The sequence below is a fragment of the Eubalaena glacialis genome, chromosome 4 (genome assembly GCF_028564815.1).
Source record: "Eubalaena glacialis isolate mEubGla1 chromosome 4, mEubGla1.1.hap2.+ XY, whole genome shotgun sequence".
Classification (NCBI taxonomy): domain Eukaryota; kingdom Metazoa; phylum Chordata; class Mammalia; order Artiodactyla; family Balaenidae; genus Eubalaena; species Eubalaena glacialis.
The window spans coordinates 113,706,890-113,777,886 of NC_083719.1; the positions used below are offsets into that span (position 1 = coordinate 113,706,890).

At 48.7% G+C, this 70,997-nt stretch overlaps 1 protein-coding gene across 1 annotated transcript; it reads right to left on the reverse strand.

Moving 5' to 3' along the window:
- Positions 1-14,418: 14,418 nt before the first annotated feature.
- Positions 14,419-22,587, reverse strand: CXCL14 (C-X-C motif chemokine ligand 14). The gene is made up of 4 exons (XM_061189621.1): positions 22,324-22,587; positions 22,044-22,149; positions 18,172-18,285; positions 14,419-15,603 (listed from the first exon to the last, which is right to left on the reverse strand). Exons 1-4 carry the CDS (start codon positions 22,385-22,387, stop codon positions 15,588-15,590), a joined length of 300 nt encoding a protein of 99 aa, XP_061045604.1. The 5' UTR covers positions 22,388-22,587; the 3' UTR covers positions 14,419-15,587.
- Positions 22,588-70,997: the final 48,410 nt, after the last annotated feature.

The window sequence follows — 70,997 nt, forward strand, 5'->3', positions numbered from 1 at the left end:
TCCCAGAGCCAATCTGGGGCAGAGTCCAACTCCCAAGTCCATGTCTTCCCCCGATGCAGATCCTACCCTGTATCATGGGGACTTGAGCATCGTCCCCAGCGGGTTGCTGCATTTCATTATTCAGGGAGGAATCTCTCCTTAGCAGTTGGTGCTCCCTGAAATCATGCACTATGGCAGCCAGTTCCTGTCCCATGAAATAGAGAGCTCTAGAAAACCAAATGTGTAAAGCATTGCTGTTTAAAAAAACTTGCTCCTTTTTAAAAAGATAATATATGCACAGGAATTAAAATCAAACAATATGAAAGGGAGTCTAATGAAAAGAAAGTCTCTGTCTGTTGACCCCAGTTGCCCAGCATCCTTCCCTGGAGGTAACCATTGTTACCAGTTCCTTGGGGGCTCTTCTGGAAATATACATATGTACTTGTGACTAGAATATATTCTTTTTTAAAACAATTGGTGGTGTATTGTTCTGGATACAGGGTGCCCCCAGATCTGCTCTATCTCTCATTCTTCTGCATGGTGCCCCCCAGAGGCTGATCATTATGGACTTCATTGGGGCCCCCCTCACCCTCTGCTTTCAGGTGGGCTCAGTCAATGGCAGGCACCAGCCAGAAATGGTAAAGTGAGAACAAGGTGAGATTGGGGGTATTTCTTTCACATCTCCTGTCCTGCTGGCTGGCCTCTCTCCAAGGCTCTGTGGATAGCCCTCCCCTCCAGCTACACTGTCTGGGTTTGGTAACCATTCCTCTCTCCTTCAGGGCTCAGTTGCTAACAGCTCTGCACTGTTGCTAAACCCAGGGGACTGCATTATCCCATTTGACTTTCCTAAACTTTGCCCATTATTATTTTTTTTTTTTTTTTACAAATTCTCTCAGGGGTATGCTGGTAAATGTTTAATAAAAGTGGCTCTTTGGGAGAATCAAACCAAACCAAACCCTGATTTGTAGCATTTCCTGATTTCTGTGGTATAAATTCTCCCACTATCAAGTTACCAACAATTTAATAATCAGCTCACAAAAATTCTGAACGTGTAGCAATCCATTGGTTCTCATGGGCTAGTAGAGCTGGCCCCAGCACACCACTGACTCTCCTGTGTTAAATTATCTTTGTTATCAAACCAAACTTGGGTCTGCTCGCCTGGACGAAGTAAAGCCAATCTACTGACACTGGGTTGTGGTGAAGGAAAGTGCAGTGTTTATTGCAGGACAACAAGCAAGTGCAGCTAGTGTTCAAAACGCCCAAACTCCCCAGTGGGTTTCAGGGAAGCATTTTTAAAGGCAAGGTGAGGGAGAGGAGTCCCAGGGTATTTGATCAGCTAGTGCACAATTCTCTGATTGGTTGATGGTGAGGTAACAGGGAGGTGTCACAGGGGTTAACATTATCAGTCCTCAGGTGCCATAGGTCTGTGGGATGTGTGCTCATGGTCATCAAGTAGTTAATTTCGTCCATTTGGTGGGGGTTTTAGCATCTGTAAAACAACTCTGGAAATGTGCATCGATACTATTATCTAGGTACTGCAGAGAGGAACTAAAGCAGAGGATATGGGGGAAGGATCTGTCCCAGGAAGGCCCCATAGGGTCCTGGTCGATTACATCTGTAATTGCCCCATTTGAGTGTGCCATTCATTTAAGGAGCACTGATCAGATATTTTGTAGGGTGCCAGAAATGGGCTTTTTTTAAAAAAAATTTATTTTATATTGGAGTATAGTTGATTAACAATGTTATGTTAGTTTCAGGTGTACAGCAAAGTGATTCAGTTATACATATACATGTAGCAATTCTTTTTCAAATAGAAATGGGCATTATTTTTTCAAGGCTTTGATGTCTAGCCTTTTAAAATTTTTATTAAAATTTATTATTAATTAATTAATTGGCTGCGTTGGGTCTTAGTTGTGGTACATGGGATCTTCGTTGAGGCATGCAGGATCTTTCGTTGTGGTGCGCAGGCTCCAGGGTGAGTGGGCTCAGTAGTTGTGGTACGCGGGCTTAGTTGCCCCGCGGCATGTGGGATCTTAGTTCCCCAACGAGGGATCGAACCTGCGTCCCCTGCATTGGAAGGCGGATTCTTTACCACTGGATCACCAGGGAAGTCCCGAAATGGGCATTTTTGATGAAACTGTTCTGTCGACTCTTCTCCCAAATGGCTGAACCACTGCCATCTTTGGATCCCAGGATCCTTGAGCAGGGCTTTTGTGTGCAGTTGGTTGGCTGACGGGAGTGATAAAGAAGAGAGAGTCTGGGGGACCACTTTGGGGAGAAAGGTCATAGGACATTTGTTGGGGAACAGCTTGTTTGGGTGGCTCAATGGAAAGAAAGCCTCTTGAAGAGACGGAGCAAAATCTCCCACGTCAGCACCACAGTCTAACCTATGCGCCTGCAGATCTTTTCCTCCACTGAGCACAGGGTTTGGAGAGGGGCAGGGGTACAGGACGCTGGGGCAGAAAGAACACAGACTGTAGTCTGACGGTGTTGGCTCAGCTCCGACTTTGCCACTTGCTGGCTGCACGGTTCTTTACAGTCTCCGAGCTCCAGGTTCACATCCGCAGAGTGGGGATAAGCTTTTCTCTTCTCCAGGAAGCTTGAGGATTTGCTGGAATCCTCAGGCCGGACCCTGCACATTTTAGCTGCTCTGGAAGTGATTGTTTTGATGATGATGATTGGCCCAGAGAGGAATTCGGGACCCAGAAAAGGCATGAGGTCTTTGCCCTTAGAAACTGTTTATTCTTCATGGAGTTGGAAACAGCTCCTTTCCTACCTGGGAGGGGGTATTTCGAGAACCCAGGCACCTAAACCTGCTTTTGGCTTTTCTTTCAGGATAAATATGCTATGCTAGGACAAGTACAATACATTAAGCCAAAGCTTCCACTGAGTGACTTCTTCAGAAACCTGCCTGGCACCTTATTGTGGAGGAATGCAGTTAAGGCTTGTTTGTGAAACTACAATGCATGTATTTCTTTGTATTTAGAAATCTGAATTTAACAATCTATGTATCTATATCTATATCTATCATTTTTTCCCCTGAGTGTATTGAGCTTTTTCAAAAATGAAGGTTTCAAGGTTCTGAAAACCAAGCTGATTCTACCAGAATGGGGTAGAAAATGGGGACCGCCCAACTCATGAAAATCTTCCGCCGACCATTTCTGAACTTGCAGGAACAGTGTTGCGATGTGGAGGAGAAAAGGGATCCAACGTTTCTTCCGGGGATTAAAAGTGAGTCCAAAATTGCAAGAACTTAGGAGAAAAAGGCTCTTGTTGAGTTTCCCTTTGAATAACCGAGCTGCTTTCTCTCTAAGCGCTAAGTGTTGTGATGCAGCGTCCTTACTGCCTAGAAACCCAACAAAGACTGGCTTGGTGGCTGCTTTGAGGTTCCTGTTCCATGTAGAATTTTAACCATGAAAAGACACAAAGATTGGTTTCTTCTGAGTCCTTAACTGAATACCACAAAGGGGGACAATTAGTGGGGAGCTGGGCTACTATCTCCCACCGGCTGTGCTGCTGCCATTTGGAACCTTGGGCCCCCCATCCCAGAGCCATGTGGGGTACACCCCAGCCCCTCTCCATCTCCAGGGTTTGGAAATGTGCCACAGACGTAGCCATCCAGGTGTGGAGAGTGCTGGGCTCCAGAGAGACCATGTGCCGTGGAGTGGAGAGAATGGATTGTTATTTAGTTTTGTAGCCACTTTTACTTGCTAGAGGTCCTAATATGTAAAATGGGATAATAATTCCTGGATTGAAGACCTGCTGTTAGGATAAGGTGAGATAATCATAGATAGTGTTGGCATGGAGTAAGGGTGCAATAATGGTAGTCATTTATGCAATACTGTTGTTCTCCCCATTCCAGGCGTTATGGCACAGATACCCTCTGCCCGACTTTCAAAGCCCCCCAGACCATTCCCAGCTCTGTATCCTCTGCTTTGACTGAGCAGGTTTCCATGATTTCTCCTGTTCATCTTCCTGTTACCTGTGCGGATAAGGGGCCATGTCCCTGACTGGAAGCACACCTCTTAATCTCTCAGAGCCCAGCTTTCATAGAAATAAAGGATTGTAACATCTGCCCCTGGGGATCACTGTAAGGGCTAATGTAGACAATGGAAACAGTACCTAACACAGTGCCTGATCCCTGGTAGGTGCCGAATAAAGGCTCTTTCCTTTGCCACCACCTGGAACATGTGCTGGAAAGGACAGTTAACTGTACAAAGCAGCTCCAACACAGGCTATGTGCTGCCCATACATGTAACTCAGGTGACCTTCTCAGTGCCTCATCTGTTCATGGAGTGTAACATTAGTGGGTATGTGTGTGGACTTTGGACTTGGACTCCAGGGTTCAAATCCTTCGTCTGTCACTTTTACTAAAAAGTTACACATTCCTCCAAGCTTTAGATAACTCACCTTTAAAAGGGTTTGCAAAAAATTACCTCACATTTAAATTGTTTTAGGATTAAATTACATGAAGTATGTATAATACATAGCCCATAATAAGAACCGAATAAATTATTGTTGGTCTTCAACGAATGTTTGAATAAATATTTCTAGAGTTGGCATATGAATAGCTTGTCTAGCTATGTATATTTAGTGAAATCAATGTACCATAACATACTCAATTGTATCTTAACCTTTTGAGTATGCTTTCACTTTCACTTCTTTACTTTCACCCGTAGTAAATAAAGCTGCAGTGAACATCTCCATGCAAATATTAATTTCCTTGACCGGAGTTCTTCTCTTAGGGCAGAGTCCTAGAAATGGGATTATTGGCTTAAAGGGTTTATTCAGCAGTTACAGAGGATATTTTCATTTTGCCATATAGGCTGCAAAGAGATATTTAACAATACAAAATGCTCAGAAAATGTATATTATACTCAGCAGTCACGTCTTCTTGATCTTTTGGTGGGCATCTTTCTTCCATGTCAGCTTTTCATTTTAGCTAGGTTGTAAATTCCATGGCTTTAAAATTTATTATTAGTATGTAATTATTTCAGTTTTTAATTCAATAGAGCTGTTATTCATAGTTATTTGTTTTTAAAATTGGCTCCTGTAACTGGGAAGGGGGGGCTGGTACAATTTCAGGCAAAGCTGGACGCAGGGGCTAACCCATGTGGTCGTAGTCCTGTTCCTCTGTTTCTCTGCTTTGATTCCTTCTGTGTGTTGGCTGTATTCTCAGGCAGGTTTTCTTCAAAGGATCCCAAAGATGACCTCTGATGCCGTGAGACCACATCCTTATGACTTGTGATCAAGAGAAGCCTGTTTCTTCAGCTTCCACCTAGTAAATCTTGTTAAGGCCCCGATTGGCTTTCTTGGGTCTTGTGTTCACATCTCAGCCAATCAATGTGCTGGGGGGGAGAATGCTGGGCTCTGATTGGTCATTCTGGGTCATTTACACTCATTCCCTACTCCTGGGGTCAGGTGGGGGTGGGTATCATGATCTGCAGCCTCTCAGGCTTTACAGGTTGGGGAAGGGGCTTCCGAAGGAAAAGAGCGGGACACTGGGATGCTGTTACTGAGGAAGCGGTTACGTTAAGCAGCATGCAAGGTGTGAAGTAACCACAAGATGGCGCTTTCGATCTTTCGCCTTCACGTGGCCGCTGGGCCCACACGGGCCTTCCCTGGGTCTTTCTTCCTGTCGCTTAACCCACAAAGATATGGGTTCCACAGTGGAACTCCTGCTTTTGATGGTTTTCAGAAGAATTGAGGCATTGCCGCCCATAGGAAAAGGAACGGGCCTAGTAGGGGTTGTATGCCATGAGGTGGGGGGAAAAGTGGTGCGGTGTGGACGGAACTGATTCAACACCCAGATGGGGGTTTGGCTCCAGTGGTGGTGTTTGGTTATTTTCTATTAAGCTTCTTGTCTTTAGCCAGACTCCTCAGTACAAAAGTTCTGTGAGTTTGCTTGATAATCTATTTTATGAAAAAGACTGAGGTAGTTAGGAATTTGGCTATCCTCTCAAGAGCACGTGAGAAATCTCAAGCCAGGGGCTTCCTGAACCTTCTCCCTCCCAACACACAGCCCCCTGCATTGAGGAGGCCAGCTGTGAGGTGGGAGAGTGGGGGCACGCTGGGAGGGCCCGCCGCTGGGCTCAGGGGTGGACAGGGGCGTGGGGAGACGCAGGGCCGCTCCTCCCAGCCTGCTTTCCCATGACTTGGGTGAGTGAATGTCCCGATCTTAGGGCCAGCATGGTCCTGGGGGCTAGGGACCCAGAACTTTCTGGTCATGTGTGGACATTATATCCTAATGGTATACAGGGTAGAATAAAGAAGAACCTGAACCTGAGGGTTTGGCTCCAAGAAGCATTCTCCGGCATGCTAGCCCCCAGGAACCACAGTGACCCTTTCCCTTGTTTTCCCTCCCCCATTAGTCATAAAACACCTACTCAGTGCCAGGTACTTGCTGGGGGCTGGGGATTCAGAGACAAAACCTATTCACTATTGTCACAGATCCCACAGCCTAGTTGGAGAGACGGCCGTATCTAGAAAAATGCCGTTCAGTGTGGAAATGCGGAGGCTGTAGTGAGATAGTGCGGCTCAGACAGGCCTAGGTTGAAATCCCGGCTTGGCTGTTTGGTGAGTGGATAATGTTAGGCAGGTGATGGAGTTTCCACCAGACTTTTCTTGTTTGTAAAGCAGGGATGATTGTATAGACATCAATGCCTATTTCATAGAGTTGGTGTGAAGAGTGAGTGAGAACACGTGTAAGGCACCTTGCCCTGAGCTTCAGACGGGGAGATGTGCAGATCTTGTTGATTTTCTTATCTTGAATGGGATGTGCAAATGTTTCAAAGTTGAGAGGCAGAATTAACGCACTGAGTGATAAAATGTGAGCTAGACTCTCCCCGAAGGTTTGGAGTGCTAGGGAAGAAATCGGTGAGACTAAATAATTAATTGGGACAGATGTAAAGTGGTGGGCTCGGGTTCAAAAGATCAGTTGCCCAAACCCAAGGATGGAATGCGGGTCTGTGTGGCTTGACACTCTGCTCTTGTATGATGAGGCCTTGGGGATCATTTAAATGCCTGCCTAATGGATGTGATGAGGTGGCTGAGAACAGTAGCACAAATATGACGTCCTGACAAAGGAAATGAGCCACAGCCATGCAGGAAGTGGTTTGGGGAGGGTGGGTGCCCTGGATGGCAAAGGACCCAAAAGCCATCACCTGGAATGACTGAGTGGACAGACAACTTTAGCCTGGAGAGGGTCAGATGTGTCACAGTGTGGGCCCTGCTTTCCAAAAACATCGAGTGTTGGCATCTGAAAAAGGTCTTGTGCTTCCTCTGTGTTGCTCCAGAGACGGACCTCAGGAAACCTCTTTTAGGGTCCTGATTTAAGGATGAATTTTAAAACTTTTTAGCACTTGGACTTTTCCAGCCATAGAGTGAGCTGCTTTATGAGTTGTGAGGCTCCTGTAACTAAAAGCATTCAAGCAGCCTCTGGAGGCCCTATCTGGGGTGATCTAAGGCAGGAATTACTCACACAGGTCCAAGGAACCATAAGGATTACTTCAGAGGAATACAAGAATCTCCTGAAATTGTTTGCAAGATAGTCCGTGCATTTCTTTCAGGGAAAAGGAGATAGAGCATTCATCAGCTTCTTAAGGGGACCCAGTGTCCAAAAGCACTTAAAAAATTCACAACTTCAAAGAAGTTTGGATATAAGGTTAGAATAGATTCTAAGGTGTTTTCCCTCCGGGATTTGAGAGTCTTTGGATTGTTAAATATGTTCTCGTAACATGAAATTGTTGTTATTATTATTAGCTATCATTTATTATGTGCTTGGTATGTGCCACACGAAGTTTTACATATTCTACTTGAATTATCTCATCTAGTATTTTAAAAAATTCTTTGAGAGTAAGCACTGTTATTATATCTGTTTTACAAGTGACAAAACTGAGGCATGGAAATTTGCCCAGGTTCACAGAAGGTTCCAACTTCCCTGGATAGATAAGTGCCCCAAGTTTGGCCCTTTTATGCCTCATAGATGTGATGTTACTCCAAGTAGGTCCACACAGGGTACAAAACTACAGTTTTCCCTTGGATATTTTAAAGGCGGGATGATAATAGTAAGCAACTATTGATACCATGTATCAACTGCTTACTCTCTGTGTTGAGACATTTATCTCATTTAATGCTCACAGTAGCCCTCTAAAGTTGGGACTAAGAGAAGTTAAGGGGTTGGGAGAAATGAAGTATGGTCACTCAGCTTTTAAGGAGAGGAGCTAGGGTTTGAAAGAGCCTGTCTGGCTCACAGCCTGCATTCTCAGCTCTGCAGATATTGGGGATGGAACACTGGGCTGGGGCCTGGGCCTCTTCTGTGTATCTGTCCCAGGAAGAGCTCTTTGAATACACTTGGGGGAAGTGCAGAAAATCCCTTAGTAGCTGAGGTGAGTCAGCTCAGATAGAGTGGCAGCTGGACATATCCTGAAACCTCAGAGCAGGAAGCCAGCCCAAGGGCTGAACATGGAGAGGACAACAGTCAGTGAGCCTGAAGAGCTCAGGTGCCCCCCCACCCCAAGAGCTGCCCAGGCTCCAGGTGGCTCAGTGAGCTGAGGCTTTAGCATGTCCTGCGTCTTGGGACTCTGCCCTCTCTCCCACCCTAGCTCCTCCCAGGTTCAGGGAAGGGAGCAAGTCAGCAGCCTTATGGTGGGAAAGCATTCCAGACTTGCCCAAAGCCGACATTCGAAGGGGTCATGTGTTTGGGACTGACGTGGGGGGAGGGAGTTGCAGCTTTGGGTCTCCATGGCTTTCCCCAAGCTTCCTGATGTGCTTCGGCCCTCCCCAGGCTCCCAGGAGAATAAGATGTCAAAGGTCCATATCCCATTACTACTCCTCTGATGTAGCTAATCCCCCCCACCCCTTACAGCACATGCCAACCAAATTGCCAAGGAAAGGTATTCCTCAGTCCTCTGGAAAGTACAGCTGCTTGGTTGACTTTTGTTCTCCTGAAACCAGAATCTGATACTTTAATTGTCTGGGGAATACCATGTGGATAGACACACAGAGAGGGGGACAAGGATTTTTATTTGGGTCTTTATTCAACAGATGGGACTCCAAAGTGCCGTGTGCCCCCCAGTAAACAATCCATGGGCATAAGCTCCAACCTTTGTCTAGCAGGGGAGGGAGGCCAGGGTGGAACAGGGAAACCAGGAGATGGCCCAGGAAGATTCTATACAGTGCTCTGTGGACTTCAAGGTCACCATTACTTCCAAAAGGCCCACACTCAGATTGTCCAAGGGGAGAAGTTGACTAATCATTTCTTAGACACCACACAGTCCTGCACCCTAGCACTCTCCTGCTAGGCCTGTAAGTGGGGTGATCATATAATTTATCAACCACACTAGAACTCTTCTAAGAGCATGGAAGGGAACCCTCTTCATAATTACCCTGGGACAACCGTCCTAGACCTAGATTATCCCAGGAAACCAGGACATATGGTCACCCTACCTAGGAGTGTCCAAACCAAGACTTAACCCTGCCCAAGACCACTTGGCCACTCTGTGACCTTGGACAAGTGACTCAGCTTCAATAAGCCTGAGGTTCTTCATCTGTAAAATGGGACTCACCACAGAGTTTGCTGAGAAAGCACTCAATAAATATTGGTTGTGGTGGTTGTTATTATTTTTATTAAACTTTATTGCCCCTCAAAGTATGGGGAATCAGCAGGGTTGGTATCTTAGCAGCTGTAAAGGAGTTGAAAGATATTCTGTCATAATTTTCTTGGTTTATAATACTTTGTGGCTTTACTAATGCAAATACTTAACTCCAGTCTGTCTTTGCAGGCCATTATTTCAGGGGGACAAAAGCCTTTGTAATGTAGAGATGATACCTGTGTGAGGGCTGCTTTAAAAGAAACAATGGGTTGGAAGAAAGAGCCTGTTGCTTCACCTTCCGTTTTGCTCCCGGGGGCGGGGGGGAAATAACCTTGAATATTAGATGAGCGTCTCATCTGCATCTAATTAGACATCCTACTACTGTTCCCAGAATATCAACTCTCTTCATTGTGAAACAGGCTAATTATTTTAAATCCAGCTTTGAATTAATTTTTTTAAACCAACCTCTTGATGGTTTCAACTTGTTTCTAACCAAAACGTTGAATTGAATTTGATATTGTAGTCATTTTGCTTGTTCAACGTATTTGGTGGTAGCTGGAAGAATCTCTGGCTGCTTCTACTTAAGCCGAATTTGTGTCTATCAGATGTGGGGCAGAGCAGTGATTCCACAGTTGTGGGGATGGCTTTGTTTTGTCGGATGAGTGGGAGAAGGCCTAGGGGAGCATGTGTGGCTGTAGTCTTGTGTTTCTGAAAGACAAAACGAGGCACACCCAAAACAAACCTGGCCACGCTGGTGGGCCTTGTGACCCAAGTTCACTAGACGATCAATATCTACTCAATAAACAGTAGGTGAGGCCTGGGTGAGGGCACAGCAGTCTCCTGTGGGCTGGGGTCGGCAGGAGCTCTAAGACAGTGCATCCTTCAGGGGCAGAAGCCCTGCTCAGAACCCTCCAGACGTGAGGGTTCAAATTCTGTGTTTACTACCTGCTAGCTTTGTGAATACGGGCAATGTGTATTCACCTCGCTAAGCCTCGGTTTCCTCATCTGTAAAGTGGAGCTAAAGGACAGATCCCCCCCACTTCCCACCCCCGGCCCCTGCTGTGGTTGTTACCAGGATTCCATGAGATAAGGCATGCAAGGGTCTCAGCACAGGGTCTGGCTCACAGTAAGTAAGGACTATACCAGTCCCTGTTGTCACTGTTCTCACACAGCCTCGGGGAACTCGGAGGGCCCTTGGCTGAGGTCCGTCGGCTCTTTGCTGCCCTCTGGTGGTGTGGCTCAGCATGGCCTGGCGTGGAGGAAGCTGGGAGATGTTACCTCCAGAGAAAGAAAATTGCTTTAGGTTTTATTGCTTCCTTAACGACCTCCAAGATTATCTATTCAACTTTTCAAAAGGGGAGGACAAGGGAGGGCTCTAAAAGCAGTATGGTGTCTTCCTCGGTGGGAGGGTGAGCAGAAAAGCTGTGGTGGGCTTCCTTGCCAGTGAGGCTGTGGAGGCCCCAGCCATGGTTCCCTGGCAGGCTGGGTGAGAGGCGAAGAAGGAGAGGAAGGGAGATGGATGAGCTGGGAGCGGAGGTTGGAGCTGTGCCTGGTTTCCCTGGATATTCAGCTGGGGCATGGCTGGTATTTCTGAGGCCCCTCTGAATTCCCTCACATTCTCCACTTCCGGCCCTGGCGCTCTCTGTTTCTGCTGGCCTGTCTCATCGCATATGGACACAGGGAGCCACGGGCCACATCAGGGACAGGATGGAATCAGGACTTCCTGTCATTGCCTAAGAACAACTTACAATTTGCCATGAGCTCTCTCCAGACTGATAGGTCTTGGTCAGGGGTCGCCTCCTCCAAGACTGGGTGAGGTGCCTCTTTGGGGTGTCCCCAGAGCCTGCTGTGTGGCCCTCTGGCTTAGTGTTAGACTGACAGGCAATTTCAGGCAGTGTCTTCATCTCCCTTTGGACTGGGAGTTTCTGGAGGGGTCGTCCCCAGCATCCAGCAGCGTGCCACATATAGCAAATGCTTCATGATGGAACAGTGGCTGGGTCATGAATGATGAACTCTGCCCTTGAAGATGAGGGACGGCACCTCACCAAGCCTTCATTCCCTGTGGTGCCCAGCACAGGGCTGTGCATGTAGTGGTGGCTCAGTGAATGAGTGCAGAAAGCACGTTCTCTGGGAGCTCCTTAAGACGAAGATTAATTCATGGTGTTTGAGTACATCCTAAGCGCTATCATAGGTTCCAGGAGGTTTTTGCAAAGAAGCGTAAGACATAGTCCCTGGCTTCTTAGAACATATCTTGTTAGCTGTTCAAGTTAAAATAAAGGTGTTACATTATAGTACAAGTCATGTAATAACTCAGGGCTCAAATGGGCCATCCAGATGGGTGTTAGAGTTGATACCCGAGCTATAGGCCCGGTGCCACGCGCTTGTGACGTGAGAGTTGCACAGAGCCCTGTGCTGGGGCTTCATGCTCTGCTGTTGCCATCTTGAAATTCTTAAAATTTGAACAGAGGGCCTTGCATCTTTAATTTGTACCACACCTTGCAATTATGTAGCTGGTCCTGACCCCAGTTATGTAGGTGGTCCTGGCTGCAGGTCCAAGGTGACCAGGAAAAGCTCCATGGTGGAGGTTTGGCCGGGTGAAGATGAGCAGCAGGGCTGGCCTGGAACTCTCTGAGGATGTGGCCGTCCCGGTGTTGAGTCTGGGGCAGCCCTGCGTACCTGCTCAGGACCTGCCTGTGGGAAGAGTTGGGGGTCAGGGGCCTCCTGGCTTTTGGATCCCAAAGCATGCCTGTCTGTGAGGAAGTGGTGGCTCTGAAGATGGGGCCCACATGGGGCCTGGTCTGCCCATGCACAAAGGAGCGTGTTCACCCCTTCCCAGGGAGGCCTGGAAGAGCTACTTGGAAAAGCCACCTGGCCTTGTTTGCTACACTAGAGTTACTCTCCTTTCTGGAATGTGGTGGGTGGACACTCATAGGGCTGCTGGGAAGCCCAGAGGAGAAAAACAATGGGAAGCAGTTCTGTAAGCGGGGAAAAAGGGCATCTTCCCTGGAGCCAAGCATAGTTCCTGGCACTGCAGGGCCCTCTTTTGGTGAAGTGTTGGGGCTGAGAACCCATTCTTAGTGGTCCGGCTAGTGCCTATCTATTGGAGGACAGGGTCCAGGTTGTCCAGGAAGCATAGCCAACCTTTGTTCTCCAGGGGCACACAGCCTCTGTAGGGGACGAGACGTTTACACACAAGACCTCCACTCCTGCTCTCTGACACACCGGGGCTCGAAGTCCAGCTCTCCTTCTACTTACCATCTGCGTCTCTCGTGCAAATTGGGTCCTTTGTCTGGGCATCTACAACACAGCACTGCCGGGAGGGTGGAGAATGAGCAGCAGGGCAAGTGCCCGGGTCAGTGCCTGGCACACTGTAGGGGCACATTGTTACTGTTACTAAGAATCCAATCTGTGTCTTGGGAGATTGGGAGGTCAGAGAGGGAGGGGACTCACAGGCCAGCAGGGCTGGAGGAGGAGGTGCTGCTTCTAGAACCACAGCTGGGATAGAGGAGAGCCCTGAGCGAGGGCGTGTAGCACGTCCAGAGTGAGTGGAGGGTGAAGCCTGCAACTCAGGAAGCAGCACAGAGAATCCTGTGCCCCGGGCCGTGGTGCCGGCAGATGGGGAGGCCTTTGCGTTGTCAGGGCCAGGTGTGGGGAGGGTGAGGGGGCTGGGGGGAAGGCAGGGGGGATCCTTCAGCCGAGGTCCTTACGGTGGCTCGCCCTGGTGAGGCCCCAGCAAGGTATGCTGATCTGGGGCCAAGCAGGGGTCAGGGTTCCCGGCGGAGAGGGGCCCGGCCTCTGCTCTCCCCTGCCCTGGAATGTGCCCTCACACTGGGGCTCTCCTTTCTGTCTGCTGGTGTCCGGGCTTTCCTGTCCAGTCTCCCTTCTTCCTCCATAATGAAGGGAAAGTGGGACCACACCGGGCATTCACAGTCGCCCCGGCTCAGCGTGGCCTCAGCCCACCCTGTCCTGCTCCTCTCAGCAAAGAGGCTGCCAGGCTCAGCCGTTGGAGCTGTGCGAAGAGTGACCCTGGGCGACTTTCCTAATTTCTCTGGTCCTCCGTTTCCTCAGGCATACACTTGGTGGGACTTGGCAGTGCCAGGAGATGATGGAAAGGATGCAGTAGCATCTTGCAGAGGCGGTGCTAGGCCAGGGTACTTGCTGTGTGTTCCTGTAAGTGCTGGCGTAGAGGGGCCTGTTTCAGGGCGCGGCTGACTGGGGTACCTGAGGTGTGGGGCTGTGGGCAGTTTGTGCAGAGGGCGAAGTGGCCTGGTCTTGCGGATATTGAAGGAGCTCACATTTACCGAGTGCTCGCCATGCCCTGGTATCCTGAGCGCTTTACATGGATTGCCTCCTTCAGTCCCCAGAAGCGCCATGAGGTGTGTGCACTCATCATCTCCATCCTGCAGGAGCAGAAGTGGACCTTCAACGTCGCCCTGGCTGTGGCTCCCACACAGCCTGGCTGCGGAGCCCTGTAGGTGGGCGCTTCCTGCCCTTGCCTGAGCCCCACTAGAATCCTGGGGCCCTGGGCCACAGGGGTCTTGACGGGTCCCGCATCTACTGCCGTCCCTAAATGGGGACGGCAGCGTGACCCTGTGGTCCTGTATGCGCTGACCTGGCTGTTCTGATGAACCTGCCCCAGGTGTGGGAGCCAGGCAGGGAAGAAGCATCAGCCTGGAAGCCTGGCTTTCTGTCTTCAGGACATTCCATAGAGGTGACGGTGTTGACAGGTATTGGGAAACACAAGTTTTCCTCCCCAGTGCATCTGTCCCTGTTTATTTAGGATGTGGTAAACATTTGGTCGTCATCCTGGCTTAATTAAGTAGAAAAAAAAGTCAGTACTCTAGAATTTTGGTACATTTCAAATATGTTTTATTACTTTTCTTTTTGTCTTAGAAAGAATATCAAACCTGCATGCAATGCTAACGGTTTCTGACATTTACATAGCATATGACACAATAGTGCAACACGGCACATACTGAAGGGACATGTGTAGAGGGGGCCTTCCTAAGAGTATATTTACGAAGGGAAAGGTGTGTGGTCATCTTAAAGAGGGCTGCACCAAAGGAGGACTGCACTGTCTAACACTGAAGAATTACGTGGGGAATCACAGATTGCTTTAGTACTGCATGTTCCATTGTCATGAGGGAAAGAAACATGCTTTGAAGGTTTTCCCTCATCAACAGCATGTGTCTGTAGCTGTACATTGTACGTGTATTTGTATATTTTTAAGTTTTCTCCTAAGATTTTTGCTACAGCATCAGTAACTTCACGTGGTTTTGAAGCAGTGAAACTTTCACAAACGCTCAGGTTGGAGAGAAGACCCAAGGACCATTCCTTAAGGACCTTCCTTAAGGACCATTTATTTGCCTCGCCATCCCAGGATCTTGGAAATGTTTCCTAGAATGTGTAAAAATTAACCCCGGGGATGAAGCACATTTCTCTGGCAGCCAAACTTGAGTTCCTCAAAGAACAAATGCAGAGAGATCTGCTCCTGCTTGCCCGACAGTTGGGGCCATTGGGGCCGCTGCTGAGTCCCCCTGAGGCTGTGACCGACCATGAGCCCAGGAGAGCTTGTGGCAGCTGTGCTGAGGCGCCAGGACCTCTGAGCGGAAGCTTCCCGTGCTAGGAAGGGAGCAACGCTGCTATGAAATGTCTCAAACAAGTTCCCTGTTCCTCCTAGGTGCTTATAAAGCTCAGATGTATAGTGATGTCTGGACAAATACAAAAAAGCATTTTTTTTTTTTTTAATAAAGGAAAGGCATGAGTTTCTCCCCTCTTCGGTAAAAAGCAGCTTGTGATGAAATCTGGAACACAAGAGAGAAGGGTCTCACATCTGGAAGCCTTTTGCACACAGCTATAAAATGTAAAAACTGACCCCTGGTAAAAAGTGCTTTGTAACGATATTTAATTTGTGTCTTATGCCTGTGAGAAAGAAAGGGTTTGTTTTTTTAATCTGCAAAGTCCTTTGCTTGTGTCCCAACCGGTGTGAAGCTTTCCCATCAGGGATTTTTCACCCTATTCTTCGTAGACCCTGGGAAGAGAAAACACCCATGTCAGTGGCTCAGGACGAGGCAGGAAACGCACAGGCTGGTGTCTGAGCTTCTCTGCACCTGGCCTGGGGAGTGCCTCTCCCAGGACCGCAGGAGCCCAGGAGAAGCAGGGGACATTTCAGAGGAGGCCATCACATGGGCGTAAAAGCTCACCTGAACCTGGCTTTGTCCTTTCTACACAGCCTCCACCTCTGCAGTTTCTTTTTATCCTCAAAGCTCTAGGAAGCAAACCCTCTTGGTATATGAGGAAACTGAGAAACAAGAGACTGAAAGTCTGCCCAACGAACACTGAATGTCAATGGTGGGAAAGACCTCTGTCTCCGGCGTGGATGGGGGGAGGGGCAGAGGCATCCCTTCCCTCCATTTAGGCTTGTGTCTTTCTTTGTATTTAGCCCAAGAATACATGTTCTCCAGAAAAAATGCCAGTTCCAGAAGCTGCTGCCTGAAGACTGAAGGGCGGTCAGTGAGGCTGGGGCTGTCACAGAGGCCCGTGGCTCAAGGTTACTTCCTCTAGTAGTTGTCAAGCCTGTGAGCACTCACAAGCTGACTTCCCCCTCACCTCCCCAACCATCTCTGTTTAGATACTTAAATCCCTTCCCTTCTGCCGCATGGCTGCCATGGGACCACATGTCACATCCAGGTCGTCCACTGCTCCTTCCGCCTCGTTCCTGGTTTCTGAGTAATTATGCACTGAAATCAAATGCCTGCTGCTGCTGCTTCTGGTGGCAGCCGGAAGCTCTGGCTCTGAGCTCCTGGAAGCCCTCTAGTCTCGCCCCACAGCCTGGGCCGGCCGCTGCCTTCTCTTGTCTCTACTCTAGGTTCAGCATTCTCTCTCTCTCTCTGTCTCTGCAAAGAGGACTTCAAGATGGTTCCTTTATCTCCACAAAGACATTTTCAACCTGTACAGAGGGAGGGGAGGCGAGGAGGACAAGGGAATGCCCACATCCTCTCCCAGGACACCTCAGCATTCCACGAAGGAGGGATGGACTCATTTTGTAAGGAAGTGATGGGAGGCCTGGTAGCAGAGGTGCCCTTACTGCTCTCATCTATGGATTTTGCAGGGACAAAAAGAGCGGGGCTGCATGGACCCAGGCTTGCCTCCTTTTCATCAAAGCTGTGGCCCCAGGTGGAGGGGTCGGGACAAAGGCTGGATCTCCCAGCAACCTGATGAAGACTTGCCAGCGCCTCTGTGAACCGGCCCTGCAGTCAGCCTCATTCCACTTTTGATGATGCAGGGCCCGGAGGGTGACTGGACAGGAGGTGTCCTGTGCTTGTCATGTGAGCTGCCTGCCCTGACCAGAAAGAGGGCTTCATTTCCAGTAGATTTATGGAAAATAATCTCTTGCTCTCATCACTTTCTATTTCAAGCAATTGTGGATGAGGCAGTTTTGGAGGCAGCACAAAAGGCTCAGATACTGGAGTTGGGCCCAAGTGTCAGCTGTGGGAGAGCTGGTCGTGGGCTGAGCTTAGGGAGGTGCTGGGGGTGGCAGGGAGGAGGGGCGATGGGAGGGTGGCGTGGGTACCTGCTGGAGGGAGGGGAAGGTGACGCCAGGAGACCTAGCTTCCTGACTTGTGCTCCCAGACAAGTCACTCCCCCCAACTTAGCCTCTGTTCCCCCCTCTGCGGGATGAGGTGCAGGCACCAGCTCCTGAGGAACTCACCTGTGTGTGTGTGTACGTGTATGTGCACGCTTCCCTGGTCATGCTCTGCAGATTCAGGTGTAAACAGGCTCTGAGTGTGTGAGGAGTGGGTCTGCTCCAGGACAGGCTAACCTTTATGTAGCACAGGGGAGCCAGGAACTTGCCTCCCCCTCTGAGGCCAGACATGGGACCCCAGGAGATCAGAGAGGGGAAGCCATTTTCTGATAATGGGGAAACAGCCCAGACAGGATTGGGGTTAGGGGTCTAGTTCAGGACTCTGGTCATTCGGCCACTGCTGTCCCCTGAGTGTAAGAGCGGCTCTGATTTTAGAGGGTCAAACCCAAGGTCCCTCCCTGCACCTGCACAGGAAGGAGTTTATCAGGCTTCTGGGCAGCAGGGGGCATGGGCCACCCTGAGGGGAGACTATGTTGTTGGCAAGGAGTTGTCCTCATCATCTTATGGTTGTACCCACAGTTTTATAGTTAATAAACCCAGTCACTTAAGCAGTTGTGTTTCACCAAACCACACAAATCACTGAGAGAGCCATGCTGGGCATTCGCCCAGCCATTTGACAGAGGGAAATTGGGGGTCAGAAAGCTTAAGTTACTTAAATAAGGAGAGGAATTAGGACTATCCTAACTTCATAAAAGTTAGAATGAGAACATCTTTAGTTCACAAAAGGATCAATTTTTGATGCTTACAATTGTCCAAGAGAGCAATAAGTGTAGCAGTAAGTTAAGTGGTGAGTTCCTCGTCCCTGGGAGTATGTAAGCCATGTCTGGGTATCTGCTTGCTGTGGCAACTGTAGTGGGTGTTCATGCCTTAGATGGGGCTAGATGACCTAGAAGGGGCCTAGACTCTGGATCTGGTAGGATGGTGGGAAGGAAGGTGAGGGGCAGTGGGGCATACCTGCGCTTCTCATTCCAGGCGTTGTACCACTTGATGAACCGCTTGGTGCTCTGCAGCTTGGGGTGCAGGCAGTGCTCCTGACCCCGGTACCTGGACACGCTCTTGGTAGTGATGCTGAAATGGAGTAGGATGGGATGGAGGATTAAGAAGCCTGAATGACAGCCCCTCAGTGTGGCCTGTGGGTGGCCCTGGTCTGTCCCAATCAGAGCACTGAGAGACTGTGGCCTCCTCCCTCCTTTCAAGGAAGCCTACCCATATGCTCGCTCCCTGGCTCTTTGGAAGGTTCGGGTTGTCCCCTTAATCTGACTCCATGTTCGGGTCTAACCCTGTGCAGAGTGATGGGCTCTCACTTTTTCCCCTGGAGCCCCTAAAGTCTGGGATAGTCCCCCACCCCCAAGCCTACCCCCATGCAGGGTGTTGCCCACAGCACTGATGGCTCCCTTGGGGAACGAAGGTCAGGGGACTCTTCCAGCTCCTCTGAACCTGGGATTGAGAGGTGGAGAGAGCTAATGCCAGTGAAGTATGCATGCCAAGACCTCATCCTTGGATGTGAGGAGCTCCATGGCAGGGCTTGGATGTGCTGTGGTCTCTGTCTGATCTTTCAAACCCTAGTTCCCCTGACCCTCTGCAGATTGTTCTGGGGCTGGGCATTTGTTGACCCTAAAGCTAAGTCTTGTTGACTTTGAAGCCCATTTTGATTCCTGAGCATGAAGTCCCAGTTATCTCACCCTTGGGCAGGAAAATAAGACTGCCCTTCAGGTCTCTATCAGCCAGTGTTCCAACACCAGTGGAGGCCTAGCCATGTGGTAGAGAAGTAGGTGGCTTTGTACAGAGCGTAGGGCCTGGGTTTGAATCCCAGGTCTGTCTGTGGGACCTTGGGTAGCCTCTCTGAACCTAGTTTGCCCATCCATAAAATGGGTATAATAATAGGACCTACCTCTTAGGGTTACTGGGATGATTAAAGATATAATCTATGCAGAGTGCCTAGCACAATGAATAGTTACTGTTATTAGCAATTGTCATGGAAGATGGGATGGCCAAGAAGAAGCCTTAGTGTGTGAGGTCCAGCCTGGGAGGGAGGAGGAAGGGAGAGGCTGCTGCCCAGAACTGCTATGCCCCTCTCAGCCAGGGCTGGGCCAGGGTGGCAGAAGTTCAGAGGAAGCTTCTGGGTGGGGGAGGAATGACGGTGTTCAAGAATGAGGGCCCACCTAGCGAACATGGAAAAGTGGAAGGTGAGAGGTGAGGATGTCACTCCTTGGGAGGTCACACGCAGGAGCGAGGTATGGTGGTGGACTGGCTGCTGGGGTGTGGGCTGAGGGGGCAAAAAGGGGCGGTTGGAGGTTGGGGTGGGAAGGGAGGGAGAGAGGTCAGCCAGCACCCCATAGGCTACTAACAGTGAAGTGTCAGGTTGCCTGGGCCAAGTTCTGGAAAGGAGCAGGGTCGCCATGAACTGAGTCTCCCAGTTGATGGGGAGAGGAAATCGAATCTTGCTGCCTAAATGGGGGCACAATATTTCTGGGCAACCTGTTCTCTTCCCTCCCCTGTGCTCTGAGTTTCCAGGGCCCTCACCATGGCCTAAGCCTCCCAGGGCAGGGACAGGTCTTGTGGTAGTGCCAGGTGACTGGGCTCTGCCTTCGCTGGCCCTCTCTATGAGACCTGTGGCTCCCTGGGTCCCTCCTGCTAGGTCTCAAGCATGGGGCCGGGCTTCAGAGTAGAGTCCAGGTCCCCTCCCCCATAGTACCTAGTCGCTCTGCAGGAATTTAGCCCATGCTTTGCTCTCTGCCTGCAGTGCTGCTTTTGCACTTGGAATAAAAGGCCATGGCCAAGCCAGATAAAAATCCCCTCCTCCGTAAGGTCAGCGTACGAGCTGAGGATCCCAAATCCTGAAGGTTGGGACTGCAGGGGAGGACGCTCAGCTCTCCCACCACAGTGCTCAAATGCTCAGTCATAACACGGGGACTTTGAAACTTGGTTGTGGGGTGAAGACATGAGGATTTCTGCCCCCAGCAATTGTGCAGAAATTCTGGGTCCTGTGTGCTTGTCCTCAGTGGTTCTGGGATACCGAGGGTTTCAGCAATAACTCAGGGGGTATGTGAAACAAATTGCCCCTTCTAGAATCTTGGCTCTACTGTATCCTTCTGAGTGCAAGGACTCCCACTTACAAAGCAAGCTGCACCCCAAGCCTCATCAGAGATTTCTAGGTGACTCAGGGTGAACTGGAAAACTTCCTTTAGTTCAGCTTTGGGGCTAAAAACCGGCTTTGGGAAAAAGCACTGGTCCCTCGTGTGATCTGGAGAGTCTTAGGAGCTTGAGAGGGGAGAAGACCTCCAGCCCTTCAGGGATGGGGGTAGGGTCCTGGGTATGGGGTGGAGGTTTAGAAGAGGGTGACTGTGTGCGGATCTCATGAGACCCCTGCAAGTTTTCACAAGGCTACGTAAAGCCTTCTCATGCACTTGCCTGGCTGTCAGTTTCCTCTCTACTCTGAAAAGTATAGCCACGAAAAAGGGCAAGCCTGTTTACTGAGGGTTCTGTCCTTTTGAGATGTCACTGCGCCTCATACCCTGCTCCTCCTTTCCTGCAAGGACTCAACAGCTCAGCTTGGTGTGTGGAGCATTTTTCAGCACTGAGAGGAGTGCAAAGTTAACGTCCCTGTCATTTTCACCCCAAGAGAGCTGAGAACGCTGAGGGGCTTGTAGCTCCTCCCTCAGCTGTGTGACCTCTAGCTCTCACCCAAAAGGATTTTCTAGCAGTTTTTCTGGACCTGGGTCTGCAAGGCAAGGGGCAGGACAAAGGGGCAGGGACAGGGGGCTAATTTAGGTGCCCAGGAAGGAAGGCAGAGGGGTTTAGCTCAGGCCCAGTGATTTTCTGAATTCCCCTAACTTCAGCCTGACTGCGCAGACCCCAGGTGGCAGTTGCGGGGGGGTGGGCGGTGGGAGCTGCCTTTGCAGACACTGTGCGGAGGCCTTTGGGCCAGCGGGGCCAGTGAATGGAAGGCACTTGCCCAGACTGAGAATAAAGTGTGTCCTGTTTCTGGGGGAGGGGAAGAGGGGCCAATGGTCCGTGGCAGATATTTGGTAGCTGCTTTGCCAAGGGCTCCCTTCCTGGCCAAGAGCGTATTGATGGGGAAACAGTGATGCTGGCCTCAAGTGGTTAATTGGGAAGGCAGAGAGCAAGGAAACGCAGTGTTCTCTCGCTCTGCCCCACTTTTTGAAATATTCCCTGCATCCCCACCAAGCAGGGCTTCACCCTCATGGCACGTTAACTCCAACAGAGCCCTTTCCACAAGACTGCTCAGGAACCCACAGGAGTCCAGCTGGTGTTGGGAGAGTGAGGATCGTTCTCAAAATGGAATCGCTAGAAGCCAAAAACCAGACGGCCATGGTCCCCTGATCAGAAAAAGGCCCTGAAAGGGGGTTCTGAGGACGTCAGACAATGTTTGCTTTAATTCTCTCTCCAGTAACAGGAAGGCAGCACGCCTCACAGTTTGGGTTCCAGTTTAATAGTTCTGGGTGTATTCTGAGTGATTTCAATCTGGGTGTTCTAAGTTGGCACACGGAAGCCATTTAACCCTTGATCACCCAAGGGGGTGAAAGGGGGGCAGTGCAACCCCTAGGCTATCCATTCGAATCCTAGCAAGGGTGAACTCCTCGGAGAGCTGTTTCCGGAGCACAGTACCGTGACCCTTTTTTCAAACTCTCTTCCAGACTGCCGTGCCAGCGTCCTAAGGACTCGCTAGGCAATTACAAAGGCTCCGCCAAGGCCTTGACAAAGGCTGAGAGAAAGGCTTGTTAGCCCGACCCAGCCCCAAGCTGCGCCGCAGCACCCGGTTAAGGGCTTCGCGCACACGCTCGCGGCGAAGAGCGAGAACTCACATAACCATTTTCTCCTCGCAGTGCGGGTACTTTGGCTTCATTTCCAGCTTCTTCACGTCGCTGTAGCGGATCTTGGGTCCCTTCCGGGAGCACTTGCATTTGGACCCTGCGAGAGAGCGCGCGGGGGGCTGCTCAGTTGCGTGAGGGGTCTCCTTCGCAACTCATTGACCACCCTCGGTGCCCACCCAGAACCCCAGGGATCCCGGGAAGCTTAGCAGTTGGCGTTGGGGGTTCCCCAGGACGGGCCGGGCTGGCGCCAAGGGACCTCCCAGGCACTCACCGTCCACGCGCGCGGCGCACAGCGCCAGGAGCAGCAGGAGCAGCGCTGCCGTCAGGATCCTCATGCTGGCCGAGGGGCACGGCGCGGGAGCAAGGACTCGGGGAGGGTGCCCGCGCGTCTGTGCGCCGGGCTTGGCTCTTTCTGCCCGGAGCGCGCCTCCCGGCTCCACTCGCTCCTGCTGCGCCCGTCGGTGGTAGCCTCGCGGCTGTGGCACCCCGCAGCGCTCTGCGCTCGGCTCTGGCCTCTCTCCACCGTCTCCCTCCGCCCGCCCAGGCCTCTTTTAAATCCGCTCCGAGCTCATTAATATGCAGAACCACTCGGTGACTCACTGAGATTTCTCAACGCGGTGGGGGGGGGGGGGGGGGCGGAGACCTTCCCCGCCCGCCGCCCGCCCCGGACCGCGATCGCAGCAGCGCACACTCGGAGCCACGCGCGCACTTGCACATTCAGACTCACATCCGCTACCCTCTCGCTCTCACACTCTCTCTCCTTCATCCACTTGCACACCCAGGCTCCAGCACGCACACAGAGCCAGAGCCAGTGCTCGGGCGCCACTTTACGGTGGCGAGGCTGCTTAAGGGCACTGCTTTTATGATTCGCGTGGTTCCCTCTGGCCTGCCGTTGTGAGCCGCTGGGAGACCCAGGCCCGAGGCCCAGATTCCCGAGGAGACTTGAAAGGGTTTTAGGGCAGGTGCCAGGTGTGAGTGCCAGCAGGCCTGACTCCTAGAGCGTGAGCTGTCCCTGTTGGGCCAGCAGCCCTGGTGGCCAGAGCACAAGGCCAGGTTTGGAGGGTGGTCGCCGCAGGATGTGCAGCAGCAAAGCCATGGCCTGTGGTCCCTGGAGCTGGCTCAAAGAGTGTGTGTGTGGGGAGCTTTGGCTAATCTGAAAGGAAGACTTCCAAAAGTCTGTGGGCCTGTGGGGGGGGTGTGGGGAGAACCAAGCGGGTGGCTCTCTTCACTGTCACATCATTCTCCAAAGTTAGGCAGTGGCTGGGCAAGGAGACATGACAATGGTAACCATCTGGGTGAAGTCCATGTTCTAGACATTGTGCCAGGATGTGTGGTGTGGTGGCGTGGGCCCAGGCATGGTGACAGAAATTCCTGCTCCGCTACTTACCAGTGCAAGTGACTTAGCCGCTCTACACCTTGGTCTCATCATCTATACAGTGTGAGTAGTCACAGTGCAGCTGTGAGAATTCCGTAAGATCATACCTAGAAAGTGTTTGAGAGCCTGACTAGCTGTTGGTGCCCTGCAAATATTACTTATTGGCATCATTATTTTATATATATCTATTATATATGATATATATATATATGTTTTTATATATATATATATTTTTTTTTACAAGTCCCTTTCCAAGTTGGTATTTTAATTTCTTTACTTGATGGGCACTGAAACAGGCTCAGAGAGAAGAAATAACTTTCCCAAGATCACATAGCCAGGAGGCAGGTGACTGGGCCAGGAGGGGCCCTGGTCGTGTGGCTGCAGAACTGGGGCTCCTGTCCCTGGGCCATTTGACTTCCTTCAGGCATGTGTGCCCTTCACTTTCTGGTGAAGCACTTCCTTGAAAGACCCAGCAACAGGAGATGGAGTGTGTCAGACTCCGAGGGTCCCTGGGCTTGGCTTCCAGACCAGACCTGGAGCCAGGGCAGAAGCTGCCAGGTTCTGCCAGCTCACACAGCTCCGTGCTGTTAGCCCAGCAGCCCCCCTGGGAGCTCAAGTGCCAGAGAGGATCCTGGGGTGATGGGATGGGCAGGCTGCTGAGGATTAGAGTGGGAAGAATCTCTGCTGTCTCTTCCTACTTGGAGAGCCTTGGCTGCCTTGAGGGGAAGCTGAGCCATGAAGAGCCAGCAGAGCCCGTGAATTGGCTTCAGGCCATGTCCTGAGTCCTGTGCAAACAGTTGTAACTATACTTAAAGCAAGGCCAACAGATGGACACTTGGGTTTATGCAGAGGATAAGTGCAAGGGAGTGATTTTGGCATTTACGTTAATTTTTTAAAGTTTAAAATTATTTTTTCTTAATACAAAGTTAGCATGTTTGTTACAGAAAACACAGCAGGAGAAAACATAAAAAATACACACACAATTCCACCCACTCAGCAATCTACACCAAGATGCTACAGTGTTATCTTTGCAAACCCTTTTGTCTTTGCTTACATGCAAGTGCACAAATGGGATCAGCATGCATGTCCTGTTTAATAACTGGCTTGTTTTACCTATCGATGTATCAACAGCATTGTTCCATGTGACTGGTTGTGCTTCTACAATATCTCTTTTAATGGTATTGTTTGAGGCCATATAGTATAATGGCTAAGAGCCTGGTGTCTAGAGTCAGACTGCCTGGGTGTGAATCCTAGCTGTGTGACCTTGGCTTGTAACCTAATCCTTTTAGGTATTGATTTTCTCATCTGTGAGATGGGAATGGTAATTGTACCTACAGCATAGTGAGAGTTAAATAAGATGGTGCATATAAAGCTTTTAAGGTGGTCTGTTGCACAGAGTAAGTGCTCAGTAAGTACTATTAGTAGTAGTATTTTGGTTGCAGTGTTTTCCATTGTACAGATGCACCATAATTACTTTAAGTAATTGCTCCCTGCTGGACACTTGGATTATTTGGAATGATATATATATATATATTTTTTTAAATTAATTAATTAATTAATTAATGTATTTTTGGCTGTGTTGGGTCTTCGTTTCTGTGCAAGGGCTTTCTCTAGTTGCAGCAAGCGGGGGCCACTCTTCATTGCGGTGCACCAGATGCGCAGGCTCAGTAGTTGTGGCTCACGGGACTAGTTGCTCCGCAGCATGTGGGATCTTCCCAGACCAGGGCTCGAACCCGTGTCCCCTGCATTAGCAGGCAGATTCTCAACCACTGCGCCACCAGGGAAGCCCTGAATGATATATTTTTACAAGCAGTGCTGTGTGACAAATATTCTTGTAGCTTAGTTTTGCAGTAGCCCTTTAAAACTTGAATTATGTCTCAGAAATAGAATCACTGGGCTGTGGGGCATGTGCATTTTAAGGCTTTTAACAAATTGTCCTCCAAAAAAATATAGTACTTTGTTATTCTGCAAAAGGAATTTCTTTCTTTCTTTCTCTCTTTTTTTTTTTTTGGCTGTGTTGGGTAGCGGGGGCTACTCTTCGTTCCAGTGTGCAGGCTTCTCACTGCGGTGGCTTCTCTTGTTGCTCTAGGCCATGCAGGCTTCAGTAGTTGTGGTGCGCGGGCTCAGTAGCTCTGCGGCATGTGGGCAGACTCTCAACCACTGCGCCACCAGGGAAGTCCCAGGAATTTCTTTAATACCAAGCTTTTGCAGAGCATGTGAAGTATATATCTATATATTTAACAATGTTATTTTTATCACATTTGTTTCAAGAATATGCTGATTAATTAAGTGGGATCTAACAGCACTAAGGATCATGGGTGCTGTGCTGTAATAGGAAAAAGTAGTTGACCCTAAAAATAGGGACCAATGTTTCCCAACTTCCTGGGCCAGACCAGAGGTCAGACATTCCAGTGTTTTGTCCCCATTTGTAAGCCTTAGTCTATGTATGCTCATCTTTGGTTTGCTAAATACAGCCATTGTATCTTTGCAAACAGAGCTTATCCCCGATTGTGTGAGCAATTCTGGGGCTGTGGGTCTAGGAGAGGATGGGGGCCCCTGCTGCTGGTGGGTCTGTGGGTGAAGCTGCTCAACTGGGAGAGGGAAGGGGGGCTTGACCCTGACTTCAGGCACAGACTTTCTACTGAGCTCAAGTGGGGAGTCTTTGAGTAGGTGGAGGTTCACATGGGCGAGGTAGTTCTTTGCACATACAATGGCACCACGTGATTCAAGTGGATCCCAGGGGTATAGTGAAGGACTACACGTGTCCTGCCCTCTGGAACACAGTCCAGTGTGTATGCGTGTGTGTATGTGTGACGGTGCCAGAAGCTATTTACAGTCATGCTGGGTTCTATGCAAGAGGTAGACGCAAGGTGTGGGGGGCACAGAGGAGGGAGGAAGTAGAAGTAGGAAGCCATTCCTTGAGGGCTGAGACCCTGGGGATTCACATATTTTTCATGTTCACATTGATTAAGCACCCACTGCATGCCAGGTTCTGTGCAGGGTGCTAGGGATTTACGATGAGCAGAGGCAGACGTGTGCCTGTCCCAAAGGAGCACAGAGTCTAGTGGAGAAGATAGACATTAATCAAATGACCAGAGACACCCATGAGATTACCCCAGAGCTAGGTGTGATGAAGGGAAGCTGATGTTATGAGACTCACCAGGGGATCTGACCAAGGAAGTGCCCATTGGGTTGGCATCTGAAGGATGAGAAGGAGTTCACCAGTTGACAATGGGAGGGAGGGCATTCCTGCCCCTTTACAGTCCCTGCTCCTCACACAATGATCTTCTGGGCGACCCCCTGCTCAAAGCCCTTCTGGCTCCTGATCTCACCCAGAGTCCCACTCAAGTCCCCAGCAGGGCTCTATGGGGCCTCGTGACCAGCATCTACCCCTCTCCCCATGGCTGTGCTCCACCACACTGCCTTGTCTTATCCCTTAGACATGCCCAACCTGTCCCCATCTCAGCATCTTTCTGCTTGCTGGCCCCTCTGCCCAAACTGCTTCCCTAGCCAGATGTTGGTGTGTGGCCCTCTTCTCCTTACTGAAACCTCAGCTCGAATATTCACTCTTTAGACCCCATCGCACTAGCATCCCTGCCTCGCCCCCCCCCCCCAGCAGTCACTCTCTGCGCCGTTGACCGATTTTAATTTTTACACTGTATGTACAACAACTTCACATTGTGCTATTTTCATGTTTGTTCTGGAGTGTATTGTGGGTCATCCTCTGATCTCCTCGTTCTGTGAAGTAGGTACTGGGTCTGTCTTGCTTGTCCTTTGTGCCTGCAACAGTGTGTGGTACATAGTAGGGGCTCATTCCATATCTTTTAAGTAAATTTAAAAAAGCATGTTTCAGGAAAAAGCCCAGGGGTGTGAGAGAGCACTGCTGAATTCAGGCTGTGTAGACTACAAGGTCATGGGTGTGTGTGTGTGTGTGTGTGTGTGTGTAGGGGGTGGGTAAGGGTGGCCATTGGCAAGGCCATGTTCCCAGGAAAGCCAGTTCTTCCCCAGGGCATTGGCTTTAGAAAAGAGGTCGCTGAGAGGAGGAGGAGGTGAATGAGCAGGAGTGTGGCTTTCAAGGAAACCCCGCAGGTATCTGGACACCACCTCCTAGGTCTACTGAGAATTTGCATCTTGACTGGTCAAGGCTGGTTTCCTGCCCTGGGAGCTGGGAGACATTTGGATTCCTCTCCTCCCCACCCCAGTTCTTCCCAGGACTGAACTTCTCAGAGCGGGGAGTCCCTTTGTGCTTCCCTGACGGTACAGGGCCATCCTAGACTCAAGAACTGGAAGGGACTGACACCCCATCTAGCCATTATTGTACAGATGAGGAAGCTGAGGTCCAGAAATGGGGTGGCTTCACACAAGCCTACCAGAGCATGAATGTCAGCCTGGTCCTGCCCCCAGCTTCTTAGAACATAGTGAGATCCTGGGCTCCAGAGACCTGTTTGGTCCTGTCACCACTCATTACATGTGGGGAACCTCAAAATACCTGCTCCTATTGGGTAGTATAGCTGCTAGCTGAATGCAAGCCTGGTGGGTGCCCCTTCCTCTCTAGCCGCCCCCTCTGCTGGAGGTCTGCATGCCTCTCTCTGGAATCTATGGAACCTGGGGCAGTCAGCAGCCTCATCTTTGCTGGTTCTTCTTTAGCGCAGTCCTGCATACTGATCCCCTTCCCAGGGCCTTGCTCTGAGATGGAGGGGATGTAGGGCTAAGGTCCCCCAAGTTCTTTATGCTTGGAATGTTTAGGGAACCTGAGCAACATAAGGCCAGAGGAAATGGTGCAGGGCATAGCCAGGCGGTGTTGAATTAGGCTCCAGGCAGCCCTGTGGCAGCAGAGGGTTAACTGAGGGTGCTACGGATTCCCCCAAACACACGAGAAAATGCTTGCAGCAAATATGACAAACCAACAATTAGCGTTTATTCATTCAGTACTACCTCACTGAAGACAAGCATCTTTACTATATTAAGAATGCCAGCAAAGATATTTTCAAAGAAGGCCCTAATGTATAAATGAGCAAAGGACATCAAAGGACAATTCAGGGGGAAAAAAGAAAGAAAAGAAATTATTAACCAACTCATAAAAAATGTACATCCTCATTAACAATCAAGGAAAAGCACATTAATGCTGTAGTATCATGGCAACTTTGTTTTGGTCCTGCTCAATAATGAAATATTTATTTTAAATAGTAACATCCAAAGCTGCAAATTGAGGAAAGGCCACTTAACCTTTACTGGTGGGACAAGATTTGGGGAAACCATATTTATAGTATGTATCCAGAAGGTTTGAAGTAAACTATTTCATCCTTTTAATCCACTTCAGAAAATCTATTTTAAAAGTTGATAAAGGAGCAATGCCACATGCAAAGATATTCCTTGTTAAAAATAGTTAACCTGAATGCCCAACACTGGGGGAATTGGTTAAGTAAACAATGAAAGCTTTAAATGAAATATTATACTGGTATGAAGACTCATGATTACAGAATCTGTGGAATTCCATGGAGTAAATGCTTATGCAGTAAGTAGAGACAACATAAGGTCACGTAAACACTGTGACTGCAAGTATGTAAAACAGCAACCGCTGTATAAAGGATGGCAAAGAAAGAGATACAAACATCATTCTCTTTGAGTGGTGGGACTTTGGGCATCGTTTAAAAGCTTCTCTCCTTGCTTTCCAATTTATTCGAATGTTCATATCATAAAGGGAACGCAGGAGCATTCACTCAAAACAGTGAGGCCTGGGGCAGCCTTAACTCCATTTGGCAGTCCCCCATGGTGGGCGATGGGCATGTCTGCCCAGTAGCTGGCACTGCAGAAGAGGCACGTGGAGTCCTCTGCGGTGCAGATGAGCACCACGCTGATGAGCCCAGGCCCCGTCTGCAGCGCTGTCCCTGCTTTGCTTGGTGTGGCTCACTGACCTGTCCCAGCAGGCCTCCCCCTGCCTTGTTCTGCCTCGCCTGATCACTGCTTCCTGTTGGCAGCGGGGTCCTAGCTTCTGTGGAGGTCCTGCCAAGCCTTGTCTCCCGACGCGGGTCCCGGCGCTGCCCCCAAGCCTGCGCTGCCCCTGAGCCCCTGCCTGCCTCCAGCCACACCCTCGCCCTCTATTCTTCAGTTCCTGGAAAGCTCTAAGCTGCTTCCCAACTCAAGGCCTTTGCTGGCTGCCTGCTCTGCGCTAAGACTCCTGCCTTTGGCCCTGAGCCAGACCGGTTGCTGTTTTACCTCACGAATCTGCAAAGAGGTCGTTTCACAGGGACACCTTCCCTGACTGGGTACATCTACCCCTCCCCTCCCCTCCCCTGTCCCAGTCGGGGAGAGCCCATGGCCGTCAGCATGCTCCATAGCCCCATTTTCTCTTTAGTACAACTCCTTACATCTACAAGTCTCCTTCAAGGTTCTCCCTATCAGTCTATGAGCTCCGAAGGGGAGGGTGGCTGTCCTGTGTCTTTCTCGTTTACTCCAGTTCCCCAGCACCAGCTCAGGACCTGGCACACAGTAGGTGCTCAGTGCATGAATGGATGATGAATAAATTAATGTGTATCACAGTTAACTGCAGTCTAGTGAGTTCTGGCTTAGAATCCTAGACTACCACTGTGCCTCTGCTTCCTCATCTTTAAAAAGAGGATAGTAATAATAATATTACAAATGGACTGTGGTGAGAGTTAAATGAACTAACATAGGACAAGCACGGAGCATAGTGTTTTGCTGCATAGTAAGTGCTCCGCAATTGTCTGTTCTTGTTTTATTTTATTATTATTATTATTATTATTAATCTCCTAGACTCACCCGCCCACCCCCAATCTGTGGGTTTGCTTGGCTAATTCCTTTTGCTTTATATGTATAAAATGCTTATATAACATTTACTCTGTGTCAAGGACTGTTCTAAATGCTACACAAATACTAATTTATTTAATCCTCATAATAACCACATCACGTAGGTTATACCCACTTTACAGATGGGAAACCGGGGCACAGAGAAGGTAAGAAGCTTGCCCAAGATAACTGGCAAGTAGCAGAACTGATCTTGGACTCCAAGCAGTATAGCTGTAGAGACCTGCTCAGAACAGCCATATGCTGTCTCCTAGGGGGAGGGAATGGGGAAATACTCCCTCATCTTTTGCCCAGGTCTCACCACTGCTTTCCTCTCCCTGTGCTGCTGGCCTCTGGTCCTGAGCTCTTCTCCTTGGAGGGTATCCCAGAGTTCCCATCCAGCTGCGGTTGCCGGGTTTAGCAAACACAAATACAGGATGCCCATGCAATATTTGGGGGCACATTTATACTAAAAAAGTGTTCATTGTTTATTGGAAATTCAGATTTAACTGAGATTCCTGTATTTTAACTGGTCACCCTATATCTAGCACCAGAGGGTGGCAGCATGGTTTTGGGCCACTCACCTTCAAGTGGTGGTTTCAGACACACAGACGTGGAGTGCCCTGGGGTCTGCCATGGTAGGGGTGGGAAGGGGACGGATAGGCACAATTGTGAACTCTCTTGGAGGGCAGAGTGGGCCTTCAGGCTCTTGTGGAGAAGGAGGAAGATTTCATACAGGCAGTCGATGATCAAGGAGGACCTTACAGGTGGAGGCAACAGTTTAAGCAACGGCTCAGGGAAGGTCAAGGCACGCTAGTCAACAGAGCATGGAGAGTGCAGGGCAGGGATTGTGGTGGGGGAGGGTTGGAAGACTGAATACGTAGATCATGGCCAAATTGTGCAGGGCCTTGCGGGGGTGCTGAGGAGTCTGGGCTTCATCACCTGGGTCATAAGGTCATAAGGATCCACTGGGGAACGTCAAGCAGGAGGGCTATGTGATTAGGTTTTGCCTCTTAGGAAGATCTATTGGGTAAAGAAGGGATGACAGAGCTGGAAGTGGGAGGCAAGAGAAACCTTGGTCAAGGGAAGTCCTTGCCCAAAGGGCAGGGGATAAGCACGTTGTATACTTATTCCTGGAATTCTTTGCCTTCTCCTGAAAAAAGTAATGCATAGAGGGAGAATAAAAGATGGTTCTCAGTCCTGTTTGTTATCCAGAGGGAGATGTTTGTGATATTGGTGTTTTCATTTCTACCAACCCTCTGTCAGTGGGTCTCTAGCGCCCAGAGGAAGGAGCACAGCAGAAGGAAGGATGTGATTGGGTCTGGGGTGAGGGTGGGGTTGTTCCTAATTTGCTTCTAAATCAGTGTCTCGGGCAGATGCAGGAGGACAAGGTCGAAGGTGTTGCTCAGAGGATGTACCTGCCAGGTGAACATTAGCCTTAATTAATCTTGTGTGAAGAACACTCTTCAAGCAACTGTCTGAGATACATTGCAGTTTTCTGTCTTAGCAACTAGTCATTGCTTCTGAACACATACAGGTTCCTAACAGTGAGCGATTTAAGGCTGTAAAAGAATTGTCATAAACAGTTCCCTGGAGCCAAGAGCTCCCCAGATTTTAAGCACATAATGGAATCATATCAAAAAGCATGGAGGGGCGGCAGGAACCATAAATCCTCTAAGTGCAAAATCTGTCTATTGTGAAACTTGTGCTGAAGGGAAACCAGATGTGGATGCTGGGGAGAGAGGCAGCAGGAGGGATCGAGGCAGCGGGAGCTCTTGGGGCTGGAGATGCAGAGGAAAGGGCCCTGTGCACAGGGAGATGCCGCCCACTGAGAGCTGGCAGAGGCTCAGGCCCGGGAAGCAGGGCAGGTTTGCCTCGGTTTGTGTGACTGGGGGGTCTGGCATCAAAGGGAAAAGGCAGAGGCTGAAGGTAACGGTGATTGTTGCTGCTTCTTCAGCTGGACCAACACAAGCATTTTATAAGCTTTTCCAGAATTTGTGCCATTGAAGATACAACACTTGGAGCAGTTCTTTAACAATGGGTTTGAAATATTACAAAAAGACTAACTTTGTTTATCATGTAGAGGAAAAGAGTAACTAACATGTGGAAATCCCTTTGGATGGGGTACAAGTGTGTTTGCCTAAGTGGTCCTCCTTGGCCTGAGATGGAGGAGGGGGGATATATTTTATTCTGATGTGCCGAGTTCTTTGACAACATCAAGGTAAACACTTGCTGAGCACCCACTCTGTGCCAGGCACCGTGCGAGGCTGCAGGGGCTGCAAGGAGTCTGGCGGCTCCCCAAGATGCCTGCAGTGGAGGGGGCCAAAGGCCAGCAGGTCGGGAGGAATCCTTGAAATGGGCTCCTGACATGAGTTCTGATTTCAGAGGGGATGATGGGACAGTCCCATTCAGAGAGGGGACAGGAGAGCTGTCGTAGAGTAGGTAGGCTTGAAGTGGACCTTGAAGGGTAAGAGGGATTTATACAGGCAGAGAAGGGGTGACAGAAGGGTGGGCCACAGGGACAGAACAGCAGCGGTAAAGGCCTGGAGGCCAGAAAGGGTGTGATGAGTCAGGGAGTAGCTATCAGATGATAGAGCATAAGAAGAGGGGTTGTGGGCAATGGGAGAGCCTTGAACGCTGGTGTCACGAACTTATAATTAAGTTGGTTGGAAAATTGGATTTGGTGCCTGGATCTGTTTGAAAAAATCAACTACCATCTCTGAAAAAATAAAAATAAAAAAATAAATAAAAAAGAGCAAAATCCCTAAATGGAACAGCTATAGTATTCTGAAAACAGTCCAACAGCACTGAAGAGAAGAAAGGGTACCATGGAGCCTTCTACTATACCAAGAGCCAGTCCAGTCTGAGCCCATGCAGACTTTCACATAATTACAATCATACTGTACAATCGTGTATACTTGTCTTTCTGTGGTACACATTATGTCATAACCACCCCCTGCCCTATTTAATGACCTCTTTAAATGGCCTAGGGAGGCTTAAAAGGACCCTGGGGTAAAATAGACTTTCTGAAATATGAACAATTCCCAGCTTGGTGGTTTTAGTTTGCGGTTCTCAAAAAGTTTCTCCAGTTCTTATCTGCAGTGGTTTGGAGAGCCCTTGAGTCCTTTCTCCCTCATTTCACTTAAGCACATATCCCCATAGTGCCAGGAAAAGTGACCCTGTGTCACCACTTGCCCAGGTCCCCAGCAGGTGGCTGGGTTGAGCTGAAAAACGCCACATAGCAGGACTGGGGTCACGGTGGGGCTCTGGGAATACCCCTTCATACAGCAGGCATCAGGCCCAGTCCTGCAGGGCCCCAGGTCAACTCTCCAAAAGTCAGTATGCTGAAGGGCCAAGGCACTGAAACATCAGTCTATCAGAACTTGGTTTCTGGTCACTACTAGTGACGTTTATGGGTGTTTGGGTCTTGCCGAGGCTGCCCGTTTTCAGTGTATTTGGTGGTTGACACATTCTTATGTAGTTTGAATTTTGGGTGTCTTGTGTGTTGCAAAAAGGAAAATTTTCTAGATGAATTTTCTGTCCAGCCTGTTAGTTCTCCTGACTCTGTAAATCCCCTGATTGGCTCTGTGAGAGGCAGAGAGAGGGACTGCATTTCTGGGAGTGTCTGGACAGTAGGGATTTGGGGTGTTCTCACCCGGGGCTCACACATATCCCTCCCACACCCATGGCAAGTTAAACCACTTTCAGGGAAAGTTGTCCTGGGGATGTAAGACCTCTAACTCAGAAGAGCTATATGGACCTGACTCTCATCAGGCGGGACCTCTCACCCTTCCTCCTCACCCACCCATGGGCAGCCGGGGGTCTGCCGTGGAGAGGATGAGGAGCAGAGGAGGGCCTTTCCCACCCCACCTCTGCCCTTGGCCCTGGGCCCCAGCCAGCCTGCCGGGGCCTGGGAACTGCTCCGTGGTTCCTGAATGCCTTTGCTCCACGTCTGGGTCTGTAAAACTGCTTGAAGCCCCCAAGAATGCACCACACTCCGCTTGCAAAGGAGCCCTTTATTTGTAGATTTTTTTTTTTAATGAAGTCACCTGGTGCCCTTAAGCTCTGGGCTTCTGAGAGGGCTGAGGGCCTGAGATAGTGGAGGAGAACACAGAGCCTGCTGGGGGACGGTAAAGCTCGAGCATTTCCAGGGCTGCTGCTGGCGCACCCACACCCTCACCTCAGCACCTGGGCTGGGGGCTGTGCTGCTCCCCATCCTGTGAAGGAGGGTGGGAGACTTTGTAGGAAAGACAATAGCCTGGTTTTGTTGGACCTCAGATTCAGACACTCCATGGCCCTCAGCTGGGGTAGCCCACAAGGGCGTTTGCTGCAGGCTTACTATGTGCCAGGCCTTGTGTAGTGGTGCCTCACACTCACCGTCTCTTCCAGTTTTCAACCCAGCCCCATGTGCAGCACGCTCCCCATTGACAGAATCAGTGATCTTCCTAAAGTTACTGAGCATCTGGGCAGAGCTGGGCTGACTCACATCTCCTTGACTCCAAGACCCATGTGCTGCCACAAGCATTACACTGCCCGCACCCGGGCCCCCCCGCCCCATGCCCCCAGCATCATCTGACACTAAGGGAGGAGATTCCAGGGTGTCCAGGTGACAAGGCTCCAAAGCTCTCCCTTACCTGCAAGGTGGCTACGATTCCACTATTAGACTGCACTACTCTGGGCGAAGGCATGGCCTCCCCCGGTGGTGATGCAAGTGCAAAGCATTAGAGAGTCATACAACACCCTTGCAGCCATTTTTGTGCCACCCTGCAGGGCAGGCATTCAGATTCTGCTTTGGGAGACAGAGAAACTGAGGCCCAGAGCAGAGAAGGGGCTTGCTCAGGTCACAGGAGCGGGGCAGCTTGTTCTTGGTTGTTTGCCTGATGCCTACCACAGGACCTGGTGCATCACCCAGATGTTCATGGGATGGTCCTCCTGTAAGGTGGAGGGTGACTAAGGCCCACACTTGTCTGTCACAGCTGTCTCCCTTGGCCCCCTCTGATTTCAGTGGTAGCTGTGTTGGGCAGTTCCCTGCCTCACTCGACCTCAAGTGTTCCTTGCGTCCTCCTGATTTCTCCCCCAGAACCTTCTCCAAGCCTACGGGAGCTCCCATTGCCCTTATACCAGTACATCCTGGAAGCCTGGAAGGGTGGGTGGGTGGCCAGTTTATGCCTCTAGGGGCAAATCCCAGCCATTGGGGAGTGGGAGCCGGTAGATAAATGCTCAGCTCTGCCTTTCAGGGGGTCGGTTCTGGGGGTACTCTCCATGTTTTCAGAGACCCTGGCAAAATGGAGCCCCCATTGCCTGTATCTGTGACCTTGATAACACACACTGCAATGACCTCTTCTCCAATCTCACCCTCCCTGCTCCCTCACGTCTGCTTCCTGGAATTCCTTCCAAATGAACCACTCATACCCAAGTCCTGGTCTCAGGCTCTGGGAGGGGAGAACCTAAACTAAGAACCCCCCTTGGCTGACCCTGCTCCCCAACTCTTCAGGGCCAGTGGAGAACTCCTGGGACCTGAGAGTGACAGCATGAGGGACCCTTGGAAACCACCCAGCCCTGATTGTGTTAGAGTGGGAGACTGAGTCCCAGCACTTCACCCCTGTGGTCTCAGTACTAAGCCTAGGCTGCTAGGAACAGATGCTGTCTGTGGCTCCAGGAGTGCTCTTTCTCTCCTGAACATCTTTGTCCTGTGCTGGAAAGGTCCACTGTTAGATGTTCACACCTTTGGCATGTAGTAAGTACTCATCAAATTAGTGCTGTGGCACTGTAGGGCTAGAAGGCGTGTGACACGGATGTCTACTGCTAAATGTAGGCCATCCTAGGAGAGGGTGTGTGAAGGGCTTAGTGGGCAGTGCCAGAGGGACCAGGACAGGGGAGGGGCAAGTCTTGGGGGAAAGAAAAGCTACAGGGTATGAGAACTGCAGGGTACTGAGAGGAAGAGGAAGGCAAGCCAGAAATTATGGAGTGAGAGTGTGTGTGTGTGTGTGTGTGTGTGTGTGTGTGAGAGAGAGAGAGAGAGAGAGAGAGAGAGAGAGAGAGAGAGAGAACATGCACATGTGCCTGAAATGGTCTAGACATGGCCCTGGGAAGCAGGAACTTGGGAATTGGGAAGGTAAATGAGGGCCGATTGGGAGCAGAACATTGGGAGGGGCCAATTCCCATGCAGATACTGGAGAGTGGAGAACAGACATTTGGGGCTTCTGGAAGCTTTGAGACCACCAAAGGTAGAACCAGAGAGAGCACAGGGGGTGTTGGGGAGTGGGAGGGAGAGAAGCCTGCTATAAATATTCTTTTCCCGGGGGGGAACTCCCCACCAGAACCCAGCAGGCCTCCTGGTGAGGTGTCAAGGGCTCAGGTCCAAGGGCTCAGAGCACTGTCTAGGCTCTCAAGGTTGCACTATAAGAAGAGCTACTCCATCCAGCTCTGCTGGCCCCTCTTCCCTCCTCTTTTCTGATGGACAAGTTCCCTCCTTTTCTGGTCACGGCTGACGTAGTCCTCAGCATCCTCTGTTCCTGGGGCAGAAACCTGGGCTTCCTGGTCTTGGAATCCAGTGGGTAAAGCACACAGCAGGCCCTCAGCAAGATGCTGGTCTACCAGCGGGCTGACTGCTTTGTTCCTGAAGAGGCTCGCCGTCAGCTGGCTCTCTGTGCTCTGACCGAGTGTCAACCTCAGTCACAGCCCACGTGTCCTAACCTCAGGTCAGCACTCACCAAGTGTGTATTATTTCTAACCTCTGGCAGATCCCATCCAGAATGGAAAATGAAAAAGGGGCTTTGATGGATCTGGGGAAGCAATTTCATTTGATTAAGCTGCATTTGCAGTTGATTAAGCAGCATCTGCAATTTCTGGCACCACAGACAAAGTTCCAAGGGCTTCCCCCAAGAGGCAGATGGAGGACGGCATCTTGAGGGTCTGACTGATGAGCTAAAGCCATTGCAGTGGCCTGTTTCTTGGGAACATGACATCCAGGGCTCTGAGGGATAGTCCTCACTCCAAATATTCTGTCTCTGTTTTAAATATTGGTCAGACCTTGTACCCTGATTTTGGATCTTAGAGATGTGATCAATGTATCTTTGAAGTCTTGATTATAGCTTCAGTTATAATAACTAACAAACTAAATGATGAACAAATGTTCTGAAAATGAGAGGAATAGTTAATGTGGAAACCAGTGTTCATTTTGGAATTAGAGCCTGGGAGAAATGCCAGAGTCCTGGCTTTATAGCTTCTGGTACCAACCCTCCCTGGGCTTGGGCTGGACCAGACTATGAGCTTTGTGACTGCAGGGACAGCATCTGTCTTGTTTCCCTGGTACAGTGTCTGATACACAATAAGGGCTTAATAAATAATTACTGAGTGAATGAACACTGCCCTGGCAGAATGGCCCCAGTGAGGACCGGGCTCAGTCTAGAATCTCTCAAACACTGTGACTTCAGTGGGCGAGGAATTGGAGGGGTTGCCACAATGACTTCATATTTGGTTTCTGAGGACTTGAATTTTAAAAAGCCAGCTTTTCTTACACTTTGGTGTTTGCTGGGATGGATATCTGTTTAGTTGCAGAATTGCTATTTATTTAAATTTCCCTTGGGAGAAAGTGGCTTCAGCTGGCAAGACTTGGATAGAACAAGAGGACTGGTGGAAACCTGACACATCCCAGACTCCCAAACTCTGTGATAGTACAGACTGCAGCAAGAGGCCACGTGATGCAGTGAGGAAGTCTGGGCTTTGGAGCCAGACAGCACTGGGTTCAAATCCTGCTCTCTCACTGTCTAACTATGTGACTTTGGGCAGGTCACTTAACCTCTTTGGTCTCAGTTTCCTAATCTGTGAAATAGGAAGTGTTCAGAACCCTCCTAGGATGACTGGGAGAATTGTATGAGATAGTGTTGTTAGCACTTATCCCACTGCCGGCTACATAGTAGGGGTCTGAACTGTGTGTATGGGGAGGTCGTGGTTGAGCTAAATCCAGCTGTTCTTCCCAGAGGCTGGCCCCCAAGGGGAAGAGTAAAAAGAGACCAAGTCGGCAGTGAGGATAGCATCGTCACCGGAGGGACTGGTGGAAGTGAGTGAGTGGATACAAAGCCTGGCAGCACCTCAGCTAATCTCTTAGTGGCTCCACTGCTTGGGGGGGTGTCCAAATCTCTCCAGTGGGTGGCACTTTACAGTGTTAAGAGCACATTCACACATGATCTCAGATGAGCCTCTTTGTTCTCCTGTTAGACAGGAGGCCTGGTGATTATTAGACCCATTTCATAGATAAGGAAACTGAGGTGCAAAACACATGGTGACCATGCTCAACCTCATAGGCTCCTGGAGATTGGAGCTGCTGAGGGTCCCACACTGGATGGGAAGGCTCCCAGTGGACAGACACCACTGACCAGGGACATAGAGATACCAATGGATAGACACTGCTGACCAGGGATTCCAATGGGGGAATGCTTCTGGTGGCTGGGAGCATCTTCCCATCAGGATCACCCATCCAGGGAGCTCCTTTCTGGCAAATTAGAAAAGCCATCATGTTTCTCACCTGGAAAGCTTTAGAGTTTTGCTGGGCAGTCATGATATACATGATTGTGGGCCTGTTGTGTGGAGACAGGAGAGGAGGAGGTGGAGAGAGCAGGGGCTTTGGATTCAGACGGGCTTGGGCATAAATCCTGGCTTTCCCTCTTTTAGCTGTGTGACCTCTCTGCGCCTGTGTTTCCTCATCTGGAAATTTGGTGTAGCAATAATTATATCTACCTCATAGTGATATTGTGAGGACTACATGAGGAAATACTAGTACAATGCATGATACAGTGACTGGCACACACTACACTTTCCATAAATATTAGCTTTCATCATCATTCATTCATTCAACATGGTTGCATCTATTCACACAGGCATCAGCATAAGGCCCCCGGCAGGCACAATCAGTAAGCACAAAGATTAAATGGTCACTTACCTGAAGGGTCCCTCTGAGTGGGGGATCAGTCTCCCCCATTCTGGAACCCCCAGAGTGAACATCATCAGATGCTAGATACCATTTTCTGGGCACCTTCCACCTGTCACTCAGCCAGGCCCTTACCCTTGCCAGACCTGCCTCACTTAAGGAGACCTGATGCACTCATTGGAGGCTAGGGCTGAAAAAGTAAGCTGAAGCAATCCTTGAATTATTATTTATAGCCAAGTGGTTACCCAATTTTATAGATTTTTGTGTGGAGAGACATTTCATATAAAAATTTTTAAAAGATTCTCTGAACATTCTATATATTTGATTTCCATGATTAGAGCCCTAGTGGTATTTTTCAAGAATATTTTATGTAAAAGAGACAGGTGATAACTGTTTATATTCAGCTGGTAACCATAGAGATGGAACTCCACCAGACCAAAGTATGAAGGTAATTAACTCCCTGCAAATTATAGCTGTTGAACTTAAACACAAGACACATGACTTCACTCATAGGCTAAGCAGCCTAGGAGAAATCTCTGGGGAGAGGAAAAGGATTAACAAAGGCTCACCAGCAAAGCTGTGTCCCCCTGTCCCCACCAGAGGGAGGGCCTTTGAGGAGCCTTAATTTTGGCCCAAAGGGTTAGCCTCTGTAGCCCTCAAAGTCAAATATCTTGAATCTCTTCCTCTCACTTCACCATCCAAGTGGTCTCTGTGGGGAAGGAAATGACCTGACAAGCTCAGCTGTGGAGTTGCCAAGGAGTGACTGGTCATCAGCTCCCTTTGCCCATAATCTCCAGGTACCATCCTCCCCATTCTTTAAGAAAGACAGGGGAAATTTTCTCATCTGTGTCATCTGCTAAGCAAGATGACTAGATTTTAACTAGACTGACTCACCTGAGTGTCCTCCCCATATCATTTGCACCAGTCTTTGGAAAGGGTGCCCATCCCAGCAGACATCCCCTCCCCTCTCCTCTGTCCGCTCCTCCCCCTGCCCATTGGAAGCTCTGAAAAGACATGCCCACGTGGCATCCTCCAGGAGACAGTGTCACAATCCGCTTCCCATCAGTGCAGTGTGGTATAGTGGTTGGGGGTGCACTTGGCAGTGGGCTGAGATCCAGCTGTGCCACTTACTAGCTGCGTGACCTTCCGTGAATGACTTAACATCTCTATGACTTCGTCCTCTTTTGAAAAAAGAGCTAATAGTAGGTCTGTTGTGAGGGGATAAGGCATGTAAAAGCCCCAAGTGTAGTGCTTAGCACAATGGAGCAGGGCTATTGTAACGCTAGTTTGCAGTAGGGGAAACGAGTTCACAGAGAGTAAGTGACTTGCCCAAGGTCGTACTTAACCTTGGGAGGTTATTTTGTGGATTAAATGAGCTAATGTGTTTAACACCCATAGAGGACTGCCAGGCACATATATATAAGTCTCGATTCAATGCTGGAAACAGAAACCAAGTTACTGACTTTGAGCAAGAGTAGATTTGATACAGGGAATGAGGTCCTACAACACTGTTGGGAGGGCCAGAGGAACAGATCATGATGGGCCTCTGGAAGGATTCCTGGGACAATTCAGAACTGACCCTCCAGGGTAGGGCTACCTGCTTCTATCCTGCCTCTGACACTGGAGTTAAGAGCACAGGACTCATTCTTATAGCTGGCATCCAGGTACCGGAAAGCCCAAATCAGGAAACCACTACTGCTGCCACTGCCACCACAATAGCCTCTCAACAACCAGGAAGCTGCAGAATGAACGCTGGAATCAGCCACAGAGAAACCCCAATTTTCCAGGACCTCGCTTACTGATAGAAACAGCCAAAAGTGATGGGAGGCTAGCCTCCACCTCCCTTCTGCTTTCCAGATCTGGTGTGAGTGCATCCAAGTGGCAGAACCTCGTTGAATTCCTCAACCCTAGCTGCAAGAATGTGGGAAACCTTTTAGCTTTCCAACCTCCCCAACTAGAAGGAGAGTGGAACAGAGGTTGAGAGAACCAATCCACAGAATCCAATACAAAGTGCCCATTAGTATTGTTGCAATTGCTCAAAATATTTGATGATACTATTATTATCATCATCATCATCATCATCATCATCCTGGCCTTTTCAGGCAGCCTGGCTTCAGGACTTACTAATTTGATCAGCCCCCGTGAGACATTGTTAAGGTTTACCTTTCTCTTTGGGGGCCTCCGCCGCCCAGTGGTTCTCCCTGAAGAACCATTTCATGTAATGGTGTCATCATGTCTCCCTCCACCATATTGCCCGTGCCGGGAACTTGAGTCCCTCTGACTTACTCTTCTCCCTCACTACCAACATGCTTGCCTCAATCAACCACCGAGCCTTGTACAGCGCCTGCAATGTCATACCCATCCCTTCACCCTATTGCCACAGTCCTAGGTCAAGTCTTCATCAGAATCTCTGAGCTGGATAGTGTGACTGCCTTCTCCCTGGTCTCCCAGATTCCGAGCTTGTCCCTTAAGCCGTTGTGCACCTGACAGCCTGCACATCTTTCTTAAACACAAATCTTGCCACTCACTCCCCTGCTTCAAGCTCCTGAGTGGCTCCCTGGTCTCCAGGTGGAACCATGTTCAGGGCCTGGCCCCAGGGCCCTTTTGCCTGATGCCTCTAGTCTCATGGCCTCCTGGCCTCATCTGCCTTGCCATACTCCATTCAACCTTCCAGGCCCTGTGGTTCTCTGAACACCCCATGCACTCTCACATGCCCAAGCCTCTCTACTCCATGTTGCCTCTGGCCGGGATGCCTTTCCTACCTCTGCCCCTGGAATCCCTGGGTCATCCCGCAGCACTCCCTTGAGGCTGCCTCCCAGTGCAGTCTGCCATGACCTCCCGGGCATGTTCCCTGCTCCTATCCCTTTGCAGGGTTCCTCTGCCCCTTTAACATCAAGTATGATGGCTCCCCGAAAAGGATATTGGGTGCAAGACCAGAACTTTCTCATTTTCATCCACCATCCCCATCTCCCTTGGTCTGTTGCTGGCTCAGCCTTTCTGTCAGTTAAGAAACCTCTTCCCTGACTGTGACTCCATCTGGACTTCTTCTCCACCTGTCCCCTGGTCAGTTCAGCAATGTCCTCGGGCATCTGCTTTCCCTGAGCACCAGGCTCTGGCGGGGCTGCAGATGGTGTATCTTTAGGTAAACTTGAGACCTGCACCCTGGGGATGTATAGCCAGGGAGGAAGAGGAGACAAGTCTAAGTGACAGTAAGAGAAAAAAGGGGCAGGTTCAGTGCTACAAGCAAGGACTAGAAAGTGCCCTGGGGTCTCCATAGGTGGGTGAGCAGGAAAGGCACGCAGAGACGGTGACTTGTGGGGCCTCGGCAGAGCTGGTCCATCTCAGTGGGGGACTCTCCCACTCTCTAGTCTTCCTCCTGGCCACCGGCCTGCTTGGAGCCCTACCCCTTCCACTCTCTCCAGAACAGTTCTATCTCCTGGTTTGGCATTTTCTCAATGGCTGTCTTGTAAGCAATGTTCCAGTTTCCCTGTTACTGATGAAAGAGCTGCTCCTTTGACATGCAAACCTCAGCTTCGTCCTGGGGGGCCCAGAGTTTGGTGGTCTTGAGATTACAGCGATGGCCATTTTCATTAAATACCAGGAAACACTGGGTGCCCCACACAAGCTTTCGGCCTAATGGCAACCTGGTGAGGCCTGCGAGAGTGCTAGCCCCACTCCGCAGAGGAGGATGTTAAAGCAGCAGCTAGCAGGTGGCAGAGGCAGGACTGCCAGCTCCAGACGGCCGGACTCAAGAGCATGGACTCTTTATCACTGGGTACACCTTTCTCATGACGGTGCTCCTGCAACGGAGCTGGACGTTCCAGGGCAAACGCTGCTGAGAGGTCAGAAGTGGCCACAAGAAGCTGTCAGTGACCTTAGCAAGAACAATGTCAGGGCAGTGGTGGGGACAGAGCCAGCCTGCAGCAAAGTGGAGGTGGACAGCAAGGGATTGTAAGCAACTCTTTGAAGTACCCTAGCTTTGATGGGAGGAGAGCGGGCACCAGGCTGAGGGAAGGTGGAGAAATGGGCTTTGAGGAGAGTTGTGTCCTCTTGTTTCTCTGTGAGTGAGCAGGACCTGAGCATGTTTAAGGGGAGGAGACAGGAGAGATGGAGAGTTGGAAGTGTTGCCAAGAGATAAAGGCTGATGAGAGAGATACTGCCCGCTCCCCAGAAGTGGGGAGAGTGGGGACCCAGAGCCCAGGGGTGAGACTGGCCTCGGGCTGGAGAGAGGTGCAGAGTTTGGGGGCAGGAGGCCATGAGGAGGCCACGGGGCACCATGCAGGTGCATACCCAGGTGGCAGGTATGAAGGAAGCGCCTGTCTATGCATTTCCGTCCTCAGTCCTAGCACTTTCCCTTAGCCCTTGTCCTGTGCTACTTATTTTATCTTTCTGTTGTTTGATTTCCCCCACTTGGCTGTAAGCTCCAAGAGGATAGGGGTTTTTGTCTGTTGTGTTCACTGCTATATCAACCAGTGCTGAGGATATTGCCTTGCACATGTTCTGAATATTAAATCAATAATTGTTGAGTGAAAACTTGGATATTTTCTCCATGAGGTCAGGGTAGGTCTGCAGCTGGAAGGAAGGGGGCAGGATGTGGGGGAAGCTTGAGAGCAGAGGGTGGAGGAGAGCTGTGGTGAGTGAGAGTGTTGACTTAGGGGACTGCAGGGGCACCCCCAGGCAGCTCACAGTGAGACTTGGGGTTCACCGGAGGGCTCTGTGGCAGGGTCCAGGTCAGGAGTGGCTCCAGGGTCAGGGCTCCCCCAGCCAGGTGAAGGACACTGAGGGCTGGGGGACAAAGGGTGGGGTATCTGAGTTGGTGATCTGGAAGACAGAGTGAGTCTCGGGTTTGACAGCGTGCAGGGTGTGGCTGCCTGGGAGGCATGTGGGTGAAGGCCACCAGCAACAAGGAGGTCAAGGAGGTGACGACATCCACGGAGGCTGAGGTCACCCTGGATGTCCCCTGCCCACATCTCCAGTGAAAGAGGAGGTGTGGAGGAAGTAGGTAGATGACCTTTTCTAGGAGAGGAGGACTAGACCACAGAAGCCTCAGATGGACAGGAGCTTGGGGTGCTGACAGAGGAGTCTGATCTGGAAGCAGCCCTGGGGGTGAAGACAGCTCGGAGCCACCTACCAATGCAGAAAGAAGTACCTCCATGCAAGAGGGCCGTGGGGAGGTGGTGCCCACGGGGGAAAGCTGGCTCCAGATGAGGTCCAGGGCAGAGAGAGGGAGAATACATGGTGGAGTTACTATAACCGCTATTAATTTCACTCCTTGAACCATGGTGCCAGAGGGACTACATGCTTGGCAAGGGCCCCTCTTGCACAGGGACAGCCAGAAGGGCTCACACCTGGACGATCATGCGTACTTCTCATTTGGGGGACCGCTGTCTGATTATATAGCTGTGCACATCCCTCCCAGGCTGTCTGAGTTGGATTCCTAGACCTGATGGCTCCTGGGGTGCCCCCTTCCGACCAGGTTCTGGTGGGGAGCCTTTGGGGTTTGCTGTATTCAGAGCACCCATTGCTCCCTTTTCTTCCTCTTCCTCACCACGCACAGGCAGGGCGCTATCGTGCTGGGTTGGGCTCTGCAGGTACCCCTGCCCCTCGTCACTCATCAGGGTCCAGAATCGCTTGAGGCAGATGGGCTGCTGGGGAAACTGAGGCTGGGAGGACACAGCCAGCACTGCTGGTATTAAGGGTGCTTTCACCTCTCCGGCTGTGTGTTGCCCCTGCCCAGCCCCCATTCCTGACCACAGACCAGCCCAATAAGTTGCTTGTCACTCCTTCCTTCCAGCATTCATGCCCTTGTTAATTTTATCTTCCTTGGCACCACCTGTGGCCTGTGTCTGTGCTGGGAATCAGAGGGCACAGCCTCAACCCCGGCCTCTAGCACTCACAGGCCTGTCCAGAATGGGACTGCCTCTCAGGGAAACTCATGGAGCTTCAGAAACTTGGGGGAAGTCAGTACATGGCAATGATCTTGGGAAGAGGAGTCTATTCCTGTCTGTCCCTGCCAGAATGTATCTAAGGAAAAAAAATCCATTTGTATTTCTCCATTTTCCTTTCTCCCTTGGCCAACCCCCTCAGGGCTCAGTATATCACTCAGCACTTGTGCTGTGTTGGAGTTGTCAGGGATACCTCTGCTGGCCTCATTATACAGCTTCTCATGCTGGGAACTGTGTCTTTGGGTGTGGTTTTTGGTTAAAAGTAGGTTAAAGTAATAAGGTAGATGAGGCCCTTCCAGGGCCTTGACGCTCTGGTGCCGATGTGGCGATGGCTGGGACGCTCCACATGGAGCAGCGTAGGGAGTAGTTGAGTAAGGTGGCCCTCCTTCTCCACGTGGGCAGGGTCCTCATCCTTGCCTCCTCTGCTGCCCCATGCCCAAGTCCTGAGGATGTCAGTTTGTTGATTTGAGGATCCCCAGCTCAGGGACAGCAGTGCTGGGGTCACCTGAGGAGGTGTACCCCAGGACCCAGCTGGACTCCCCCAGATGTGGCTGGGCTGGAAGGGAACACCTCTTCTCCTCCCCTTCGCTGGCTGGTGCCTGCACAGGGTCGTGCCCCCATGCTATCTCCACCACTAACCTCGCACTCGCTCCTACCCCTTTGTAGCCCCCGCTTCTGCCCTCCTGTTCCCCCTGCCTGGAGTGCCTTCCCCTGCAGGGACTGTCTATTTTTTCACTATAGTAGCCCCAGCACCAAGCGCAGTGTCTGGTACATAGTAGACAAGTGTTTGTTGACTGACTAACTGACCGACTGAATGAGTGAATGAGCAAATTATCCCTTCCCTGGCTTCGCAGAGTTGGTCACATAGGTGGGAAGTCAAAAAACCAACCGCAGAAGAAGGCACCAAAAGCAAAGGGCTGACCGCTGGGGGTGGGAATGACCTGGGGAGGTTCTGACCGCTGGCTGGGGTCACCCATCCATGGGGGGGCGGGTGGGTCATTTAATGGCTTTGGGCACCAAGGTCTTCATCTGTAATCACGGCCTCTGGCTGCCCACTGTCCTTGCGGGGCTGTGGTGGGTGCCACATAGAAACTGTGCGTAGTGTTTTATGCACACAGGAGGGGTCGTCACTGCTGAGAGCTGCTCCCTCGCGTGGTACCTCCTGCTGCCCTGCCTGGGGAATCTGGCTTTTCCTCATTCTCTGCCTTCCTGGACATGCCTGGGAAGCTTCCAGGGAAATGTTCTTCTACCCTTGGGCAGGCCATGTGGGCTGGAAGGTTTTGTCTTTACCTTGTCTAACTCCTAGAAGAAAGTGTGGCTCTTCCCTCTCCTCTTCTTGATGGGAGCCCACAGGTTATACGGTCTTTGAAGAGACAAACCTCCCTCCCCATGCTTTCAGCTTCCTCGCAGTTCTGCCTGGCGGGCTCCCACCTCCACTGGGCCCTCGCCCTCTCCTGCTGGGCAGTAGGGACAGCAGGCTGCTCAGTGGCCCCTTCAGTCTGTCCAGTCCCCCCAGCTGCCAGCGCAAGGGCCCAGCTGGGCCAGAGGAAGCCCCACTACTGAATCCCCGGGGACACCGCGTGTGCAGGCTTTGACCTGAGTTTGAATCCAGCAGCGTGCTCACTTGCTCAGTGACCCCAGGAGGTAACGTCATGTGTCTGGACCTTGGTTTCTTCTTTTTGTAAATCTGGGTCAACAGTGTCCGCCCGTGGGTTTATTGTGATGAGTGACTTCAGTGTCAGTCACCCTGCCCAGGGCCTGCCACTTAGTAGGAGCACAGAGGATTAGTGCTTCCAGCGCCTGGCCGGCATCGATCCATAAACTTCCTGCTTCTGACTTTTTGTAAAGGGTGTATACAGAGCCAGGGCCCACGACCAGTAGAGTGAGGCTCTAATGGCCAGAGTCAGCTCTGATGGACAAAAGAGGATTATTGATGTCTAGCTCTTCATATACTAGTGTGTGCTGCTAAAGGGCCTGAGAAGACTCGAGCCTAAACATTGCCCCATGATTGCGTTCACTAGTGTCCTGTCCCTAAACCGTTACAAAGGAAGTATTCAGGCGTTCCATATCCAATTTATCATGAATTCTGGATGAGATTAGATTCAATGAGATTTTTACTGAAGGTGGGTGGACTTATGAAGATCTGGGGGTGGAGCCAGCTTCCAGATTCATTCCCCATACCCCAGTCACAGGAAAGGGTTTATACACAGTGGTTTGGCCTCTTGTACCTCTACTCCCTAGAGCTTTTGAGTTATGGGGTTTGGGATTCTATTTAGCTGCTAATAGGTGGTTTGTTTTTTTCCTGTTGCAAAGGATTGCTCGTTCTCAGTTCAGCTTTGTAGCCGTCAACCCCCTGCATGCAGTTTTCAGAGTAAAGATCCATTCCACCCAGTCTGATAAATCTTTCTGTCTGACGGTCAGGTGGTCAGTTACACAAAATCAAACACCACTGTCTGTCCGTTCAGCCCTGGCCCACAGGAGGCCACTGCTATGGGGGCAAAACAGCTGGCGGAAGTCAACCTGTGGGAACCTGTGGGAAGGAGCATAGGCACAGCAGTTCCCGTGGTCAGATCTCCACTGACCAAGTCAAATAGGCTCAGAGGGAAACCAGACAAGCCCCCCAGCCTGCAGCCCAGGCCCAGATCCTGACTTGGGACTAACAGCTGAGAAGTCCCCCTTTTGGCCTGTTTTGGGCATAGATTTCGTTGGTTAGCTCTGCACCCTAAGACTCCTCTTAAGAATTCTAGACTCCAGCTCCCTCATCCTCCACCTCACCCTCCAGCCCCACAGCTGCTATGGGATTTTTTTTCCGAAGATGTTTTTTGGAGGTTGAAGGTGAATGACTTCAGGCAGATGATTAGCCTGATTAAGCTTAATGCCTCTTGCAATTACCAGGCTGGCTTTGAGGAGTATCCCATTCCTCCCTTGCAGCCCCAGGGCTGAGTGGAAATACTGAAGCGTCAGGCCCACCTCCCAGCAAGCCCGGCCCTGCCCTGGCGCATCACTCCAGATTGCCCCTCCCTGGAGCTGGGGCTGCTGGTGGGGGGGTCTCTGGGGGGCACGCCAGCTCAGACCCCCAGGGAGACTTATCCCTTGAAGCTGGTAAGCTTGGGAGGTAACAGCCAGTTTCCTGCATACTTCACTTAGGACCCAAGGAAGGGGGCTTCAGAAACACGTGTTCCAGCCTCGTTCCAGCCTCTGGCAGGACCCCAGAAGTGCTTGATGAAAGGAGAAGGTGGTTTCTTTAGAAATAAGATCCTAATGGTTCTCTGGGTGCTGGAAGAGGCCCCCATAGCCCCTCCTCCAGCACAGTGCTCTGTGACGGTGGCCAGGCCCACCCTGTCAGGTTGTCTCAGCTGTGAAGTGGGAGAAGGAAGTGGAGGGTGACCAGGCCCCTAAGCTCTCCTGGGATTCTGGTTCCTTGAGGGTTCTTATGTCACAGACTGAGGCCTGGCTGGCCATTCCTCTGGTCCCTTCCTGCCTCCACCTCAATGGAGAGGCAAATGAAATGAGTACAGAGGAAAGCAGAGACTGTGGAAATGAGCCAAGAAATGATACACGGCTGTGACTTATTGAGTCCTTGCTAGAGGCTAAGTTCTTTGATGTGCATTATCTCATTGAATCCTCACAGTAACCCTGTGTGGTGGCTTTCATTATTATGCCCATCACACAGAAGAGGAAACAGAGGTTCAGAGTAGGTAAGAAACTTGACCAAAGTCCCACAGCTATAGGAAGCGGCAGGGCCGAAAGTCCATCCCAGCCTGTCTGACTGTAGAGTCTGTCCTTCCCATCCCAGTGAACAAGGCATGAGTGGATATTGACCTGAATGAACAGATAAATTAAAAATAAAAACAAAACAGCCTTGTACTTGGCCCAGGGCCGGGTACTTCAGGTTTATCTATCTGTCTCCTTATGCCTCACAGACATCCTGTCAGGCAGGTATAAGTGCCCCCATTTTAGCGATGAGAAATGAGGCTCAGGCAAATCAAGTGACTTGCCGGAGCAAGTAAGTAGAGAAGCAGCCATTCCCTGGGGCACCGAGGCGCCGGAGTCCAGGGGTCACACAGCTAATGCTCTTACAAGGGGTATTTCTTTGGCAGTGTTTCTCCCGTTCTCTGTAAATAGCCTGTCCCAGTGGGTCCCACCCCAACCTTGAAGTCAACCGTTGTGTCGAGGCACCTGATATTCAGGATCCTTGCCTTTACCTACAATCGGTAAAAGAATAACTCAAACTGCTGAAGGGAAGGGACTTTGAGGTGGCACTGCCGCAGTCATGGGAGACCAAACCAGAACATTATGGAGTCAAAAAGTCAGGTTTCCAGAGACTGCAGAGGCAGCCAGCATGATGGTCAAGGGCTTGGCCTTTGGAACGAGACAGCTGGGTGTGAACTCCAGCTCTGCCACTTGCCTGCTCTGTGATCCCTCAGTGCCCCCAACTGCAGATGGGTTAATAATAATTCTTACCTCAAGGCCTGCTGTGAGGAGTTAATGCTTGTGAAGCACTTAGAACAGTTTCTGGTACAGAGTAAGTGCTATGTGGGTGTTCATGAAATATAAACATTCAATGCCATTGGAAAATGCTCTTGAGTAATTTTAGGCGAGAACTGTGAGATGCAAAATTATATACATTATACCACTAATTTGATTTATGTATTTATGCTTTTATGTAAATGTTAGTAATAATTATCTCTATGTTATGGAAATGTGGATGGTTTTTATTTTCATTTATAGCATTCTCTCTTTTCTCTATTTTGTGCAATGAACATCGATTACTTCATAATTTTAACAAATCCTATTAAAACTACAAATCAAAGGCTGCTCCCCTGTGCCAGGCTCTCTCCTCACAGCCCCACTCCCATTATAAGATCAGTTCTAAGTAGTAAGAGTAGTGTGCGTCTCTGAAAGGTTGGGAGTTCTTGTTTGGAAACATCCAAAGGCTTTTTATCTTGAGTGTGAGGATCTGGCTGGGAAGGTTTGGGAACTGCCTGACTGACGTCCTTGTCTGTGGCTAGGAGGTACCTTTTCTAGGGTCTCATCCTCCCGGATGGCCCCCATCCCCTGCAAAAATGCTGCAGGTGTCCATGTAAACAGTGGATACTCTTGGTTGAGATTACCTTGGTACTTGCTTTCCAGAAACATGAGCACTTAACATCTTTACTGTCATTGCCTGACTTTCTTGCTTGGAGTTTGACCATCCTGAAACACATCTTTGAAATTGGTAGTGAACTTAAACTTGAAAATTGTCCTGAGTTTGAAGCCAGTGGAAAGTCTCGGACTGGGTGCGACTATTCTGCTTTGTCTTGACTGCTCCTTGGCAAAGATGCTGATTTTACCACAGCACCAGAAATGAGCAGAGAAATATCTGTGTTGCCAGAAAAAATGCACATTTGGGGAGATAGACACCTGGCTTGGGGGGTTATTGTCAAAGAGAAGTTTGCTGGTTGAAGCCAGTGTTTCATAAAATACATATTATTTTCAGATTTAAGATTCAGTTCAAGAAATGTGTGTTGAGTACCCACAGTGGGCTAGGTTCTCTCCTAAGCAATCCACTGCAGAGGGCTGTGAGAACAATTTCAGCCCCAGGGGAAAGAAAAAAATCTGACCCTTTAGCCAGGGTGGACTGGCTCAAAGATCTTTCACCTGGAATTGTATTAACATGCAATTAAGTCAGGCCTGGGCCTGTGTCTGGGCGGAGACCTGGTTGTTTGCCGTGGTTCATACTCTATCAGTCTTACATTTTTCTTCCACGGAAAATGTCCACGTTTTCAGGACTGAGGGCTATGGTCTGAGTTGTAGGTCTGCCTTCGCAAAGCCGTGGAATATGTTAATTTGGGTTAAACTCAAAATTAATGTGAGCCCTCAAATTGTAATAATTTGGTAGGATCTGACTTTGTTTTTCAACTTTTCATTTAAAATATCTGAGAAGCATTTATCTGCAGACAAACCATATCTGATTTTTAATCCTGTAAGTAGACACATGACAGCACTGTATATCTGAGGAGTAAGAGTACTTCAAGGTCACCCAGTGGCCATCTGGGCTCCAAGGCAGGCTCTTTTCATCCTCAGCACTACCTGTGGGCCAGCAACATTGTCAGGTTTGTTTAGGAGGTAAGAATCCAAGACTCAGAGAAGTTGAGTGGCTTGGCTGAGGGTCCCCATCCTATGAGTGACAAGCTCTGAACTAGAACCCAGCTCTTTTGACTCCCAAACACCCAGGATTCCATTGCCTTCCCTGGTACACAGGTCATGCTGTCTCCCAGGGCAAGAGAAATTTGCTGGGGTGTGTGCTCAACAAAAGATCAGCAAGGGATTTCTTTGGAAAAATAGCATCACTACCCAAGGCGCCTTTGTTTTTGTAGCCTCTGAACAAACCTCCCTAACCATAAAGGAGAGGTTTTCCAGGCCTGGAAAAGCTGCCTTTAACATGTACTTGGTTTGCTTTTATAGTTCAGAGGCACTATAAAATGGATGAAATTACCACTGTGGCTCGTCGGAGAAGTGAATTAGAATTCCTTGCTGGCGAAACCCGCAATTCTCTTCTGTTCCCTCTGTGTTCCCCTCAACCCCTCTCTGCACCGTGTGTCCTGGCTTGGCGACTCCTGGACTTGGCCTGGACCCCAGGACTTCTAGGTGTCCACCAAGTTGGCTTGTCTCCTTCTCCTTCTCATGCCTGGGGCTGCCTTCAGAGGGGCTGCTTCTCAGAAGCTCAGGTTCCTGCATTCACCATATTCACTGGCTTGGGTTAGCATGTTCTCCAGCTCCTTTCTTTCTCCTATTTTTTTTTTTTTTTTTTTGCACTGTAACACTTGAATTATCAATGGGGAAAAGTTAGGTATAAAAGGCCAAGCTTAATCATGACCCACTTATTAAGTTCTAAATAGATTTGTAAATATAGCTGATCCTCCATCAAAGGAGATCAGCTCATTTCCATGCAACTATGCATGTGTTCATGCATGCTCCTATCCATGTATGTACCCTTCCAACCAAGCATTCAGCCATCCAGGCACATCTGTCCATCATCCACCCATTGATGGAATTTGAACACTTGCTCATGCCAGGCACTGTGAAGAGGTGAAGTATAATAGTGATGAAGACAGCACCGATTCTCACCTCTAGGAGGAGAGACCCGCAAAAGCCACACTACAGAATGAGACATGCTATGATCAGAGAAAAGTACAGTACACATTCTATTGGTGATAGCTTTGGAAGAGGAGTATGCATGCGTCTGTCGAGTGTAGTTTTTCTGCTTCTATATGAAATAAGTTACACGCACTGGATATTGTATTAGGTACAGAGTGAGAAATTCTTTAGCTCAGTATTTCTAACTGAATATTGATTTGTTAGTTCCTAGTAGAAGTTCATCTGTGACTTCCAAAGGGGCCCGTTTCTACTTTGGTAGTTATGCACTGGCCCACAGTGGAGGAAGGAGGTGGAGTTGGTTTATTTTATTTATTTATTTATTTATTTTTATTTAATTTATTTTATTTATTTATTTTTGGCTGCATTAAGTCTTCCTTGCTGCGCATGGGCTTTCTCTAGTTGTGGCGAGCGGGGACTACTCTTCGTTGCGGTGCGCAGGCTTCTCATTGCAGTGACTTCTCTTGTTGTGGCGCTCGGGGTTCAGTAATTGTGGCACGCGGGCTCGGTATTTGTGGCACACGGGCTTAGTTGCTTTGTGGCATATGGGATCTTCCCAGACCAGGGCTCGAAGCCGTGTCCCCTGCATTGGCAGGCAGATTCTTAACCACTGCGCCACCAAGGAAGCTCGAGTTGGTTTATTTACTGGATGTGGTCAGGAGACTTGAGTTCAAGTCCCATCTCTGTGGGACCTTGGGCAATCTCCTTACCTTACCCTGCCTCCTTGCCTTTGTTTTTGAAGTGGAGATTATACTTTTCATAGTTCATAAGAATATTGCATGGATGTGCAAATGCTTGGGAGTATCTTTTATAAATGCAAGGTAGTGGAAGATGTGAAGTTAGGTGAGTCTTTGGCACATGGTCCAAGCTCAGAGATGTGTTCAGGGCCATAGGACCAGTAGACTTGTTGCCTTAAGGTGACATGCTCCCGGTTTGCCCGGGACAGTCCTGATTCATGCCTGAAATCCTGGTATAAGTATTAAGAGTGTCCATTTTTATGCTCAAGACTGTTTGGTTTGGAAGATAAATCATATGGCCCCCTTATCTATAAAAGATGTGAGCCAAGCAGAACACTACCCTTTGCCTGAGTGGCAGTGAGTTCTGCCATTATGTCTTAGGTTCATCTCATGGTGGTGGTCAGAGTCTGATCAGGACCAGCCGTGACGATCAATGCTTGAATCTGCGTAGCTCAAGTGAGAGGTGAGCAGCTGCTGTCAAGGATCAAGGCCTTTTCTCACCATGAGGGAGGCCTCTGCAGTTGCCGTGGAATGTCTCCAAGTGGGCCAGCTAATGAGGTGGTTCCCAGAAAGATGTGAGGAAGAGCAGATTTCCATTGGGGCCACACCCCTCTTCTCCCCACTGTAGCCTTGGCCTTGCAGTTGCAAGGCATGTGATGAAGCAGGTCCATAAAGGCCAGGAGTGCAGTAACACGATAGGGTTGCTCCACGGTGGCCAACAGACTGATTGGTGGACATGGGCAGACTGGGTGGGACGTGGAAGGTGTCTTCTTCTCCCCAGGCTGGCCAAGCAGGTGTGAGAGGAAATTCCTGAATTCTCCCCGATGTCAAGGTCCCCGACATCTGGCATGTGTGCATACGACAGTTCGTGTCACTCAAGGGACTTGCTGCTCCCTGGGACATATCCTTAGATCCTAATTAGAGGAAGGAGTATGAGTGGTTTTGGGCCCCTTATCTGTGGATATTTATAGAGTTGGGATCCTATTTGAAGTCAAGTCCTGGCGTTTTAGAAGCTGAGATTCAGTCATTACAACTTGGTGTTTCCTGGAGGTGGAAGGGGCCTGGGTCTTGAGTCACAATGTCTGACTCAAGTTCTAGCTCCACCACTGACCCAGTGAAATCTTGGACAAGTTGTGCTTCTTTCCCAAACCTGTTTTTCTGTCAGTAAATTGAGGTTAATCCTTACCCCGATGATCTCATACCACATCATCTATCCCTCACGTGGGAAGCAAAGGAGCTTTGAAAAGTCATAACATTACTTTATTTACTCACCAAGTATGTGCTGAGCACCTGTCATGTGGCAGTGCATGGTAGGTGCCAGGAACACAACAGTGACTGAAACAATGGTAGCCTCTGCCCTCACGGAGCTGCTGTTTCATGGAAAGAGACTGATGGTGAAGCAATAAATAGGCAAATAAAGTGGTTGGATATGCTGTAAGTGTTGTAAAGAAAACATGCATGGTTCTGAGAGAGAGCATATACCTGGGTAGGAGAAGCAGGTATTTCTTAAATAAGGGATCCAAGAAGACTTATCTTTAGGGTGACATTTGCACTGAGACCTGAGTGTAGGAGACAGCTATGCAGTTGCAGAATCACGTTCCAGGCAGAGGGACATACGATAAGTCCCCTCGCCATGCCTGGCACGTGGTTTACAGATCACCTTTGTTTACAAGGATCACGATGGGAGGTAGTCTGAGTCCATCGGGTTAAGGATTAACCTCGTCTCCAAGAGAGATTATTAGGTGGAAACAACAAGGCGCAGAACAAGGTGTCTAACTTGTCATCATCTGTTTAAAAGGGATGTGTATATATTCATATGCCCACACATGGGCAGACATCTCTAGGAGACACCAGAAGCTGGTGCTTGTACTTGAGAAGTGAGGCTGGGGGGCTGGGGTAAGCAAGAGACTCACTTTTAACTGCATATCTGTTTGTACCGTTTGATTTTTTTTTTTTTTACCATGCGCATATATTACTTTTCAATGAAAAACTCAGTTATTTAGAAGTATGGATAGTTATTTAAAGTAAATATCTGTAGGCCATTTGGTAACCAAAGTAAGACTGGTGTATGAGGAGGGATATGTAGAATCTTCCAGGTGCCAAGAAAACAAGCCAGGGCTGGAACTGAAGATGGGCCTGGGGCCAGCGCCAGCCTCGAGAGCCCAGGAAAAGGGAGCATGATGACCCCGGGCAGCCACTCACACAGGCCCAGACATGTCCATGGCCTTTCTTCTCACTGCATGTGACGGGGGTGCCCCTTCCCCACTCTGACATTCCTTCCTAAGCTGACTAAATGTGTTTCTTTGGGCCTGAAAATTGCAGCCCCAAGCCTTGCTCATGTGCTGACTTTTATTATAATTATTTGTGTGCAGGTTCAATTCTCTTACAGGATTCTATATCCGTAGAGTTCCCAGCGTAGAGCTTGATGCTGCATCGATATTTTAATGTGTGGAGTATATATTACAAAGATGATTCGCTTGCCCCAATAGGTTATCATTCCCCTTCCGTGCCCTTGCCCAGGTAGTGAGCACATTGATCACAGTAACTTTCATCGTATATTAGGACGAAAACTTCCAATGAGTTTATAGAAAGACCACTGAATGATTGTAGAATGAGGTCTTTATTTAATAACTGTCTGCTTTACTCCTGTTTTGTTGTTGAAGTTCTTAAAGCATGTTTATGTTTACTTTCCTGCCTACGGATATAATAATGCTTCAGCTACCTGGAATCCTCTCCTCTCCAGAGCAGAGCTGACAGCCATTGAATACAGGAGAAGTTTAATTAACAGTCAAAATGGCTCAAGATTTATTATCTAATAACACTTTCACTCTTTCTCATAAAGAAATTGCTTTCTCAGAGTTTATTTTCACTTTATAGATAACTTTAAAAAGTAGAGTTTTCTAATTTGTATGTCTACAAAAAATTAGAAGGATAAAGAGGAATAGTAGAGACTGATACTTTGACAAAAGCAAGAAGTGACAACCTAATAGCACAGAAAAGAAACATAAAAAAGCAGAGATCTGATTTCAAGAAACATAGTGTTGGTGGATATAATTAATATGGGGGCAAGAGAATTCCATGTGTCTTAAAATATTACAGTAATGGATGTGCAGTCAGTAATTATGAATCCTCAAGGAAAATTATGTTCTAAATCTTCCATTTAAAGAAGACAGAAGTCAATAAATTTTAGAAAGATTTTTATCAGAAATAGTTAAAATTTTAAAGTGCTGTGGTGCAAAGAATGTTTCTATAACATGATATAGACTGTCTAAACCATCTAGACAACAGTCAACATTGTAGAAAATAGAGAAACAATAGAGACATTCCCATTAAAACCAGCAATATGATAAGAATGTTCCTCTCTCACCTCTTCTATTTAATATCACTCCATGCAATAAGGCATGAAATCATAAAACGAAAGGTATAGCTATTGAAAAATAGAAATCAAAATTGTAATTATTTTTAAATTGTATAATTATCTTATAAGAAAATTTAAAAGTGCCAATAGAAATATTATTAGCATTAATAAGAGTGTTCAGTAAGGTGACCAGGCTACATAAATACTTTATATGCTGTAGCTTTCCTGTGTATTAACACTAGCCAGTTGGAAAAGTCTTAATACAAAAAGCTCATTTTAGTTGTCTAAACATATAAAATGCCTAGGAATAAACTGAATAAGAAATATGTTGAACACTTATTAATTATGTATTGAAAGCTACAAAACATTAATGTAAGTCATTAAAGATGATTTAAATCAGTGGAAAAGTATACCATGTTCATGAATTGGAAGTGTGCATATTTTGAAGGTATGTGAGAAAATGCTGTGTGAAGATTGAGAAAGAGTGCTATAGATACGTTACCTAGGTCCAAGTTCCAGCTTTACTACTTGCTAATGTGTAATCCTGGTCAAGTTGCCAGATATCTCTGGGCCTCAATTTTCTCATCTATAATAATAATTGCCTCATAAGTTTGGTGTGAGTTGATAAGTGGGAAGTGCTTAAAGCAGAACCTGCTACATAGAAATGGCTCAATAAATATTAGCTGTTATTTTATACTAAATTCTCTAAATTAAGTTCTCAGTTTATGGGAATATTAAACAAAATTCTAAATGGATTTTTTGGAGAAACTTTACAAAGGTTATCTAGTAATTAAGAAGTTGACGAGAATGGTCAAGGAAATTTTGAAAAATAAGAGTGGTAGGGGGATTTATATGTCTAGATATTTATGTGTATTCCAAGATCTTAATAGTCATAAGATGATGGTTCTGACACAAGAATAAAAAGACAAATCAACAGAATAAAACAAAGCTTAAGAATAGACCCACGTGGATGTAGGAACGCAGTTTCTCATTTAGTATTTCACAGCAGTTGGTAAGGAAGGGTTATTCAATAAATATGCTGACACAATTCATCTATTGCCAAAAAACATTAGCTTCTTACTCTGAGTCAGTGTTTATCAAAGTGTGGCCACAGGCTTCAGAATTCCTTGGAGCACTGCTTAAAATGAAGGTTCCTAAGCTCCACCCTGTGTGGGGTGAGGGTACCTAATTCACATTAAAGTATGGGAATCGCTGTCATGGACCATATATCGAAATACATTCCAGATGAATTAAAGGGATAAACGTCAAAACTGCCATCTTAAAGCCAGAAAACAATATGAAGGAATATTTACATTATCTTCTATATTTCCAATGTAAGATTTTTTACAGTTCAATAAGAAAAATATGAATGCACAATAGTAAAAAGGGCAAAGGACATGAATAACCAAACCACCAAAGAAGAAAGGAGAAGGCCAGTAAGCATATGGAAAAATGCCAAACTTAACTAACACTCAAAAAATGTACATTAAAACAGTATATATCATTTTTCATATTTCAAGAGGGAAAGCAGTTTTTAAAATGACAGGATCCAGTGATGCTGAGGATACAGTAAAATGGGCACTTTGATACACAGGTGAGGGACTGGTACACTGAACCAGGTTTCTGAAATGCTTTGTATCAAAAGCCAGAAAATATCCATACCTGGGGGCCAAGCTATTCATCTTCTATGAATTTATCCTGTGGAAGAATCAGAGATTCATATACAGACTTATATATTCAGGTATTTGTTGTAGCATTATTTAATGGAAAAAATTGGAAACAGCCAAAATGTCCAACAATATGGTAACAGTTAACTAAATCATGGCCCATCCATATGATGAATACTCTTTGGTCGTTAGAAATCGTGTTTGTGAAGATTCCTGTCATTAAATGACATGAGAAAATGCTTACAATGTATTAAATGAAAACACCAGGATACAAGCTATATAAATAGCATGTTTACTTTTTTTTATTAAAAATAATCAGAGACATAGAAAAAAATGGAAGGAAGGAAAGGAAATATACTAACATGTTAATGTGTTTATGTCTGGGTGGTTGGATTTGAGCAATTTTATATGTTCTTTATACTTTTCAGATTTTCCAATTTTTGTACAATGTACACATATTGTATTTAGAATGAGAAAAATGTTAGTTGAAAAATAATGAAACAGGTGAGACTGGCCAAGAGATTTTGAAAATGAGTTGTATTTTAAGATGGTCATAATAAAAATACTGTGGTCCTGGATTTAATAGAAAGATCAACAAAGCAGACTAGATGCATCAGAATCTGATCGTGTGGAGGAGCAGTGGGGCATGAGGATGGACAGGCAGACGGAGGCGGGGGGCAGAGTGTGTGGGGCCTTGCAGGGCACCCGGGTTTCTCAGAGAGGCCGAACCCCTTTCTGAATAACCCCACACTGCAGACTCCCCTGACCAGGCACAAACACGGCCTGAGCCCCCAAGGCACCTGCTGCAAGATGTTAGCTGCATCCAAACATGCCACTTGGGCAAAGGCGTATAGTGCTTGACCAACCCCCGCCTTGATTCTGCTGCTTTGAAAGGAAGATGTGACACATACATACAATGGAATATTACTCAGCCATAAAAAGAAATGAAATGGAGGTATTTGTAATGAGGTGGATGGAGTTAGAGTCTGTCATACAGAGTGAAGTAAGTCAGAAAGAGAAAAACAAATACAGTATGCTAACACATATATATGGAATCTAAGGGGAAAAAAAAGGTCTGAAGAACCTAGTGGCAAGACGGGAATAAAGACACAGACCTACTAGAGAATGGACTTGAGGATATGGGGAGGGGGAGGGGTGAGATGTGACAGGGTGAGAGAGTGTCATGGACATATATACACTACCAAATGTAAAATAGATAGCTAGTGGGAAGCAGCCGCATAGCACAGGGAGATCAGCTCGGTGCTTTGTGACCACCTAGAGAGGTGGGATAGGGAGGGTGGGAGGGAGGGAGAGGCAAGAGGGAAGAGATATGGGAACATATGTATATGTATAACTGATTCACTTTGTTATAAAGCAGAAACTAACACACCATTGTAAAGCAATTATACTTCAATAAAGATGTTTAAAAAAAAAAAAAAAAAGAGTGTGCTCTTGGGAAGCCCTGAGGTTGCCAATACAATTCCCTGGCCAAGCTTTCTCTCCTCTTACTCCCATCTCAGTACCCAGTCTAACCCCAGGATCCTGGCAGCTTGCTGGCCTAGTGGGTGGGGAACTCTGAAGCACCAGCCTGGTGCTCATGGCCAGAGAGAGTGCAGTCTCTGTTGGCCACTGTGAAATGGACAAGAGTGTCTGCCTGAGGACAGCAGTGTGGCTGGGGAAGGCTGGTCTCAGGTGGGTTTCAAGGAGCAGCAGAGGCCACATGGGTGCTGGAGCCCTATAGACTGGGTGTGGGCTCTTCCGGCAGTTGGAACCAGGAGCCATATGACCTTGGGCTTGTCCCTTCACTTCAGCAGTCGGCCTCGGGCTCCCCTTCTGTAAACAAATTCTCATCGGTAATAAGTACCTTGAGAGGCCATGTGAGGCTTAAATAAGTGAATGTATGCAAAACATCCCAGCTGGATACAGGGGAGGTGCTCAGTAAATCACAGTTATAATTATTGCAGACTTTCTATTCCTCCCCAGCCTTGCGGTGTGTGGTGCCAGGTTCTGATAAAATGTGCCTGGCACCCAGGCAGCAAGACTTAAGGAGCTATAGGTTGTCATTATTACTGGTGCTACTGCTGTTGTTGCTATGGCCTCTGTCCCTGGGCATCCCACGAGGAGATGGCAAGGCTCTCCAGCCCCACCTTTAACAGGGCCTGCAGCTCTTGGATCTTTGTGAGAAAAGGCTTCCTGTGCTGATTCTCTTGTCTGCATGAGTGGCTCAGAGAATGGAAAGCAAGTAGGCGGGAGCCTGGGGCGGGTGTGGTTATTCTCTGAAGTGAGCACAAAGCCTGGCTTTGCCCTTCTGTCGTCTGCCTTCCAGTGTTTGCAAACTCTGCTCACAGTAACCTCCTTAGCCAGGCCCTCAGGAGCTGCTGGGCAAGGTCGATGAGTCATCCAGAGAGTCTGGAAGCCAGGCACTGTCGCCGCTGTGCCCCGTCCCCGATCAAGTGGAGCAGAAGTGTTGACATTTTGGTCCACAATGTTGGAAGGCAGGCGGAGCAAACTGGGGCCACCCCGAGCGAGCCATGAGCGGGAGACAAAAAGATATTGGGTTGTACACAGACTTTTAGACAAGTCAATTATTTTTGTTTGGTTTAGTGGATATTAGGAAAAATAAAATGCACTGGAAGAGCAAAGCTAAGTTTAAATAAAGGAGAGCCATTTTAATGTTAATATGAAGAAAAGTATAAAATTAATAATAGCACAGATGGTAAATAGATGGTGGCAGAAATTGGTGATGCCTGCTCAGGAAATGCTATTCCAGGGGAACTGGAATTCTAAGCTGCCTTTTGAAAAGTGAACAAGCCTTTCTAATTTGTCTGTTTCTATGGGTTTTCTTAAATGAGTAGGGACAAGATAGGGGATCCTTTAAATTTGTGCAAACCTAGAGGAGGCTTTATCAAAAGTTTCCAACTTGGTGCTTGTTCAGAGCTTGTTTGAAGCTTGTTTGACTGTAGATACGTGGAAAAGACAGGATGAGTTTTTGGCTGTTATGGCTGACTTGGCATTTTCTTGGCTGGATCAGATGATGGAGAAGATTTCTGCCCTTTTTATATCTGTGGCCAACAAGTCAGATACGTGGAAGAGAATTGTTCTCCCGTATCAGGTGAAGCGTTGCTGATATGATGAAGTGACACGGCTTCTCTTTATGTGAACTGAATTGTGCCATCTAAGTGTGCCTGGCCCCAGGCTGGTGACACAGCCCTGACCCTTGTCCCTGTGGGGCTCTCTGTCCGCCAGGGCAGATGGGCCATGTGCTCAAAGATCCTCACTATTTTTTATTCAAGACAAGGGCTTTTGCAGCCACGGGGCATCAGAGAAAGGAAGGGCCGCCTCAGTTTGGCAAGGAAAGGACTCAGGCAGGTGAGGGAGAGACCAGAAGTGATGGTTGACTGGTCTTTGAATGTGTTTTCCAGGTAGGGAAGAGCCTTCCAGGAGGAGGAAAGGCATGGGCAAGGGCACAGAGGCTGCCAGCACAAGAAACCCCAAGCTGTGTGTCATGAAGGTTGAGGGACTCTGAGACCCAAATGAGGGGGCGTGTGATGGGGACAGCAGATGAGCCTGGCAGGGCTGTTGGGATTGAATCGAGGAGGCTACGATTCCCCACTGAGAGGTGAACTTGTTTCTAGAGCAGTTGCCTAGGCTCTGGGTGGTCAGCGTCCTTCTCTCCCACCCTTAGATCACTGCTCAGTCTCTGGGATGTGATGAGGCCCTCTAGGCAGAATGGGGCCCTAACAGCACCACCCACCCCTGCAATTTCAACTGGGGAATTCTGCTCTGGGGCTTAGGGTTTAGTTCCCTTCAATGTGCATCTGATCCAAGATGCCTGGCATAGGCTTGAAGGGATTTGATGGTTTAGGGCATTTTAAGGACTTTTGGGGTGCCCCCAGGTAGAATGGGGGGAAAAGGTCATTGATGGGGAGGAAGGAAAGTGGGAGACTAACCAGACTCCCAGTCCTCCCCATGCTGGCTGTGACAACTGCCTGGTAGGGGACCCTCAGAGTCTCACAGGGTCAGCCTTCACATCCTGGTGAGGGGCAAGGGTTGGCAAACTCTGGGTGTGTGTGTGTCCAGGACAGTAAACCACTCTCTTGGCCACAGAGAGGATGGATCTACCCAGCCCCAAGAATGACTTCCTTGATATGATCTGAGCTGCCACCACTCATCTGTGAGTTTCTAACTGCCCCATCTCCTGTGGGTTTGGACCCAGCCATGGGCTCTCCTAAGATCAATGGCAGATCCTAACACCAAGACTGAACCTTGATGCAGAAAACCTCAAAAAAGTTGGGGTGGGTTGGGGACAAGATTCCTTGGGGTATGAGGCTGAGACTTCAAGAGCCAGAGTCTACCTGCCGTTGTCAATCCTTTTACATTTCTCCGATGAAAGTTTGGACAAGGTGGGTGGCAATGAGTTTATTTAACATGTCAAATTCCTGAGGCAGATGCTAAAGTATAAACAAAGCTTTTAAACACCCAGCTGTTTCTCTGCAAAGTGGGATTTCTTCCATATCTTCCTATAAACATTCATGGGTGCGTGAGCTTTGCTTAAATGTCAGAGTTGGTTGTTCTCAGCATTACTGGCTTCCAGATTTTGACGTGTGTTTCTGCTGAACAGTGGCTTTTTAATGTTAGAACATTGGGCCCTCAAGCCAAAGCCTTGGCTTATCAAAGGGAAAAAAGAATCAGTTTTAAGGAGAATGTTGGGAAAATGTCCAGAGAATTCCAGCATGTGTGTGTATATATGTGTGTGTTCACACCCGTGTACCCATGTTTATGTATGCGTGTTTCTGCAGAGCAGGCTTCCTAATTCCTCCTTCTTGTGGACCAAACCACTCTGGAGGCCCTCATCAGAGTGAATTAGAGGATGGTGTCCAGATATGTATATTAGAAGCATCCTAACAAGCCCTAAGAAATGGGGGTTGACCATATGACCCTGAGAGAGTTGATGTTATGGACGCGTTGGAGTGTGTGGGGTGGGCACTACCTGGGGGTAAGGGTGAGGGAGCTGGACAGTTCTGAGTTCTCCTGGCTTGGGTGATTCCCTTCACCTGCATTGTCTTCATTCCCAGACTGGCCAGACCAGAGCTGCCCTGCTTGATCAACGTCTGATCATCCAAGGTCCAGCCAGCCACCTTCCTTGGCTTGGCTGGTGGTCCTCTTAGAAAAGACTTCCAGAAGTAGCCCCCACTCATGGCCTGGCTTGGCATGTTGTGGGCGTGGCGGGTGGGAGAAGCACAGAGAGAAGGGAGAACCCAGGACCACAGCAGAGGAGGGCAGATGCTTGTTGTGGGAGAGACAAAAGTGAGCGCTGGTGCTTAGACTGTTGCTTTCAGGTCTATTACACCCTCTGCCCCAGTTGGCATCATAGGGTAGCTGACTGCTCAGACTACTTTCTCAGGCTCTCTTGCCTTCTGGCTTCTGGCTGTGTTCAGCCAATGGGAGGCACCAGTGGGAGACTAGAGGGTGAGAAGCAGGAAGAAGCCAGGGTGTGTCTGCCCCTCTCTGTTTAGGGCAATACCTAGGGCAATGGCTGCATCTCCCCCGTGGTTCCATTTTCCCCAAACAGTCTCACTCTCTGTGATCCCAGTTCCTGACTGGTGGCCTTGGCTCCAGAGCTCTGGCAATGCCACCTCTTTGCTTTGATCTTCCAGCCTAGGGATGGTAGCAGATTCCTGCTACTGCCAATCTCTAGGTTGCTTCATCTTTCCCTCTTTCTGTTTTTCTGATTCCTTTGTAACTTGTTCCTTATACTGAAACCCTTCTATTAAAGTACTTCATGTGTTTTGTTTTGTTTTTTGGGCTGGGCCCTGGTTGATCAAGGACACTCCCTCCCTCCTCATTACTCTTCCTTCCTTTCTCCTCCCATCTCCATTGTGCTGAGGGGTCAACATCTGAAGAAGTGAGCTGGTTGTGGTATAGGCAGTTCTATTATTACTATATTGGGTATATATAGTATATTTTGGTGTTTGTGTTGTGGGATGGGAGCATCATGAAATGCCCTCTTATTGCCACTCCTGTCATGGTGGGACCTGAAAAGTTATTCCTTTACCCATGTTCCTCCTTGAACATTTAGTGAGCACCTCTTTGCAGCAAGATGACTCTATATCAATGGTGGGAGTGGGGACTGGGGCCCGAGAAGAAGAGATGGGCCCTGCCAGCCCCGAGCCCACTGCACACTGAGAATGCTTGGGCATGCACACATGTGAGGGTGACACGAGGCACCACCCAACGAGGGAAACACAGAGATTGTGGAGGATGAGAGCCCTCCTTTGGCACAGGGAATCAGGGAGGGCTTTCTAGAGAAGGTGGCAGTTGGCTGGGTTTGGAAGGATGAGTAGTGTGTGGGGAGATGATCATAGGGGTGTTACTCATGAAATACATTCAGAGGTTAGAGATGGAGTCTAAGGCTTCCAATTCCTCTGAATAACTGCAAATCCCCCAATTGTCCATCTGTGCCTTAGTGAAGACTCCCAAACCCTTTCCATGGAGGTATTACAACCACAGGAAAGGTCAACCCATATCCCCGAGGGACCTAGGGGTAATCCTTAAGAGGTTTTAGGCAAGTGCAGAATTCCTGAAGGTTCCTGTTTGGGGCTGGGATATCCTCTGGTGGAGAACCCTACCTGGGATTTAGTTTGCTTTCCATATACCTGCTTGAAGAGAGAGACAAAGATAAGTTATTGGAGGGTAGGAGAGCAGAGGAGGAGTAAGGCCAGGTTTAGGTCCCACGGGTAGCCTGGCTAGAGCATCCCACTGGTCCGGACCAGCTTAAGGCAGCCTGAGGATGTTAGGACCAAAGGGACGTGATGTTGCCCAGATTTGCATCAGTCAGTGGTTGACAGCCCCTTTTCTAGGCTGGGAGAGTTGCATGAGGAGACCTGTCCCAGAGGATAAATACCCTTAAACTGTTCCCAAGGATATGGCAAAGAAGAGGCTGGTAGATGTGGACAGACAAAAAGGGACCCTCTCTCCCTCTTCTACTCCCACCCGCCCTCCCTCTCTCCTCCTTTGGAGGGATGTCAGAGGTGTCATTACCAAGATAGAGGGTGGGATTTGAAATATATCATGGATTTAATAATGGAGATTTGTGGGATTTCATCTTGCATGCTTCAGCCCCCCGAGGCCACCCCATGTCCAGATGAGCATATGTGTGAAGACAAGGATATATGTCCACGGCTCTGGGGCCAGGAAGCTGCAGCTGGTGCTGGGTTAATTTCCAAAATAAGGCTGTGGTCTCTTTTCATAAAATCCTCAGCAATTAGAACAACTATTTAGCTGTGACTTTTTAAGGGTGGAAAATTTCATTATATTTCTAATTCTGCCTTGGGCTGCTGTGGACCATCTCACAGAAATTCAGGGCTGGAATAAACCCTGCGCCAGAATCCCTAGCATTGTAACTTCTTTTCAGCAGCCTAGCTTAAAGGAAAAAACCCTCCTGGACTTTGGATATACAGCCAAACACCTGGGTTGGAATCTGAGTGCAGAAAACAAGCATGGAATGCCAAGAATGCAGCACCTGTGGGTAAGCTATTGCCTTGGAGGCCAGTATGGGCTCTGGAGACAGGACTCCACAGTGCCCCGCTTCACTGTCTGCCTCTCAGGTGTGGCTGGGTACAGAGCGGCTGGGGGCAGTTGCCGGCCTGATGTTATAGAAAGATTTGGGGCTTTGAAATCACATAGATTTGGCTTTTACTCCTAAGAGACACTGGGCAATGGGCATGGGGAGTGAGGACGTAAGAGAGGGAAGGGAAAGAAGCCACTAGAGGGTGTGCTGTCTAGTGGGTTAACTCTACGGGTGGCTGAGAGTGCAACAGAGGGTGAGAGCTTTGGGGGAATGTGCTCAGTTATCACAGCCAAGGGGTAAGGGAGCTGGGGTATTGATCCTCCAACTTCCATGCATCAGGGGTGAGAGCTGCTGCTGTCCAGGGTTGGGGTGTTAACTCCCCAGCATACTGGCCTGCTCTGTGCACGGGCTGAGCAGGCTCCATTGGTCAGAGTAAAATCTAGCACAAAGACTTGTAGGAGTTTGCACTTGGAGGCCCTGGGGTTGACCTGAGAATGGTGGGTGTTGAAGGGGTATGGGCAGGGTACCAACAGTGACTGCCAAAGGTACCAAGACCCCAGAAATTTCTGATCTGATTAATTTATCCACATGAACTGGCGGGAACCTAGTGGTTGATCCTCTCCACCAGGGGCATTTGTTCTTACACAGGACTTGGGAAAGGGTCATGCTTATGCCAGGGAATGAATGACTCAGATAGATGTGGCAGGTTGCTTCTGAGAGTTTGGGGCAGGCAGGCCACAGTTTCCTTTCTGCAGATGTGATCTTCCTGCCTATGTGGAGCGTGTCTGAACTGGATGGTGCTCTTGTGTCCAGCCAACTCGACTCACACACAGGCTTCTGGCTTCCTCCCATCTCTGCTATAGTCCCAGGAGCCCTCCTTGACAGGTTCTTCTGTTGCTGTTTCTAATGAAAGAAACGTTTCCCTGGTCTTGAAAACTGAGCACCCAGACCCACGAGGGAAGCTTGGAGAACACTGTCACAGATATGCTCATTACCATGGGGATGATGAAACCAAGGCTCCAGGGAGAAATGGGCAGGGCCTTGACTTGAGCATCCAGGGCCTAGGGGCTCAGGATGGAACCAAGTGATGGAGTCTTAAAAATTAAGCACTTCTCTGCCTTTTGCGGCTGAGGGTGGAAGGGGAAGGGGGGGCTGCTCTTAGCCTGAGTACCATTCTCAGACCACATCGCTAGGAGCTGGGTCTGGCCGGAAGGTGGCAGCACCACCTCTGCATGGTTGCAGTCCGTCCACACAAGACAGGCCAGGAGAGAGGACAGGGCACATGGGAGGGTGGGAGCCCTTCCCTTCCTGTACTGACCCAACTTGAGTACGAAGCCTCCAGTTAGAAGCATGTGCATTTTTCATTTGGAGAAATGGACAGTTTTATGGCTGCATGACCAGAGCCCGCTGTGCTGAGCGTGAGGTTCTCCAGGTAGAATTTGGGGCATAGTTTAGATAGGAGAGTGAATGGAAAATGAGGGAGGGAAATACACCGAAAGTGGGACCTCCTCATTTAAAGCATTACTGGTTCTGCGTTGAGTGAGTCTCAGCTCTCTCTCACGGTGGGGTTTCCTCTAACGGACTGATGGATTTCCTGGGCAGTGGGCTCAGGTTATGCAGTGACTTTCATGTCCAAGGAATGGAGATGGAGCCACGGCTTATGCCTGTGCAGTGCTTGCAGCCTTTCATCTCCTCACAACTCCCATCTGTTTGGCGGCTCAAGAACTGCTCTGTGCAACTGACATTTATTTATTTTTTTATAGTGTTTTTGGGGGTTTAATTTTTTTTTTAATTTATTATTTATTTATTTATTTATTTTTGGCACTGTTGGGTCTTCGTTTCTGTGCGAGGGCTTTCTCTAGTTGTGGCAAGCAGGGGCCACTCTTCATCTCGGTGCGCGGGCCTCTCACTATCGCGGCCTCTCCCGTTGCGGAGCACAAGCTCCAGACACGCAGGCTCAGTAGTTGTGGCTCACGGGCCCAGTTGCTCCGCGGCATGTGGGATCCTCCCAGACCAGGGCTCGAACCCGTGTCCCCTGCATTAGCAGGCAGATTCTCAACCACTGCGCTACCAGGGAAGCCCTTGGGGGGTTTAATTTTTAATTTTTTATTAGTTACCTATTTTATACATATTAGTGTATATATGTCAATCCCAATCTCCCAGTTCATCCCACCACCCGCCCCCCCCCCCCCCACTTCCCCCTTGGTGTCCATACATTTGTTCTCTACATCTGTGTACCTATTTCTGCCTTGCAAACCGATTCATCTGTACCATTTTTCTAGATTGCACATATATGCGTTAATATATGATATTTGTTTTTCTCTTTCTGACTTACTTCACTCTGTATGACAGTCTCTAGATCCATCCACGTCTCTACAAATGACCCAATTTCGTTCCTTTTTATGGCTGAGTAATATTCCATTGTATATATGTACCACATCTTCTTTATCGATTCCTCTGTTGATGGGCATTTAGGTTGCTTCCACGACCTGGCTATTGTAAATAGTGCTGCAATGAACACTGGGGTGCATGTGTCTTTTTGAATTATGGTTTTCTCTGGGTATATGCCCAGTAGTGGGATTGCTGGGTCATATGGTAGTTCTGTGTTTAGTTTTTTAAGGAACCTCCATATTGTTCTCCATAGTGGCTGTATCAATTTACATTCCCACCAACAGTGCAAGAGGGTTCCCTTTTCTCCACACCCTCTCCAGCATTTGTTGTTTGTAGATTTTCTGATGATGCCTATTCTAACCAGTGTTAGGTGATACCTCACTGTAGTTTTTTTTTTTTTTAATTTTATTTATTTTTTTATACAGCAGGTTCTTATTAGTTATCCATTTTATACGTATTAGTGTATATATGTCATTGTAGTTTTGATTTGCATTTCTTTAATAATTAGTGATGCAACTGGCATTTTAATGGCTCTCATTTTAGAGAGATTTCTGGCCGACTTAATGCTTCTGGAGAACAAATTCAAAGCTGAAAATTCCAGGGTGACCCAGCAAATGCCTAATTTTCCAGAACTAATCTGTCCTGCTCGATTTATCCCCCCCCACCCCCAGATCAGCATAGCCGTCAAAGTCATTCTCATATTGTGCAAAATGAAAACTGTAACTGCAGATGAATGGAATGGGGCCACCCCGGAGAGGAGAATCTGTTTGGAAGATGATTCATTTAAAACATTGTTCTAGGAGGTTGCTTTGCACTTGATCCCTATATGAAGAACAGCCACATGATTTAAGGAGTTTCCCAATATGATCATTAGTGTCAATTTTAGATGGGTGTAACTGCCTGTAGTGTATTTTTGCTCTTTATCTAAAACATTGTTTGGCAGAGAAACTCCTTTGAAGTCAGACCCATGCTAGGTCTTGGAGACAATGCCAGCCCTTTTCCTGCTATAATTTAGATTTGTTTCCTGCCTAGAAGCAAGGACCTACATGTTGTGTTTCTTACAATCCCCTCTACCTGTGTGATTCTTGACCTCTTGAGGGTTAAGATTAAAGAGGTGTGTAAGACTAACCTGAGTATGATGTCTCATGTGGCTGGATCGTCTTTTCCAGCATCGTCTGGAGGCCTGATCCATGGGGACATCATGAGTTAGCAGGGTGGGCCATACTGCAATGTGTAGGCTTTGTCCTGAGGGCAATGGGGGAGCCACTAAAAGGTTTCATGTAGGAAAGTGGCAAGGAAGCTTGGTGGCTTAGAAGGATGACTTGGGCTTCCATGTGGAGGATGGATTACAAAGGAGAACCTGAGAGCACTGAGACCTTTTAGGAGGCAGGTGCATGTACCCAGGTGAGAGAAGACATGATGGCTTGGACTAGAGATGGGGTGGATGGAGGGTAGAAGACAGGTGCATTCAAGAAATATGATTTTGCAAAATATACATCTATCAACCCATTATGTTGTACACCTTAAGCTTATAAAATGTTATATGTCAATTGTATCTCAATAAAACAGGACAAAACCAAACATCTAGGTGGTAAACTTTAGAGAACTCAGAGATTGTGAGGTGCAGAAAAAGGGAAAGTCTAGTTTCTGGCCTGGAAACAGAGTGGGTGTACAAAGTCAAGGTTGACTTCAGCCTCTCCTTCTTGGGAACATGTTACTGAACACAAGGGTCTCCAAACCACCAGGAGGGAAATGTACAAAACAGTGGAGGAAAGCCTGAGCAGGATAGTGAGAAAAGAATTCAACCAATATTTTGAACTATTTTTTATCATAATTTCCAAGACAGTGTTGTTACACTAATTTGAAAGAGAGCGATCCAATTCGTTTTCTATTTGTGGTTGCCAAGCCCATGAATGCTTGATGGTTTTGGATTACAGAGCTTCCAGCAATGGCTCTCACACAGTCAATAGGATGGAGGGTTAGGAGAGGCCTGTGTTGAGGTAGTGACAGGCTGTGTACCTCCTGTGTGTCTCCTGCTACAATAGCATTTATTTTGAGCCGAGTTCTTTCTGAAGCTCTGGCAGGGTGAGGAAAATGAGCATTCTTCCTGCTCCTAGGGCTGGCTGTCAGAGTTCTAGAAGTGATCTGTTGTGACAAATGGCAATGGCTTCAGGTTATGTGGGAGGACTGCAGCCCTCAGATAGATAATTATTTCTGTGGTTTAATGGTGACTCCAAGGGGAGGGGGAGCTGATCTGAGCAATGGGAAGGTGACAGACTGGAGAAAGATTATTTTTACAGGTTTCTTGTAAGAAAGTGGGCTGCATTAATCACAGACATGTCTCCTAGGAGAAAGATACTTGGTCTGGAAGAACTTTGTACTTGAGGTGTAGTGAAATTCATCTCAGACATTGCTATGGACTGAATTGTGTGCCCCTCAAATTTCTAAGTTGAAGCCCTAATCCCCAATGTGACTGTATTTGAAGATAGGGCTTTTAGGAGGTAATTAAGGTTAAATGAGGTCACAAGGGTGGGGTTCTAATCCGATAGGATTGGTGTTGGCCTTGTAAGAAGAGGCACATGCACTGAGGCATGACCATGTGAGCATAGAGCAAGAAGGTGACCTTCTGCAAGGCAGGAAGAGGGCCCTCACCAGAACCCAACCATGCTGGCACACTGATCTTGGAATTCCAGCCTCCAGAATTGTGAGAAAATAAATTTCTGCTGTTTAAGCCACTTAATCTATTAGTGTTTTGTTATGGCAGACATGTATGTGTCAGGATGTTCTAATCATAGTATTCATTTGAACGAAACAAATCAGCTCTCCTGGTACTAAGTTTGGAATCAGCAATAGAACCTAATTCCCCTGGATTTAGATTTTTATACAATGAAGTAGCAAATAACTTGTTTGCTCTATTTTAGAATCTGCATAAACATTATGAGCTCTAAAAGGAATTTAAAACTTAGTTTAAACCCTAAGTTGGTGAATGGCTGACACATTCCCCATAAGTTCTGAATTCTCTCAGTGGCAGG

Excerpts from the sequence above, each read along its gene's own strand:
- CXCL14 (XM_061189621.1), bottom strand. The coding sequence starts at position 22,387 with ATGAGGATCCTGACGGCAGCGCTGCTCCTGCTGCTCCTGGCGCTGTGC. Across the intron at positions 22,150-22,323 it reads GTGCGCCGCGCGCGTGGACG|GGTCCAAATGCAAGTGCTCC; the intron begins GTGAGTGCCTGG and ends GCTCTCTCGCAG. Across the intron at positions 18,286-22,043 it reads TGCGAGGAGAAAATGGTTAT|CATCACTACCAAGAGCGTGT; the intron begins GTGAGTTCTCGC and ends ACTCCATTTCAG.